The sequence below is a fragment of the Chiloscyllium punctatum genome, chromosome 8, assembly GCF_047496795.1.
Source record: "Chiloscyllium punctatum isolate Juve2018m chromosome 8, sChiPun1.3, whole genome shotgun sequence".
Classification (NCBI taxonomy): domain Eukaryota; kingdom Metazoa; phylum Chordata; class Chondrichthyes; order Orectolobiformes; family Hemiscylliidae; genus Chiloscyllium; species Chiloscyllium punctatum.
Genome location: NC_092746.1, coordinates 120,887,114 through 120,959,202, shown reverse-complemented (window position 1 = coordinate 120,959,202; position 72,089 = coordinate 120,887,114). Strand labels below are relative to the sequence as shown.

Genomic DNA, 72,089 nt, shown 5'->3' with positions numbered 1-72,089 from the left:
ATCTTTAATGTAAAAGTAAAGTACTTAGTTTATCTTTAAGTCTCCAACCTCTCTCTTGTACCCACAAATACCTTCTTAGCTATAAGAATGACATGAGCAAAAAGTTCCCATAGTCTCATCAAAGAGTGACAACTGGTGGGGGTTTAACCTGAGGGTCACCACATTGTCAGGTGAGAGAAGAGGTTGAGAAGGAGAGTCCTTCATGGTAACCTCAAACCGGTGCAGGAATTGGTGGAGACTTGGCCCAGGGCAGTTTAGAGACACAGCCAGGTGCAGTCTGGAGACTCAGCCCAGTGCAGCCTGGAGACTGGGCCCAGTGCAGCCTGGAGACTAGGACCGTTGCAGCCTGGAGACTGGGCCCAGTGCGGTCTGGAGACTGGGCCCGGTGTGGTCTGAAGACTGGGCCTGGTGCAGTCTGGAGACTCTGCCCAGTGCAGTCTGGAGGCTCGGCCCGGTATAGTCTGGATACTGGGCCCAGTGCAGTCTGGAGACTATGCCTGGTGCAGCCTGGAGACTGGGCCCAGTGCAGTCTGGAGACTAGGCCCGGTGCGGTCTGGAGACTGGGCCCGGTGAGGTCTGGATACTGGGCCCGGTGCAGTCTGGAGACTGGGCCCTGTGCAGTCTGGAGACTGGGCCCAGTGCGGTCTGGAGACTGGGCCTGGTATGGTCTGGATACTGGGCCCAGTGCAGTCTGGAGACTATGCCTGGTGCAGCCTGGAGACTGGGCCCAGTGCAGTCTGGAGACTAGGCCCGGTGCGGTCTGGAGACTGGGCCCGGTGAGGTCTGGATACTGGGCTTGGTGCAGTCTGGAGACTGGGCCCAGTGCGGTCTGGAGACTGGGTCCGGTGTGGTCTGGGGTGCAAAGACTGTAAATTGAGTACTTTGTATTCTTATGCTGGACTTTTTTTTCAATGTTATATCAAATACTTAAGTATCTTGTGCATGAGCTGGTGTTGTAAGTGGTATCGTTCGAGTGCAAGTGGTAATAATGTTCATTCAATTTCAATTCATTCAATTACTCTTTTACACATTAATAAATCCCGCTTAACATAAGATTCATTCTTGGTGCCCAAAATCTGGCTATCACTTTTATTTCCATCTGACAGACTATCCTCTTCAACAAATCCAAAATGGTCTATCTGTTTGAGAGAGAGAGATCGCCACAGGAGACTCCTGCACTACCTTCCTACCTCTCCTGACAGTCACCCATCTTTCTGACTGAACCTGTGACGTGACCACCTCTCTAAGTCTACTAACCATCACACGCTCTGCCTCCTGTATGCTCCTCAGTGACTCCAACTGCCCCCTCCAGCCACTCCAAATGGTCTGATGCGAGACAGATCCAAACACATCTCCTGCAAACATGGTCTTCAGGGACAGTCAACTGTTCCCTGATCTCCCACATCTGTCAGGAGGAGCAGACACTCCACTGACTGCCAGAAGGGTCCGTTAAAAATTTGTGCCCTTAGGTTTCCTAAAAATGCCCACATTTTTCTCCAATCTAATGGTTGTGGATGGATTGCTGCTGACACACTGTGCTGGGAGAACTTTTTAAAAAGCTATGTTCTGTAAGTTCATGAGAAAAAGCTCTAATAAGAACAATTTTTTTTAAAAAAACCTATTCTTCCCTGACCTACAGCTTTTAATTTTAACCATGCAAAAAAAAAGCATAATATTTAAAATCTTAAAAATCCAGCACTTTGCTGAAACTCCAGTCAAATGAAAACAGCCTCCTCCTCAATCAGCTCACAAACCTGGGTAAAGGAAGGTTTGACCCCTCATCCCTGTCGTTGTTTCAACTGCTACTCTCGAAACCTCAAGAAAACAAGTTGAAAAGGCCAATATTCCGAAGTTCATGCAAGCAACAAAACATAAACTCTCTCTGGAGTCATTGCAAAACCTCAACCAACACGTGGAACAGGCCTCTCCCACATGCTCCGTGTCATCCCATCGCTCCTTCCTCTTGTTTTGTTTGGACTGTGAAAGCTCTGAAAATAATTTTAAATGGGGGAAAAAAAAAATTCTGTTTCTGCTCCAGAAAAGCCAGAGGAAAATCACAAGAGAAACCTCCAAACTCAGGAGCAGCTGCAAGACCCACACTCCTCTCCTTCTGCTATTTTGTTTCCCTAAAAGGTTTACTTCATACACTTGACCTGTGACCTCTGCTTCTGGACTCCACCCGTTATCAAGAACATTCTTCCTGCATCTAACCTTTCTAGTCCTGTTAGAATTTTACATGTTTCTATGAGATCCCTCCTCACTCTTCTAAACTCCAGTGAATACAATTCGAACCGACTCATCCTCTCCTCGTGCGTCAGTCCCACATCAATTTGGTCAACCTTTATTGCACTCCCTCAAGAGCAACAGATAAGGAGACCTCAATTAAAAAGTATAATTCCAGGCCCTGTATAATTGCAGCAAAATGTCCTTGTTCCTGTCCTCATCCTCTCACTATGAAAGGCCACATACATTTGCCTCCTTTACTGTCTTTGGGACCTGCGTGCTTAATTTCAGTAACTGGTGCATGAGGGCACCCAGTTCTTGTGGAACATTCCCCTCTCTCAATTTACAGCCATTCAAATAATAATCTGCCTTACTGTTTATGCTACCATGGTGGTTAACCACAGGTTTATCCACACTATATTGTGTCTCCTACGCATTTGCCCACTCAGCTTCTCCAAATCACATTGCAAAAGCTCAGCATCCTCCTCACAGCCCACCTTCCACCTAGCTGTGTGTCATCTTCAAATAGTGAGATATTTACATTTAGTTACCTCATCTCAATCATTAACATATGTTGTAAAAAGTTCCGGTCCTAATACCGACCCCTGCAATACCCGACTCGTTACTGCCTGCCATTCAGAAAAACTCATCTATGCTTTGATTCCTGTCTGTTAACCAATTTTCTATTCATCTCAATGCACTACTCCCAATCCCAAGCACTTTAATTTTACACATTAATCTCTTAATAGGGGCTTTGTCTAAGCCTCCTGAAAGTTCAAATAAACCACATTCACTAGCTCCCCCAATCTACTCTACTAGCTGCATCTTTGAAGAATTCCAGTAGATTTGTCAAGCAGTTTCCCTTTTGTAAATCCACACTGACTCGCTGATTCTACTACTGTTTCCTCGGATTCTGGATTAGAGTGGTGCTGAACTGGTCCTCACCCTTAACAATTTCTCCTTTGAACCCTCCCACTTCCTCCAGACCAAAGGGGTAGCCATGGGCACACGTATGGGCCCCAGCTATGCCGGTCTCTTTGTTGGCTACGTAGAACAGTCGATCTTCCGTAATTATACCGGCACCACTCCCCACCTCTTCCTCCGCTACATTTATGACTGTATTGGCGCCACCTCGTGCTCCCGTGAGGAGGTTGAGCAATTCATCAACTTCACCAACACATTCCACCCTGACCTTAAATTTACCCGGACCATCTCTGACACCTCGCTCCCCTTCCTGGACCTCTCCATCTCCATTAATGACGACCGACTTGACACCGACATTCTTTACAAACCCACCGACTCCCACAGCTACCTGGATTACACCTCTTACCACCCTACCTCTTGCAAAAATGCCATCCCATATTCCCAATTCCTCCGCCTCCGCCGTATCTGCTCCCAGGAGGACCAGTTCCACCACAGATCACACCAGATGGCATCCTTCTTTAGAGACCGCAATTTCCCTTCCCACGTGGTTAAAGATACCTTCCAACGCATCTCGTCCACATCCCGCACCTCCACCCTCAGACCCCACCCCTCCAACCGTAACAAGGACAGAACGCCCCTGGTGCTCACCTTCCACCCTACAAACCTTCGCATCAACCAAATCATCCACCAACATTTCCGCCACCTCCAAACAGACCCCACCAACAGGGATATATTTCCCTCCCCACCCCTTTCGCCTTCCGCAAAGACCGTTCCCTCCGTGACTACCTGGTCAGGTCCACGCTCCCCTACAACCCACCCTCTTGTCCTGACACCTTCCCCTGCCACCACAGGAGTTGCAAAACCTGCGCCCACACCTCCTCCCTCACCTCTATCCAAGGCCCTAAAGGAGCCTTCCACATCCATCAAAGTTTTACCTGCTCATCCATCAATATCATTTATTGTATCCATTGCTCCCGATGCAGTCTCCTCTACATTGGGGAGATTGAGCGCTTTAGGGAACATCTCCGGGACACCCGCACCAATTAACCACACAGCCCTGTGGCCCAACATTTCAGCTCCCCCTCCCACTCTGCCGAGGACATGGAGGTCCTGGGCTTCCTTCACTGCCGCTCCCTCACCACCAGACGCCTGGGGGAAGAACGCCTCACCTTCCGCCTCGGAACACTTCAACCCTAGGGCATCAATGTGGACTTCAACAGTTTCCTCATTTCCCTTTCCCCCACCTCACCCTAGTTCCAAACTTCCAGCTCAGCACTGTCCCCATGACTTGACCTACCTGCCTATCTTCTTTTCCACCTCTCCACTCCACCCTCCTCCCTGACCTATCACCTTCATCTCCACCCCCACTCACATATTGTACTCTATGCTATTTTCTCCCCACCCCCACCCTCCTCTCATTTATCTCTCCACCCTTCAGGCTCTCTGCCTGTATTCCTGATGAAGGGCTTTTGCCCGAAGCGTCGATTTTCCTGCTCCTCGGATGCTGCCTGAACTGCTGTGCTTTTCCAGCACCACTAATCCAGAATCTGGTTTCCAGCATCTGCAGTCCTTGTTTTTACCTACTGTTTCCTCAGTGCTCTGCTATAAAATCCTTGATAATGACTCTAGCATCTTCCCCAATACTAACTTCAGACTCACTGGTCTATGTTTAGATTAGATTAGATTAGATTACTTACAGTGTGGAAACAGGCCCTTCGGCCCAAGTCTACACCGATCCTCTGAAGAGCAACCCACCCAGACCCATTCCCCTTCATCTAACACTACGGACAATTTAGCATGGACAATCCACCCTAACCTGCTCATTTTTGGAGTGTGGGGAGAAACCGGAGCACCCGGAGGAAACCCACACAGACACGGGGAGAATGTGCAAACTCCACACAGACAGTGGCCTGAGGAGGGAATCGAACCTGGGACCCTGGTGCTGTGAGGCAGCAGTGCTAACCACTGAGCCACTGTGAATACTGTTTCTCCCTCTCACTAAGCCCTGTGTTGTCTATTATTTCTAGTAATTTATTCGTATCCTCCTTTCGGAAGACAGAAGTGAAGTATGAATTTAGTTTGTCAGTCATCTCTTTGTTCTCCATTTAAATGCCATCATTTCTGACTGTACAGACCTACATTAGTTTTCATTAATTCTTCTCACTTTACATAATCAATAGAAGCTTTTACAGCCAGTTCTTATGTTCCTCACCACCTTACTGTCATACTCGCTTTTCCCCTTCTTAATCCTCTGGTCCACCTCTGCTGACTTCGAAATTGTTGCCAATCCTCAGGTCTGTTGCTATTTTCTTACCAATTTGTACTCCTCATCTTTGCATCGAACACTATCCCTACCTTCCCTCGTCAGCCATGCTAGGGACACTGGTTTTCACTTTTTGAATGTTTACCATCGCCTGTTTACTGCCATTCCTTTCAGTAACATTTCCCAATCCATCAGAGCCAGCTCACACCTCATACCATTGCAGTTTCCCTTCTTAAGATTCTGGCCCCTAGTCTCAGAAACAATTACCTCACTCTCCATTTTGATGAAGAGTTCTATCATTTTATGGTCACTGATCCCTAAGGGTTCTCTCACAATTACATTACCAGTTAATCTTTTCTCATTGCACAAGATGCCGGTTGAAGATGGTCCATTCTCCAGCTGGTTTCTCAATGTTTTGGTTCACATTGTTAGGAATTCTTTCTTTATGGCTAATTTGATTCGCCCAATCTATATGCAGATTGAAGTCACCTATAATTACAGATGTTCCTTTCCTGTTGGTTTGGATTAGACCAGACCCTCTGAAAACATTTCAAGAAGTTAGCCTAACATTTCTAGTTGTCTTAAGCAGGTGTAAAGCAGATATTCCAGGAGTGATGCAGCCAGACCAATCACCTATTTTTAAACAAAACAAAGCTTATATACACACGTACAAACTAAAACCAAATTTAGAATAACATAACTATTTGAAAATCCAACTGACACAAAAATGCAATTTAACAAAGCTATTCTGATCTCCTGCAACATCCTATAAACACACCCCTTGGCAAAAAGGTAAATTCAAACGCAGGACAGAGATGTCAGACAGAGAGAGAGGATTTGCATGGAGCTGTTTCCTTGCTGGCCCTCAGCAGTTTCTCTTGGTTCCCAGCTAAAGCTTGACCAGCAACTGCAAACAAACAACTTGCTCAAACTAAACCAAACCCTGAATTGGGAGAACTGGCCATTCCCTTTTCATTGTACAACGGTTTAAAAAAAAACACTTGAAAGGTTTTTTAAGTAGATATAATCCAGACGTATTGGAACCTCTGCCTTTATAACCCCTCTGAAAAAGAAATCCAAGGACAATATAATCTTGTTAAAGGAACAGCATTGTCATACTGTATGCAACTCAGATCTCAAATTTAATGTCATTCCCAACATCAGCACTACGGTTTGGTGGTCTACATGCCGCTCCCACTCATGTTTCTTACCCCTTGATATTTCTCAAGTGCACCTACAGAGAGTCTACACTCGATGAGTGAACATCTTTCCTCACAGCGCGGTGGCTCAGTGCTTAGCACTGTTGCCTCACAGCGCCAGCCACCCAGGTTCGATCAGTTTGCACATTCTCCCCGTGTCTGCGTGGGCTTCCTCTGAGTGCTCCGGCTCCCCCCCCCCCCCCCCCCCCTCACTATCCAAAGATGTGCAGGTTAGGTGAATTGGCCATGCTAAATTGCCCATAGTGTTCAGGGCTGTTTAGGTTAGGTGCATTAGTCGGGGTAAATGTGGGGTAGGGGAGTGGGTCTGGGTGGGTTCTTCTTCAGAGGATCAGTGTGGACTTGTTGGGCCAAAGAGCTTGTTTCCACCCTGTCGGGATTCTAATTCAAAATATTGTAATTGTATCCTATTGGCCCAGTAATGCAACTCCACCGCCGTTTCCTTTATTCCTTTATTACAGAACACTCCTGGTTCCTCACTTCCCATCACTGGTCACCCTGTAGCCATGTACTCGTTATCCCTATTAAAGCACAGCCATTTACATTTGTTTGCATGATCAATTCATCCACTTTATTTTGAATGCTCTGTGATTTCAGGCACAAAGCCTTCAGGGTGGTCTTTTTAACATTCCTTGTCCCATTCCCACTATTGTTTTACTGTTGCATTGTTTGATACTGGCTTTTGAATGCTCTGCTAAACATTTCTCTTATTCCCTTTTCTATCAATTGTTCTTGTCCCTGATTTGCCTCCCCCTGACTCCTTCCATAGGTTTCTATCCCCCTGTCGTAGAGTCATACAGAACGGAAACAGACTCTTCACCCCAATCAGTCCACGCTGTCCCAAACTAATCTAGTCCCACCTGCCTGCTCCTGCCCCATATCCCTCCAAACCTTTCCTATTCATTCCTTCCAAATGTCTTTTACAGGTTATAATTGTACCCACATCCACCAATTCATTCCACACTCGAACCACCCTCCGTGTAAAAAATTTGCCCCTCAGGCCTTTATTAAATCTCTCTCCTCTCACCTTAACAACATGCTCCCTAGCCTTGAATCCCCACCCTAGGGGAAAGGCAACTATCATTATCTCACGACTGTAAGACTGTGAGCATGGAAAGCAACAGGAGGGAGGGAGCGCGTGTCAATGGAGCAAGATTTGTGAGTGGCCCTCTCACCAAACGCACCCTTGATCAAAAGGCTGTGCTCTCATTGTTAGGGCCAGGTTCCCCTTGAACCCGGGTAATTGCAACTTACTCTACACTGCGTTTTACTCTGATCTATTGTTGATGGGGAGTTAAAAGTAGGTGAATTGAGCAGATTTTGAAAAGGTGTCTCAACTCCCAATCACAGATGGTGCGTTTTTTTTCCATTGACGTATTTGAAACATTAACGCTTTTGAATTTTCTTTGGCTTGTTGCACGCATTCTGTGGCGATCCTCACTAGTAAGACAATAACTGTCGCAAATGTGAGCAGATATGATGCTTGTAGGCAATCGATCCAGCTGCAGAAGTTGGTGGGCCATACAATTGTTTGTCCCTTTGAAGTGTGCCTTGAAACTGAAGAGGTCAGAAGCACTTTCTTAGAGGATGAGGCTGGGGAAATGATAATGGGGAACTAGGAAATGACAGAGGAGCTGAATAAATACTTTAGATCATTAGAGGACATTAATAGCATTCCCCAATAACTAAATAGTCAAAGGATTATGGTCCCTATGAGAGAAATGAATGTAGTAATTATTACAAGAAAAAAGGTGCCAGGGAAGCTAAGCTAAAGACTGAGAAGTCCCCTGACTCCGATGGCTTCCAACTTCAGGTTTTCAATGAAGAGCTACAATATAGTGGGATGCACTGGTTATAATCTTAGATCCTGGAAAACTCCCAGAGGATTGGAAAACTGCCCCTGTAGCCCCTTTATTCAAAATAGGGTCATATAGCTGTACAGCACGGAAACAGACCCTTCGGTCTAACTCATCCATGCCGACTAGATATCCTAAATTAATCTAGTCCCATTTGCCAGCACTTGACTCATATCCCTCTGAACTCTTCCTTTTCATATACCCATTAAATGTTGTAATTATATCAGCCTCCACCACTTCCTCTGGCAGCTCATTCCATACACGCACCACCCTCTGTGTGAAAACGTTGCCCCTTAGATCCCTTTTAAATCTTCCCGCTCTCACCCTCAACCTATGCCCTCTAGTTCTGGACTCCCCTACCCTTGGAAAAAGGCCTTGAATATTTACCCTATCCACGACCCTCATGATTTTATAAACCTTTATAGGGTCACCCCTCAGCCTTCCTTGCTAGAGCAAGATAGCCCCATCCTGTTCTGCATCACCCTGTAGCTCAAACCCTCCAACCCTGGCAACATCATTGTAAATCTTTTATGCACCTTTCCAAGTTTTGCAATATCTTTCTTATAGCAGGGAGACCGGAATTGACAGCAGTATTCCAAAAGTGCCAAAAACAGAAATTGCTGGAAAAGCTCAGCAGGTCTGGCAGCATCTGTGGTGAGAAATCAGAGTTAACCTTTCAGGTCTGGTGACCGTTCCTCAAAACACATGTTCTGAGGAAGGGTCACTTAACCTGAAACATTAACTCTGATTTCTCTCCATAGATGTTGCCAGATCTGTTGTGCTTTTCCAGCAACTTTTATTTTTGTCTCTGATTTACAGCATCCACTGTTCTTTCGGTTTGTATTGCAAAAGTGGCCTAACCAGTGTCCTGTACAGTCGCAACATGACCTCCCAACTCCTGTATTCAATGTACCGACCATTAAAGGTAAGTGTATCAAACTCCTTATTCATTATTCCTGTCTCCCTTCGACTCCACGCTCAAGTATTTGTGAGTGTGCATTCCAATGTCTGTTTGCTCACTAACACTCCCCAGGACTTTACCATTAAGTGTCAAAAGGGAAGGAGATGAAGAAAGATAATTAGCTTAACATCTGATATTTGAAAAATGTTCGAATCTATAGTACAGGATGTAAAGCAAAGTGTTGAGAAATACATAATATTGATCAAGTTCAATCAGTATCGCTCCAAGAAGGGCCAGTCACACCTGACAAATTTAGTTGAATTCTTTGAGGATTTAGCAAGCAGGACATACACTGTAAAGGAGAGCAGTGGGTGTAATGTGTTTGGATTTCTAGAAGGTGCAAGATAAGGAGGCACACATTAGACTACTTAATAACAGCTCATGGTGTTGTAGGATGTCTGTTAGCATAGATAGAGGATTGGGTAACTAATAGAAACCCTAGAGTGTGGAGGTAGGCCATTCAGCCCGTCAAGTCCACACCGACCGTCCGAAGAACGTCCCACCCAGATCCACCCCCCCCAAACCTATCCCTATAACCCTGCAATTCCCATAGCCAATCCACTTAACTTGCTCATCTTTGGACTGTGAGAGGAAACTGGAGCACCCAGAGGAAACCCACCCAGACAAGGGGCGATTGTGCAAACTCTACAGTTTGCCCAAGGCTGGAATCAAACCCCGCTCCCTGGTGCTGTGAGGCAACAGTGCTGACCATTGAGCCACCACGTAGTAGACAGAGTTGGGATAAGGGAGGCATTTTCAGGAGTAACTAGGGGGATGCATCACAGCGGGAGTGTCAATTATTTACAATATACATTAATGACTTGGATGAGGAAGGTGAATGTACAGTAACCAAGCTCGCAGATGACACAGAAATAGGTGGATAAGCAGGTGGTGAGGATGAGGCAAAGAGACTGCAGAGGGACATGGCCAGGTTAAACAAGTGGGAAAAACTGGGCAGATGGAATTTAATGGGAAAATATGAGGTTACACACTTCAGCAGGAAGAATAGAGGGTTTGAATATTATTTACATAGGGAAAGACTGCAGAAAGATATCTTTTATCTGTTGTCACTGGAATTGTTACTAATCGGAATGACATACCAGTCTCATTGATAATGATCATGAAACCACTGAATGTTGATAAAACCCATCTAGTTCACATTGTATACTTACGTTGAGAATATCTGGTCTGGCCTACACGTGACTGCAGATCCATAGCAAAGTGCTTCATTCTTAATTGTCCTCCATAATAGCTTAGCAAGCAGCATCATTGGTGAAACCACCACCCAGAACAAAACTGTGTTGGGGCACTTACACCACATGGAGTGCAGCTGTTGAAGAAGCCACCTTGCTAGCAACTTTGGAAAGGCATTAAATGCTGACCATGATGATGGCCAGACTGAATAAAACAAACAAAAAAAATTGTGTGCACAGAAACATGTAACTCAAAGGCAGACCAAAACACATGAACAAATATACACTCCGCACGCTCACGCACACACACACACACGTACCCACGCAAATATACATGCAGGAACATAAACGGGGAAATATATATACACATTGGTTATGGGTAAATTGTTGGAGGTGATTTTAAAAGGTAGGATTTATAGACATTTAGGGGGCAAAAATTGATCAGCGGTAGTCAGCATGGTTTTGTGCAAGGAAATCGTGTCTCACAAACTTGACTGAGTCTTTTGAGGAAGTTACCAAAAGATTGATGAGGGTAGAGCAGCAAATGTTGTCTACTTAGACTTTGGCAAAGCCTTTGACAAGGTTCCGCATGGTAGACTAATTAATAAAGTTAGATCACATGGGTTTCAGGGTGAGCTTGCCAGTTGGATACATCATTGGCTTCACAGCAGGACTCAGAGAGTGGTGATGGAGGGTAGCTTTTCGGAGGCTTGTCACCAGCGGTGTTCCACAGGGAATGATTCTGGATCCACTCTTGTTTGTCAGACTGGTTGGACCGAAGGGTCTGTTTCCATGCTGTATGACTCTATGGCATGTAGAAGCATATACACAACAATTAGATGCACATATACGCAGAAATCAATATGCACAGAAAATACACACAGGCACAGAAACAGTACACATGCAGCAAAACGTGCAACAAATACACATACACACTCAAAAATGTATAGACACAAAGAAACATTCACATATACAAACACACATATGTTGACTGAAACAAACATGCACACAGAAAATACATACAGATAAATATAGCTACAGACACACAAAACAAATGTATACCTGCACTGAAAACACACACGACAAATACACGTATTTACACACAGAAACAAATATAGACACAGAGAACACACACAGAGAGAAACACACAGATACACAACACACACATACACAGAAACATATATGTAAACACACAAAGCAATACAGACACATGGTTAACCATTGACCTTTCAGAGTGAAGCTCTGAAACCAATTGATACAACTGGAATGGATTAGTGGTGCTGGAAGAGCACAGCAGTTCAGGCAGCATCCAAGGAGCAGCTCGTTGGATGCTGCCTGAACTGCTGTGCTCTTCCAGCACCACTAATCCAGTATTTGGTTTTCAGCATCTGCAGTCATTGTTTTTACAACTGGAATGGAGATTATGGGGAGGTGCCGATGTTGGACCGGGGTGGACAAAGTTAAAAATCAGGAGAAAGTGAGGACTGCAGATGCTGGAGACCAGAGTTGAAAAATGTGGTGCTGGAAAAACACAGCAGGCCAGGCAGCATCCGAGGAGCAGGAGAGTCGACGTTTCGGGCATAAGCCCTTCTTCAGGAATGAGGCTGGTGTGCCAACTGGGCTGAGATAAAAGGTAGGGGGCAGGGAATTTGGGGGAGGGGCGCTGGGAATACGATAGGTGGAAGGAGGTGAGGGGGTGATAGGCCAGAGAGGGGGTGGGGGCGGAGAGGTCGGGAAGAAGATTGCAGGGCAAGAAGGCGGTGCTGAATCTGAGGGTTGGGACTGAGATAAGGTGGGGGGAGGGGAAATGCGGAAGCTGGAGAAATCTACATTCATCCCGTGTGGTTGGAGGGTTCCTAGGTGGAAGATGAGGCGCTCTTCCTCCAGGCGTCGTGTGGTCAGGGTCTGGCGATGGGGGAGTCCAAGGACCTGCATGTCCTTGGTGGAGTGAGAGGGGGAGTTGAAGTGTTCAGCCACGGGGCGGTTGGGTTGGTTGTTGCGGGTGTCCCAGAGGTGTTCTCTGAAACGTTCGCAAGTAGGCGGCCTGTCTCCCCAATGTAGAGGAGTTAAAAATCACACAACACCAGGTGATAGTCCAACAGGTTTATTTGGAAGCACTAGCTTTCGGAGCGCTGCTCCTTCATCAGGTAGCTGTGGAGCAGAATGATAAGACACAGAATGTATATCAAAAGATTACAGTGTCATGCAACTGAAATGATATATTGAATAAATCTAGATTGCTGTTAAGTCTTCCATCTTTAGAATGGGTTGCAGATTTCAGTTCATTAATATGTAAATCCTAAAACCTAGAAATCCCGGAAATGGAGATGAACCTAATCCATGAGGACTTTGTGACTGACTCACCGGACTGGCCTGATAACCTTTTCCAATCAGGTAAAATAAATCCAAAATAAATCTGGGCTGCAGACTTCCCCTTCTCTCACTAATGGAAAATGTGTTTTTACAACATGCAACCTCTGCCTGTTCCATTTTTGTTTTGTTGTACTTTGGGTTCAACTTGTACACTTCCCTGGGGACAAATGCATTCTCTGCAAACCCATTATCCATGGAGCACATGGAGAAACCCTGGGAGTGAACAGGAAGTGTGGTTCAGGGCTAATGACTACTTCCCCCCCCCCATTTAGGAAAAGAAACATTTTTGACTGTATTTTTGACTGATGCTGCTGGTTACACACTGTCACTCGTCTTAGAGACTGTTTCCTGAAAATATCCACTCTTCCAACTTTTTAAATTGTGTTGACACCTTACCTTTCCCTGGAAATCAGCGTTTGATCCCTCCCAAGATGGGGCAGTTAGAAGTAACAACTAAACTAACTTGCATTCTTTTAGTAGAGTAAAGTGTCGCATGGAGCATTACCTGGGAGACGTTATATTGAATTTGACTCCAAGCCACATTTAGAGATATTAGCACAAATTATCTCAACCTTGAAGAGGCAAAAGAGTCTTAAAGGAGAACAGGTGGGCAGAGACTTCTGGTTTCATACCACACCGTGGCCTCACCCCTCACAACCTCTGCACCCTCCTCTCGACTTACAGCTCTCCAAGGTCATAAGACTGTAGGATATAGGAACAGAAGGAGGCCATTCAGCCCCTCGAGTCTGCTCTGCTGTTCAATCGGATCCAACATTCCTCTTTCCTGCCTTTTCCCTGTAACCCTTGACTTCCCAACTCATCAAGATTTGATTTGATTTGATTTATGTTGTCACATGTACTAGAGATACAGTGAAAAGTGTTGTGTTAGTGCTTCACATGAGATTATACTATATAAGTGCATCAGGGTAACAGAACAGCGTGTAGGATATAGTGTTACAGCCACACAGAAGGTGCAGAGAGAGAGGTCGTTTAACGTTAAAGACGTCCTTTCAGATGTCTGATAACAGCAAGAAAGAAGCTGTTCTTTAATCTATTTGTACGTGTATACAAACTTTTGTATCTTCTGCCCGATGGAAGAGGGTGGGAGAGTGTATAACTGGGGTGGGAGGGGTCTTTGATGATGTTGGCTGCTTTCCCCAGGCAGTGGGAAGTGTAGGTGGAGTCAGTGGATGGAAGGTTGGGTTTGTGTGATGGTCTGGGCTGTATTCACACTCTCTGTAGTTTCTTATGGTCCTGGGCAGAGCAGTTACCATATTAAGCTGTGATGCATCTCGATAGGATGCTTTCTATAGTGCATCTATAGAAATTGGTAAGAGTCACTGGGGACACGCTGAATTTCTTTCGCCTCCCGAGGAAGTAGAGACGTTGTCGTGTTTCAGTGACTGTCATGTTAATGTTGATGCAGGACAGATTATTGCTGATCATCACTCCCAGGAATTGGTGCTCTTGACTGTCTCTACCTCAGCTCCATTGATACAGTCAGGAGCGTGCCCTCCACTCCGCTTCCTGAAGTCAATGAGCAGTTCCTTCGTTTTGCTGATGTTGCTGGAGAGATTGTTGTCTTTACACTGTGCCACTAAGCACTCTGCCCCTTTCCTGTATTCTGTCTTGCTATTGTTTGAGATCTGACCTATGACAGTGATGTCTTCAGCTCACCCTGTGAATGGAGCTGGGGTGGAATTTGGCCACACAGTCGTGAGTGTATCAGGAATATTGTAAGGGGCTGAGTACACAGCCTTACAGGGAGCCTTACAGGGTGTTGGGGATTACGGTGGAGGAGATATTGTTACCTACTCTTTCTGACTGCAGTCTGTGGGTCAGGAAGTCAAGAATCCAGTTACATAGGGGTCGGGAGAGACCTAAGTCCCAGAGTTTAGGGATGAGTTTTTTTTTTGGAACTGTAGTGTTGAAGGTGGAGCTGATATCCTTGTTATCCAGATATTCCAGGGATGAGTGCAGGAGAATGGAGATAGCATCTGCTGTGGAGGTGTTAGTAGGCGATTTCCAAGGGATCAAGGCAGGCTGGGATACTGGAGTTGATGTGAACCATGACTAACCTCTCAAAGCACTTCATAACTATGGAGGTCAGAGCTACCAGGCAGTAGTCATTGAGGCACGCTGCATGATCTTTCTTTGGTTCTGGGATGAGAGTGGTCTTGTTGAAGGAGATGGGGATTTCAGATCACCGTAGGGAGAGGTTACAGATATCATCAAACACTCTTGCCTGCTGGTCTGTGCAGGATCTGAGTGCACGGCTGGGGAATTCCATCCAGGCCGGCATCTCTCCGTGGGCTCACCCTCAAGAAGACCTGACGTCTGTGGCAGTAACCGTGGGTACAGGTGCACCCGAGGCTGATGGGATAGGTGAGATCATTTCACTGACCTTCTGTTCAAAATGAACATGGAATGCACCGAGCTCATCGGGGATTGATGCGTTATCAGCGATTCCACATTATTTCGTTTTTGAGCCCGTTATATCGTGCGAGCCCTGCCGTAGCTGACATGTGTTCGTGTGGTTGGTTTGGGTCTCATGCTTAGTTTGCTTCTGATGGCCTGACAAAGGTAGTGCCTGGATTTCCTGTACAGATCATGGTTCGTCAGACTTGTACACCTGGACTTCGGTAGGGAGCGGGTCTCCCGGTTCATCCATGGTTCCCGGTTGGGGAACGTTGGGATTAACATCACCAACACGTAGTCTTCTACACACTTATTGATGAAGTCTGGGATGGTACTGCCTTTCTTGTTTAGGTTGGCCGCTGAGTTCTTGAATATGGGCCAGTCCACCGACCCATAGAGGCCCATCTGTTGCCTGAGACCAACACTTCAGTTTCTGCTTGTCAGCTAGGAGGAGGAACACAGCGATGTGATCGGATTTTGCAAAATGTGCAAGTGGGGTGGAGTGATCGGCATCTTTGATGGCAGTGTAGCAAAGATCAAGGGTGTCTGGACCTCTGGTGGGGTAGGAATTGTTGTGGAATTTGGTAGCACATTCTTCAGGTTGAAGTCACTGGCTACACTGATCAAGGTAGTCTGACTTGAGACTGTTTGGAGAGTCGGACACCTCATCAAGTGCCCTCTTTAGTTCCGCATGGGGAGGGATGTAGACTTGGAGTTAACATGAAATTTCAGGGCCTGATGACAAGGATAAAGGTGCGAGATTTCATGGTTTTGAAGAAGCAAAAACAGACGTTGCTGTGCAAAGTTAAAACAGTAACGAAATCTATTATATATGCAGCTGATATACTGACTTACCCAGGTTGACTAAATGTTAACCTTTTAATGTGTTTCTACACCCCCACATCGAACAGCAAACATGGTCCTGCAAAATCCCACTGGTTTCTCAGCAAGCCCCCAGACATTAGTGACACGGTGGGTCATCAATTCTGAATAAAACTTTACAAAGGATTTCAGTTCTTCTCTTTCTAAGACAGAGTTTTGGAACTCCCTCAAAAGCTTCTCAAACACAGTCTGCCTCAGTGGTAGCTCCCCTCCTGGCAGTGTGCTCTTGTGATGATGACTGGGCTGTTGTCTATCAATACCGCTGGCTGTCTTACTCTGCCACTTCAGACAGGCGTGAAGAGTCAACCACATTGCTGTAGGCCTGGAGTCATGTGTAGGTAAACATTGAAGTGTAGTAAATAAGGGCAGGAGTAGTCCATTCGTCCCATCATGCCACAATTACGGCTGATTGTCTGTTTCAATACCTTATTTCAGTTGATTAGATTAGATTAGATTCCCGAAACGTCGATTCTCCTGCTCCTTGGATGCTGCCTGACCTGCTGCGCTTTTCCAGCAACACATTTTTCAACTCGATCTCTAGCCCTCACTTTCTCCTGGATTACAGTAGATTCCCTACAGTGTAGAAACAGGCCCAACCGACCCATACCAACCCTGCGGAGAGTAACCCACCCAGACCTATTTACCCCTGACTAATGCACCTAACACTGTGGGCAATTTAGCACGGCCAATTCACCTGGCCTGCACATCTTTGGACTGTGGGAGGAAACCAGAGCACCCCCACACAGACACGGGGAGAATGTGCAAACTCCACACAGACAGTTGTCCAAGGCTGGAATTGAACCTGGGACCCTGGTGCTGTGAGGCAGCAGTGCTAACCACTGAGCCACCATGCCACCCTTAGTCAGAGTCATTGAGATGTACAGCATGGAAACAGACCCTTCGGTTCAACTCATCCATGCCGAGCAGATATCCTCACCTAATGTAGTCCCATTTGCCAGCATTTGGCCCATATCCCTCTAACCCTTCCTTTTCACATACCCATCCAGATGCCCTTTAAATGCTGTAATTGTACAGGTAGTTCTCATACAAAGTGTATTCTGGCAGTGTGAATCGGCCACATGTTGCAGAAGGGTTTTTCGAGAACGCTAACCTCTGTTAGCAATAACGCGGTTCCAGCAGTGGTCGTTTCACATGCTTCGTTCTGCACATGTGCTGACATCAGCTGCTGTCAGAGTATGCGAGAGGTACAGTGCTATACACTGGGCAGCTTCTTCTGAAACATTAAACTCAGGAATGCTAATTGCTCTCTCTCTGAGACAAGAATATTCCTGTATCATTCCTGTATAATCCCTGCATAATTCTGAAAGGCCTGCCTTACTCTTATACAGAGGAACCCCGATTATCCAGCCTTTGACTATCCGAATTTCGGATTATTTGAACAAGATCGTAAAGTCCCGATGCTTGGCTGAACTGTGTTAGTCGGCGGTTTGAACAAAATACTCCCTGCCCGTGGCGTTTGGAAAATCGAGGCCCCTCTGTATACACCATTTGCTGTTCTAATTTGTTCTTGTACCTGTGTATCACCCAATCTAAACCCACCCCACCCACCCACAGTCAGAAGACCATCAATCACAGCCATAACTGTACCTGAAGGCGATGACCCTCTGTCTCAGCATTAACAATATTTTTTCAACATAATGTGTTAAATTTACTTTTGTTTATTTAATAAGTATAATGTAAACCTTCAATCAGGCCATGTTACATTTTTGTGTGAGGTTTTTGGGTGATTTTTGAATGATCGTGAGTGATATTTTTTTGTTGGTCTGCCCCAACCCCACTTTTCCCATTGTTTTTATTCAGCGATTTCCTATTATGCGAGAAAAGCAACTGTACCATTATAGGAGAAGTACTTGTGTCAGCTTCCACCACATCCTCTGGCAGCTCATTCCATACACGTACCACCCTCTGTGTGAAAAAGTTGCCCCTTAGGTCTCTTTTAAACCTTTCCCCTCTCACCCTAAACCTATGCTCTCCAGTTTCGGACTCCCCTAACTCGGGGAAAAGGCCTTGGCTATTCTCCTGAGTCTCTAGAAATACATCTTATTCATTAATCCACGGAGTGTGGCAGAGAATTCCTCTGGGTTACCACCCTCCGACCAGGGACATTTCTCATCATCTCAGCCTGAGTTAGCACATTTCCTTCCCTGAAGAATTATTGGATCTGGATTACCTGATTCGAGACAAATTGACAATTCCCAGATTCCTAATTAGATTTGTTAGTTAATTGAATTTAAATCCCGCCAGCTACCATATTGGGATTTGAACCTATCCCCAGCTAATGTCTATACTCACTAGGCCACCATCTTACTCTGTCGCTTGCAGCAGTTTCCTAGGGATTAATTGATGATTGCTGCAGAATCCAAGACTTTCCTGAACGTGAGGCACTGGGCGGCACGGTGGCACGGTGGTTAGCACTGCGGCCTCACAGCGCCAGAGACCCGGGTTCAATTCCCACCTCAGGCGACTCTCTGTGTGGAGTTTGCACATTCTCCCTGTTTCCCACAATCCAAAAACATGCAGGTCAGGTGAATTGGCCACGCTAAATTGCTCGTAGTGTTAGGTAAAGGGGTAAATATAGGGTTGCGCTTCGGTGGGTTGGGCCGAAGGGCCAGTTTCCACACTGTAAGTAATCTAAAAATCTCCTAAGTGACTTGAGTCTGGAAAGAAGGAATTACGACACAGGACTTTAATATCCCTCGGAATTAAAATCCTGTCCTGTGGAGACACTGCTTTGTGAAGTGCTACCGACTGAGAGCAGGCACAGACCCTGACCTTGGAACTATTTTATCCAGTTCAAAGAGCAAATATGTACATTTCTAGAATTAGAATTACTACAGTGTGGAAGCAGGCCCTTTGAGCCAACAAGTCCACACCAAACCACCAATGAGTATCCCATCCAGACCCTTTACCCTCCCCTATATTTACCCCTGACTCATGCACCTAACCCACACACCCCTGAACACTACGGGCAATTTAGTGAGGTCCATCACCCTAACCAGCACATCTTTGGACTGTGGGAGGAAAGCCACACAGACACGGGGAGAATGCACAAGTCCAAACACATAGTCGCCTGAGGATGGAATCGAACCTGGGTCCCTGGCGCTGTGACACAGCAGTGCTAACCACTGAACCACCATTCCACCCTTAGCACTTAGTTCGATAACACTTTTCAAGACCTTAGGACAGACCAAATCATTTTACAGTCAGTTAAAACGCTGAGATGCGGGAAATGAGGCAGTCAATTTGTGCATAAATTGCAATCTCTTCAGCAGCCATTCACTAAATGATCAGACCATCGGCATTGAGTAATGTTACTTGAGGGAGGACTATGACACAGACACAATGGGGAACAGCCCTGGCTTAGGCACCAGGGTAATCGAAGGTCAGTGCTGCCTTTTTGGAGATGGTGTGAAGTGGATGTTAAATATTGCATGGGAACCAGACGGTGAAATGTCGTCCCGAATAACTGCTGCGAGAGTTCATCGCCAGCCATCTTGACAGCAGTCCACATCTGGAGACGAAATGTCCTATTGTGGTTGGTGACTTCAACCAGACCAACCACAAGAGAGTGCTGTCAAACTGCCACCGATACATCCCCCACCCCACCAGAACATCAACACATCCCCCTGCCCCACCAGAACATCAACACATCCCCGTGTCCAACCAGAACATCAACACATCCCCGTGTCCAACCAGAATATCAACTCATCCCCCTGCCCCACCAGAACATCAACACATCCCCCTGTCCCACCAGAACATCAACACATCCCCCAGTCACACCAGAACATCAACACATCCCCCTGCCCCACCAGAACATCAACACATCCCCCAATCACACCAGAACATCAACACATCCCCCTGCCCCACCAGAACATCAACACATCCCCCAGCCTGAACCAGAACATCAACACATCCCCCTCCCCCACCAGTACATCAACACATCCCTTTGCCCCATTAGAACATCAACACATTCCCCCTGCCCCACCAGAACCTCTACACATCCCCCTACCCCACCAGAACATCAACACATCCCCCTGCCCCACCAGAACATCAACACATCCCCCAGCCTGAACCAGAACATCAACACATCCCACTGCCCCGCCAGAACATCAACACATCCCCCTGCCCCACCAGAACATAAACACATCCCTTTGCCCCACCAGAACATCAACACATTCCCCCTGCCCCACCAGAACCTCTACACATCCCCCTGCCCCACCAGAACATCAACACATCCCCCAGTCACACCAGAACATCAACACATCCCCCTGCCCCACCAGAACATCAACACATCCCCCAGCCTGAACCAGAACATCAACACATCCCACTGCCCCGCCAGAACATCAACACATCCCCCTGCCCCACCAGAACATAAACACATCCCCCTGCCCCACCAGAACATCAACACATCCCCCAGTCCCACCAGAACATCAACACATCCCCCAGTCACACCAGAACATCAACACATCCCCCTGCCCCACCAGAACATCAACACATCCCCCAGCCTGAACCAGAACATCAACACATCCCCCTCCCCCACCAGTACATCAACACATCCCTTTGCCCCACCAGAACATCAACACATTCCCCTGCCCCACCAGTACATCAACACATCCCTTTGCCCCACCAGAACATCAACACATTCCCCTGCCCCACCAGAACATCAACATATCCCCCTGCCCCACCAGAACATCAACACATCCCCTGCCCCAACAGAACATCAACACATACCCCTGCCCCAACAGAACATCAACATATCCCCCTGCCCCACCAGAACATCAACACATCCCCCTGCCCCAACAGAATATCAACACATACCCCTGCCCCACCAGAACATCAACACATCCCACTGCCCCGCCAGAACATCAACACATCCCCCTGCCCCACCAGAACATAAACACATCCCCCTGCCCCACCAGAACATCAACACATCCCCCAGTCCCACCAGAACATCAACACATCCCCCAGTCACACCAGAACATCAACACATCCCCCTGCCCCACCAGAACATCAACACATCCCCCAGCCTGAACCAGAACATCAACACATCCCCCTCCCCCACCAGTACATCAACACATCCCTTTGCCCCACCAGAACATCAACACATTCCCCTGCCCCACCAGAACATCAACATATCCCCCTGCCCCACCAGAACATCAACACATTCCCCTGCCCCACCAGAACATCAACACATCCCCTGCCCCAACAGAACATCAACACATACCCCTGCCCCAACAGAACATCAACATATCCCCCTGCCCCACCAGAACATCAACACATCCCCCTGCCCCAACAGAATATCAACACATACCCCTGCCCCACCAGAACATCAACACATCCCCCTACCCCACCAGAACATCAACACATCCCCCTGTTACACCAGAACATCAACACATCCCCCAGTCCCACCAGAACATCAAAACATCCCCCCATCCCACCAGAACATCAAAACATCCACTTGCCCCACCAGAACATTAACACATCCCCCTGCCCCACCAGAACATCAACACATTCCCCCTGACCCACCAGAACATCAACACATCCCCTGTCCCACTAGAACATCAACACATTCCCCCTGCCCCACCAGAACATCTACACATCCCCCTGCCCCACCCAAACATCAACACATCCCCTTGCCCCACCCAAACATCAACACATCCCCTTGGCCCACCAGAACATCAACACATCCCCCTGCCCACCAGAACATCAACACATCCCCGTGTCCCACCAGAACATCAACACTTCCCTCTGCCCCACCAGTACATCAACACATCCCCGTGTCCCACCAGAACATCAACACATCCCCGTGTCCCTCCAGAACATCAACACATCCCCCTGCCCCACCAGAACATCAACACATCCCCCTGCCCCACCAGTACATCAACACATCCCCGTGTCCCACCAGAACATCAACACATCCCCGTGTCCCTCCAGAACATCAACACATCCCCCTGCCCCACCAGAACATCAACACATCCCCCTGCCCCACCAGTACATCAACATATCCCCGTGTCCCACCAGAACATCAACATATCCCCGTGTCCCTCCAGAACATCAACACATCCCCGTGTCCCACCAGAACATCAACACATCCCCCTGTCACACCAGAACATCAACACATCCCCCTGTCCCACCAGAACATCAACACATTCCCCCTGACCCACCAGAACATCAACACATCCCCGGGTCCCACCAGAACATCAAAACATCTCCCTGCCCCACCAGAACATCAAAACATCTCCCTGCCCCACCAGTACATCAACACATCCCCTGCCCCAACAGAACATCAACACATCCCCCTGTCACACCTGAAAATCAACACATCCCCCTGCCCCACCAGAATATTAACACATCCCCCTGCCCCACCAGAATATTAACACATCCCCCTGCCCCACCAGCCTTTCCCTGGCATTTTCGAGTTTCAGCCCAGTGTTCTGTAAGCAAGCAAACCAGAAACACAGACCAATCGACAACACCAAACCCACTCAGACACGACTACGCACTGGCCCCCTGGTCAATTGTTTTAATCCAATCACAATGAAAAGTGCTACGTCTTAGTTTTGGAATCAATTCACCATTCAAATGAAAGCTTTCACCACACAGACCATCACTTTCAAGCTGGATATTCTTTAATTTGTATATGAAAATTTAGCAAAATGACCAATCTCTCAGAGGGGCCTCCAAACCTGATAACTATTTTCCCGATCAGGTATTTTCTCACCGATTGATCCCCCTTCACAGTTACATAGAGGGACTGTCCCATTTTACCTTCTGACTCCTTGCTCTGCCTTTAAACAATTTCCACTGGCCCGTTCAATATTGCGGGGTGAGAAATTTGCCGCGCCTGCCCACTTTCCTTATTATATATCGATCTCCACCGGCCAGATCTGAAAGAGGCAACTCCCTAAACCAAATCCATCAGGTAGTGATGAACACTTCCCTGACCGGGGTCCCCAGTCCCCACCTTTGTCCTACAGGAACAAGACAGAGTAGCCAATGTCACTCCACAGCAATACAGAGCGATCTGACAAAACGGTCCAAACTTACAAGCTGGGTCTGGGTGGTTTGTTTGACCTCTTCAAGGCACCAGTTCCATTGGGTGAGGGACAGATTGTTTGGCTGAACATAAGGAGCCGTCATGGGGTAAAATACCTGGGGACTCCCTTACCACTCTGTCTTGTTCAATTCAAACTTTCATATCACTTACCTCAAAACAATGCAATATCATAAAAAACAGGAATTGCTGCTCCTGGAATTCAAGGAAACCAATGGTCCTATGGAGTGTTGTTGAACAAAGAGACCTTGGAGTGCAGGTTCATAGCTCCTTGAAAGTGGAGTCGCAGGGAGATAGGATAGTGAAGAAAGCGTTTGGTATGCTTTCCTTTATTGGTCAGAGTATTGAGTACAGGAGTTGGGAGGCCATGTTGCAGCTGTACAGGACATTGGTTAGGCCACTGTTGGAATATTGCGTGCAATTCTGGTCTCCTTCCTATTGGAAAGATGTTGTGAAACTTGAAAGGGTTCAGAAAAAATTTATAAGGATGTTGCCAGGGTTGGAGGGTTTGAGCTATAGGAAGAGGCTGAACAGGCTGAGGCTGTTTTCCCTGGAGCGTCAGAGGCTGAGGGGTGACCTTATAGAGGTTTATAAAATTATGAGGGGCATAGATAGGATAAATAGGCAAAGTCTTTTCCCTGGGGTCAGGGATTCCAGAACTAGAGGGTGTAGGTTTAGGGTGAGAGGGGAAAGATATAAAAGGGGCCTCAGGGGCAACTTTTTCACGCAGAGGGTGGTACATGTATGGAATGAGCTGCCAGAGGATATGGTGGAGGCTGGTACAATTACAACATTTAAAAGGCATTTGGATGGGTCTATGAATAGGAAGGATTTGGAGGGATATGGGCCGGGTGCTGGCAGGTGGGACTAGATTAGGTTGGGATATCTGGTCGGTATGGACGGGTTGGACTGAAAGGTCTGTTTCCGAGTTGTACATCTCTATGACTCTATGTCTTACTCAGCCCAGTGAAACATTCTCTATGTTGAGGTCCAAGTCATGGTACCAAACGTTGATGAATATTTTGTTCCACAAATCCGGACGACACAAGTTTCTGTTCAATAGTAGATGTTTTATTTTCGGACATCCAGCGAGAGATTCAAAATGTCCCCAAAGTAGCTGTGTGTCTACTTGGAGTAACTATTCACGAATCTCTGCCTTACACACAGAGACAGTATATTTTATACAAGAATTAAACAAAAGGTTCATCAGTCGCATGGGCGATTGTCATCACATAGTTTAATGGAGGTAATTATGAATTTACAAAGCCTGATGAATGTTGATGTCCTGTGATAACGTGTGAATGGATTACAGAAACTGATTCACGTATTGTTCGTGATTATACGTTGATGGGAAGAGATTAAGGCAGAAGGGTTTTGCCTGTTGTAAATGGGGGATTCACATACCTATGGTAATATGGAGGAGAAGTAAGCCAATGGGAGCAGGGTTGTGGCCAAGGCTATCAGTGTTGTCTGGGAAGGGCAAATCCCCCTGTCTGGGGCTCCAGGGAAAATCATCCGTGTGGCTCCACCAGGCTCCATCTCTGATAAACAGTCAGCCTCCCCCCCCCTACTGAGATGGTCTGTCAGTATTGTAAAGAGTCCAAGCTTTCCGTTGCAGTTTAAGTCCTTTGGTAGTGGAATGTTTAACCCTTGAGTCCCCAGTGTGTCCTGAAAGAGAAGCAAAGCATGGAACTGACCCCTTTGGCATTTTAACTTCCTCAGCTGTTGTTAGGACACTGAGCAGACTCACATTCTTAACATTCGTCTGTACCTGTGTTTCTGTTTTTGCCGCTGTTTACCTATTATTTACTATCTATGTTACTTAACTCTGTGATCTGCCTGTATTGCTCACAAAACAAAGCTTTTCACTGTGCCTCGGTACACGGGACAATAAATTCAATTCAATTCAATTCAACTCAATTATTTCAAGAAATGTGGTTAGCACTGCTGCCTCACAGCACCAGGGACCTGGGAATGATTCTACCCTCAGACTAAATTGCCCATGGTGCTCAGGGATGTGCAGATGAGGTAGATTAGCCATGGCAAATGCAGGGTTACAGGGAGAAGGTAGAAGGATGGGTCTGACTGGGATGCTCTTCAGAGGGTTGATGTGAACTCAATGGGCTGAATGGCCTGCTTCCATACTGTTGGGATTCTGTGATTTGATGAAAGCATGTGATTCAGTTAAGGATGTAGCAAGGAATCTACGATGTTTCACAGGCTTAAAGTGTTATTCTAAGGTGACTGAAAACTTGATCCTTCTGTCTAAACATAGCTGTGTAAATATTCCATCACTTGGCATCCGAGAGTTTGCAGAGATGTTTAAATTTGTCGGAGCTGAAAAGGGGTTCAGGCCATCACAACTGGAAAGAAGTCACAAAACTGTCTTTGTAACCAAAGAAGAATCTGAAAGGGTCAATTAAGTTAAGAATTAAATCGTTGAGGTGAGAGTGATATTTCTCTGGGATTGAGGAGCTGCAAAGTATATTGCTGGGAATCTGTTGAAACTTTGTTTTGCCTTTTATGTTAAGCTCCTTATAAACTATCTTCTTTATGTAAAGCTTTGTTTCATTGTGTTTTGTTCTACGTAATGAACTTTCAATCTTTTGTTAAAGAACATTGGCAGCCTCATGTGAATATTTCCAGCAACTGTTCGCCACAGTAACCAACAGCAAAAATGAAACACATGATCTATCAAACCAGGTTTTATTCTGGGGTGTGAATTGTCCATGGTTACCATCAGTCAGGGTCATAACATTACCATCATCAGTTTCCAACAGCAAAGTACTTCATTGGTTTTAAAGCACCAAAATTTCTGATTGTTGTAAACAAAGGCCTATATAGACATAAAGCTTTCTTTTGCAATCCACTCTCATACCTTTATTTCAAGTAATGTTCTGGATTTAATATTACCATTTTATCCTCCATCTCACACATCTTCACTCTCTTCTGGGCCAATATATATCCCTCAGCCAACATCACTGGAGCCAATGATCTGGTCTGTCTGTGAGCAAACTGGGCCGTATCCTGTATTACAAGGCAGACAACACTTCAAAGGGTTCTCCATTTGCTGAGAAATGCTTTGGGACGTCCTGAGTCAAGAAAGGTGCTATACAAATGCAGGTTCTTCTTTCCATCTGTCTACTCCTCAAACTTTTAAGACCTTCTAGGTTAAATTTGAAGTGATCATGAGGTCCACACAGTCATAATCCACCCATAGCATGTAGACCCTGGGCAGTAATACAGGGAATGACTGAGTATGCATAGTTGCCTTTGCAAACTCTATTAACACCTGTGACCAGAGTGAATGTCTTTGTCCCTTTGTGTGGTTTTGTCACATGACCTGAAGTAGTTAGCAGACAGTGACTCTAATGTCTAATGCACAGCATAGCGCTCAGTACGAAAGAGACAGAAACATTAAATCTCCCATCGCTGGTATTGATGGAAGTGCTATTGAGTAACACACTCCTCATAGAGTCATAGAGATGTACACCATGGAAACAGACCCTTCAGTCCAACCCGTCCATGCAGACCAGATATCCCAACCCAATCTAGTCCCACCTGCCAGCACCCAGCCCATATCCCTCCAAACCCTTCCTATTCATATACTCAGTCAGATGCCTCTTAAGTGCTGTAATTGTACCAGCCTCCATCACTTCCTCTGGCAGATCATTCCATATACATACCACCCTCTGTGTGAAAAAGTTACTCCTTAGGTCTCTTTTATATCTTTCCCCTCTCACCCTAAACTGATGCCCTCTAGTTCTGGACTCCTCCACCCCTGTTGGAGATAGAGTCATAGAGTCATACAGCACAGAAACATAACCTTAGGTCAACTTGTCCATGTCGACCAGATATCCTAAATTAATCTAGTCCCATTTACCAGTACTAGGCCCATATCCCTTTAAACCCTTCCTATTCATATACCCATCCAGATGCCTTTTAAATGTTGTAATTGTACCAGCCTCTACCACTTTCTCTGGCAGCTCATTCCATACACGTACCACCCTCTGTGTGAAAACGTTGCCCCTTAGGTCCCTTTTATATCTTTCCCCTCTCACCCTAAACATATGCCCTCTAGTTCAGGACTCCCCCACCCCAGGGAAAAGACCTTGAGAAAGATCCTTGTTGGAGCCTCACTCTGTGCTCTCCCACCTCTGTCCTCTTACACATCCTTCAAATCATGAAACCCAAGTGGTGGGTATTTGTTATCTGTGCCAGCTGCCTGAAAGGCCTATTGAGCTAGGCCTACTAATTGTTCCTAACTCAGGACCTCGCGCCTGGCTTTGTCACTGCTTTCCCTAGGACAGGGGGTTGGCATCTTTTCCCTTCGAAGTCAGGTATTATGGGAAAGCTCCACACTGGTTGCCTTGGCGTGGTGGGCCCAGGGGTGGGATTGAGCCCAGTCCGAGACCCAGCAGCTTCAGGCAACTCATGGCAGCGATGATGTCGGCGGAGGCAAGATGGCGGCGAAGGTTGGCATCATGGTTACAGCAGTGGTATCTCAGCTCCAGGCAATGTCTGGGTTCGGATAACTGACGGTGATGTCGTGAGGGGGATTCGGGACACCTGAGTGTTTGCTGATTGACGAAGGCAATTTGTGGCTTCAATCTTCTGCTGGTGAGGACTCATGGGAGAGGTGGTGGGTGTGGGAGCAGGGGGAGGAGTGGGGTGTGGTGATCTGGCTGTTCCTTTACTTTTGGCTGTTCCTTTTATTCCTGTTTCTGTTTTAATCCTGTCTTTTGTACACTATGATGGTGCCACAGAATGGCGACTTTGTACACGTTTCATTGTACTCCTGTACTTGGGTACACATGGCAATAAAGTGTAAATCCAAATAAATAAAGTATGAATCAAATAAATCCAAATATGTAATCCAAATAAATAAATAACTCTGCCAAGGTTTCGTTTTTAAATACATATACTATACTCTTTTGAAAGTTACCAATTCTTGAAGAGCATTTTTGCAAATTTGGTAGCATCGAACATGAGAACTAGGAACAGCAAGTAACCATTCAGTCCCTCAAGCCTGCCTTGCTCTCAGCAAGTTCATGGCTGATCTACACCAGGCCTCAACTCCCTGATATTTCAAAACCTATCTTTAAATACTTACAGTGACCGAGCCTCCAGAACTCTCTCGGGTAGAGAATTCCAGACATTCACTACTCTCTGGGAGGAGAAATTCCTTTGGATCTCAGTTTTAAACGAGTATCTTCTTACTGTGTGACACTGCCTCTCTAGTTTAAGATTCTCCAACTATTAGAAACATCTTCTCAACACCTACCTTGTCAAGTCCCCTGAGAATTGTAGGGTTTAATAAGACCAACACTCATTCTTCTAAGCTCAAGTGAATGAAGTCCGAACCTGTTTAGTTGTCCTTGATAAGTCAACCCCTTCATCCCAGGAAACAATCTACTGAACGTCTTTTGAACAGCCTTCAATACTAGTACATCTTTGCTTAAGTACAGGGCCCAAACTGTACACAGCACTCCAATACCCTGTACAACTGTAACAAGACTCACCTTTTTTAAACTCCAACCATCTTGCAATAAAGGATAAAATTCCATTGCTGTGCCTACATTCAAAAGTACACCCAGATACCTCTGCACAGCACTTTCCTGGAGACTCTCTCCACTTAAATAATAGCCTGCCTTTTGAATATTTGTACCAAACATGCATAACCTCACACAGACTCTTGTTGTTTGTAATAGAGCAGTGGAGACTGAGAGGAGGGACATGGTTGTGATATATTTATGAGGCACATAGAGGACTGAGAGATCAATGACCTGGGGAGCAGTTATCTAAGGCACGGGACAGAATGTTTAGAGGACACGTAAGGAAACATTTATTAAAATGTATTCATTTGAGGGACATGGGTGTCACTGGCTGGACCCAGCATTCATTTCCCCTCCCTAGTTGCCCCCTTGAGAAGGTGGGGGTGAGCTGCCTTCTTGAACCGCTGCAGTCCACCTGCTGTGGGGTGACCCACAATGCCCTTAGGGAGGGAGCTCCAGGACGTTGACCCAGTGACACTAAAGGAACGGTGATATATTTCCAAAGTCAGGATGGTGAGTGGCTCAGAGGGGAACTAATAGGTAGTGGTGTTCCCATTTTTCACTCAGATGGTGGTGGGTTAGATGGTAGCCATAGAGGTCTACAGCACAGGAAAAGACCCTTTAGACCATCGATTCTATGCTGGACCTCTTCAATGTTATAAGGATTTCTGCCTCTGGAACTTATTGTCTGGAAGGGTGGAAGAGGCAGAAATCCTTATAACATTGAAAAAGTATTTAGATGTGCCATGGTATGGGGGTCAAGTGATGAAAAGTAGGATTGCAGTAGTTAGTCCAGCATAGAATCGATGGTCCAAAGGACCTTTTCCTGTGCTGTAGACCTCTATGGCTACATGCAGGGCTTAGCAATGGTGGACACTGGGAAGTTGTTTTCATTAGGCGAGGAGACTAGGACCCGTGGCACAGCCTTAAAATTAGAGGAGGTCAATTAAGAACGGAAATGAAGAGACATTTCTTCAGCCAGAGAGCGGTGGGCCTGTGGAATTCATTGCCGCGGAGCGCAGTGGAGGCCGGGACGTTAAATGTCTTCAAGGCTGAGATTGATAAATTCTTAATCTCGCAAGGAATTAAGGGCTACGGGGAGCGTGCAGGTAAGTGGAACTGAAACACCCATCAGCCACGATTAAATGGCAGAGTGGACTCAATGGGCCAAATGGCCTTGCTTCCACTCCTATGTCTTATGGTTTTATAACTTCCCTGCATCGAATGTCACCTGCCCACTCATTCAGACTGCTCCATTAGTCTATCTATATCCCCTTAAGACCTCATCCCATTCTGCCTTTCCACCTATTTTTGTGTTGTCCAAGCAGACTTGGACGCATTACAGTCTGCCTTTCCTCCAAGTCATTGGCACAGATAGTGAATAAAGATAGTAAAAGTATTTCTAACCTGAGAGAGACCCATTAATCCTGACTCCCCGTCTTCTGTGTGTTAACCTAAACTGAATCCATGTTAATACATTATCCTGAATGCCATGACCTCCTCTCTTGTGCAATCACCTTTATGTAGTACTCTACCAAATGCCTTTTAGAAAGACAATCTATCAGTTTCCCTTCATTGACGCTGTTTATTATGCCCTCAAAGAACTATAACAAATTGGCTAAACATGACTTTCCTCCCACAGAAACACGTTTGATCGCATTATGCTTTTCTGCATGTCCTGCAATTGCTTCCTCAATAATGGATCTAGCGTTTTCTCAATCACACACATTAGGCTACGTAACCAACAGTTTCTTACTTTCTGTCTCCCTCCCTTCTTGAACAGGTGGGTCACATGACCATTTCTCCAATTGGCTGGAACTCATCCCTCCCCCCACCCCAGCAAGGATCCAATGAGTTCTGGGATATTTTGACCAGTGCCTCCACTATCTCTGCAGTCACTTCCTTTAAAGCCCTTGGGGAGATCTAATAGAAACCTACAAGATAATGCATGGCTTAGAAAGGGTGGACGCTGGGAAGTTGTGTCCGTCAGGCGGGAAGACTAGGATCTGTGGGCATAGCCTTAAAATTAGAGGGGGTTAATTTAGAACGGAAATGAGGAGACATTTCTTCAGCCAGAGAGTGGTGGACCTATGGAATTCATTGCCACGGAGCGCAGTGAACACCAGGATGTTAAATGTCTTCAAGGCAGGGATTGATAAATTCTTGATCTCGCAAGGAATCAAGGGCTACGGGGAAGTGGAACTGAAACACCCATCAGCCATGATTAAATGGCGGCGTGTACTTGATGGGCTGAATGGCCTTGCTTCCACTCCTATGTCTGATGGTCTTATGAAGGCTGTCAGGATCTGGAGGCTTGTCTCATTAGTTTGTTAAATATCTGTTACTTGTGGTAGATGCTGTTACAAGACCTTTCCTCCCACTAGCACTTTGTCTTTGAGATGTTTAAACTGTCCCTCATTATGAAGACCAATGTAAAATATTGATTTCACTCTTCCCCATTATTAATTTACATCCTCTAAGGGTCTCACACTTATTTTAGCTACTCTCTTACTTTTTATATACCTGTAGAAGCTCTTTGTGTTTGTTTTTATATTACTTATCAATTAATTTCATTATCAATTTTCTCCTTCTTAGCTTCTTCGTCAATCTTTGCTGGTTTCTTGATAAAAATTAATTGTCTGGTCCACCAATAGTTTGACTGCTTTATATGTTATAATTTGGAGATGTCGGTGTTGGACTGGGGTGTACAAAGTTAAAAATCACACAACACCAGGTTATAGTCCAACAGGTTTAATTGGAAGCGCCGAAAGCTAGGCACGATTCTTGATCATCTTTGTTAACAATAGGTGCTTCATTGTTCTCATCACAGTCCTCTTTTTCATTGGAACAAACATTGTAAAACTGTCTCACCTTCTTAACCACTGACTTTTTCCAAGTCTATTTTCCCAGCATGCTTTAGATAGCTCTGTAATTGTCTCTGTCAATGGCAGAACCCTGACCAACATTAGCATGCAGATGGATCTGGGCATGCAGGTCTACAGTTCTCTGAAAGTGGCAATACAGGTGGCCAAAGTGATTAAGAAGGTATTTGGCACGTTTGCCTTCATTGGACGGGAGGTGGCAAACAGTGTCGCAGCTGTATAAAACCCTGGTTAGGCCGCATTTGGAGTATTGTGTGCAGTTTTGGTCCCCACACTACCAGAGGGACGTGGAAGCTTTGGAGAGAGGGTGGAGAAGGTTCACCAGGAGGTTGCCGGGTCTTGAGGGTATTGGCTATGAGGAAAGGTTAAAAAGACGAGGATTGTTCTCACTGGGAAGACAGCAGCTAAGAGGAGACCTGAAGGTCTACAAAATTATGAGAGGCTTAGATATGGTGAATAGTCAGAGGATATTTTCCCCCCAGGGTTGAAGTTTCAATTACGGGGGGGGCAGGTTCAAGGTGAGAGGGGGGGAGGTTTAACGGAGATGTGTGAGGGAGGTTTTTCACACAGAGAGAGTGGTAGAGCCTGGATCGCACTGCCAGAAAAGTTGGGGAAGCAGGTACACTGGGGACATTGAAGAGGCATCTGGATGGTTACATGAATCGGGAGGGCACAGAGGGATAGAGCCCCAATAAGGGCAGAAGGTTTGTTTCTTAGTTTAGTTAGGGCATGATGATCAGCACAGACTTGGCGGGCCGAAGGGCCTGTTCCTATGTTGTGCTTCTCTTTTGTCATTTTGCCTGCTTTTAAATTGAGGCTACTGGGTTGAGACTGGAGTTGCTCTCCATCAATCTGAATTAGGAAATTCCCCTAGGTTTAGCCTGATAGAACCGTTAACTACAAGATCTTGTATATAGCCTACCACATTACTAGACCGAAAACAGCCTGAGCCCTGGGTAGGTTCTGCAACACACTGCTCTAAACAAAAGTCAATATTGCATTCTCAAAATTCATCTTCCATGTGGATACAACAGCAACGTTTAAGAGGCATTTAGACAAACACATGGAAGCAGCAGGGAATAGACGGATGTGGACCATGTACAGGCAGATGGGATTAGTCTAGAATGGCATCATGGTTAGCATAGACATAGTGGGACAAAGGGCCTGTTCCTGTGATGCTCCCTGTCTGTGCACAGCAAGATCCCACACAAGTGTTGCATCTGCTGCTTGAAGGGTACATGTTGGGCAAGGGGAATATGAGGATGGGGTGGGAAGTGCAAATGTACAGTGCATTGGTCAGAGCATTAAGTGTAGGAGTTGGGAGTTTAGACCAGAGGGGTGCTGGAAAAGCACAGCAGGTCAGGCAGCATCCGAGGAGCAGGAGAATCAATATTTCGGGCATCAGCCCTTCATTCCTGATGAAGGGCTTATGCCTGAAATTTTGTCTCTACTATGTCTCAGATGCTGCCTGACCTGCTGTGCTTTTCCAGCACCACTCTGATCTAAACTCTGGTTTCCAGCATCTGCAGTCCTCACTTTTGCTGTAGGAGTGGGGAGGTCATGTTGCAGCTCTACAGGACATTGGTTAAGCCATCTTTGGAAAACTGCATTCAATTCTGGTCTCCCTCCTATCGGAAAGATGTTGTGAAACTTGAAAGGGTTCAGAAAAGATTTACAAGGATGTTGCCAGGGTTGGAGGATTTGAGCTATAGGGAGAGGCTGAACAGGCTGGGGCTGTTTTCACTGGAGCGTCGGAGGCTGAGGGGTGACCTTGTAGAGGTTTATAAAATCATGAGGGGCATGGATAGGGTAAATAAATAAAGTCTTTTCCCTGTGGCGGGGGAGTCCAGAACTAGAGGGCATAGGTTTAGGGTGAGAGGAGAAAGATATAAAAGGGACCTAAGGGCAACTTTTTCACCCGGAAGGCGGTACATGTTTGGAATGAGCTGCCAGAGGAAGTGGTGGAGGCTGGTAGTATTACAACATTTAAAAGGCATCTGGATGGGTATATGGGCAGCATGGTAGCTGAGTTGGGTTAGCACTGCTGCCTCACAGCACCAGGGATCTGGGTTCAATTCCTGCCTCAGGCAACTGTCTGTGTGGAGTTTGCACGTTCTCCCCGTGTCTGTGTGGGTTTCCTCCGGGTGCTCCGGTTTCCTCCCACAGTCACAAAGATGTGCAGATCAGGTGAATTGACTATGTTAAATTGCCCCATAGTGTCTGGGGATGGTGCGGGCTAGCCATGGGAGATGCAGGGGGCTACAGGGATAGGATAGGGGTGATGGGTTTGATTGGAATGCTCTTTGGAGGGGCAGTGTGAACACGATGGGCTGAAAATAGCCTGTTTCCATGCTGTAGGGATTCAGGAAGGGGTTGAAGGGATGTGGGCCGAGTGCTGGCAAATGGGACTAGATGAATTTAGGGTATTTGGTCGGTATGGATGAGTTGGACCGAAGGGTCTGTTTCCATGCTGGCCATCTCCATGAGTCTACAGCACCAGGTAGAGGTAGAACAGTAAGAAGGGTGACTGAACTCAAAAGGTAACTGTTTCTCTCTCTCTCTCTCTCTGTCTTTCCACAGAGGCTGCCAGACTTGCTGTGTTTCTCCAGCACTCTGTGCGTGTGTTTCAGATTCTCAGTAATGCCGGGATATTGAGTAGTCTGCTGCCTGGCGGGCTCTCAGAGGCTGGGAACAGCGTTGTAAGGTTCAATGTTCGAGGCTAGAGTGTGGAAAACGCCTCTGTCCCCACCCCCCTGAGAGAACTCCTCTATAAAAATACCTCGCCTGTTGCAGTTCCCACTAACTTTGCTTGTCATCTGCTTCCCCCCAGGCACACAGAGGGAATAAAAGACAGCGTGGATTTAAAAAGAGGGGGCTTTGGTGGTGGTGGGGGGGGAGAACAGAGGAAGTCTGAGCCCCTGACTGAGTGAATTTGGAGGAGATTGAGGATGGTCCGGGAGTTGCAGCGCCCCTCCTTCTGGAGAGCGGTCCTGGCTGAATTCCTGGGGATGACCATCTTCGTCTTCCTGAGCACCGGCTCGGCCACCAAGTGGACCCCCAGCGGGTACCCGGCGGACATCGTCCAGATCTCCCTGACCTTCGGCTTGGCCATTGCCACCATGGCACAGAGCCTGGGGCACCTGAGCGGGGGGCACCTGAACCCAGCGGTGACCCTGGGGCTGTTGGCCGGCTGTCAGGTCAGTCTGCTGCGGGCCCTCCTCTACATCGCCTCGCAGCTCCTGGGCGCGGTAGCTGCCAGCGCTCTACTCCTGGGGGTCACTCCCGCATCCAGGAACAGCACCCTCGGACTCAACGCTGTGAGTACCTTCACCCTGCTTAAAGCGGTAAACACCACCGGGAGCTGGTGGGGACCACAGAGAGCGCGGGGGCGCTGGGCTGGGCTGGAGAATTTCTCCCTTGAGCGGGGGGTGTCATTGCGCTAGGGTGGAAATGTCAGCTTAGGTTAGATTGCCTACAGTAATGGAAACAGGCCCTTCGGCCCAACAAGTCCACACTGACCCTCCGAAGAGTAACCCACCCAGACCCATTCCCTCTACCCTATATTCACCCCTAACACTGTGGGCAATTTAGCGTGGCCAATTCACCCTGACCTGCACATCTTTGGACTGTGGGAGGAAACCGGAGCACCCGGAGGAAACCCACACAGACACGGGGAGAATGTACACACTCCACACAGTCAGTTGCCTGAGGAGGGAATTGAACCCGGGTCTCTGGCGCAGGTTAGTGGAGTTGTGTCTGAGATGAGATCAGCCATGATCCTATGAAATGGCGGAGTAGGCTCGAGGGGCTGAGTGGCCTCCTCCCTGCTCCTGGTTCTTATATTCTAAACAAAATCCCCTGAGCTGAAATCTTTAAAATGCGGGATTTGGACGATGTTGGGCTTGTGGGCCCCACCGTGAAGGATGGCGTTGTCACAGCGCAGAGGGAGGCCATTCGGCCCGCCTGGCTCTTCAGACGAGCGTCGTTACCGACTGCCAACCTCCTGCCTTTTGCTGGCGCACCATGTCTCTTCAAATAATCATCCAATGCCCGTAACTCCCGGACGGAATCTCAGTTAATCGGGAAGGAGAGAGGAAGAGTTTGAGGTTGGGAGGAGTGGGGAGCGGGGTGGGAAGAGAGAGAAATGGGTTGTTGGAGGAGGGTGAATTGATCACCGAGAGTGTCAGATTGTAGTTGTTGTATGGAATCAGGTGTACAGGGAATCAGCGGGGGGAATTAAAAGTTGGCATTGCCCTTTTAAGAAAAAACCAAATCGTGGTTGTATCGAACGGCGCCTAAAGCGGAAAGGGACTCAGGAGCGTGTTTGTTATTTCAACAAAAGTTTCTGCAAACTTTACATCAATAAATCCATTGTATAAACAAGTGTATGAAAGAGAGGGTAACAGTGAGAGACTGATGTGCTGCAGAGTTGTCAGGACAATGCTGTTTGCAACTATCTGTTCCAGGTGGAGCACCGGAACGGTGTCGCCTCTATCCCAAAGATCTTCCCAAATTAAAACTGTTCCTCCCATGTTGTCCCTGTAACTTCGTGACCACAGACCGTGTAACCTCAGCCGGTGAATTTTAGGACCCCGCCCCCGGTATGGTGTGGAAGATTCGCCATGGCCGGATTGTTTGATTCCTGATGAAGGGCTTATGCCCCTTAAACCTGGATGCTCCAGCTCCTCAGAGTCTGCCTGGACCTGCTGTGCTTTTCCAGCACCACACTCTCGACTCTGACCTCCAGCGTCTGCAGTCCTCACTTTCTCCACAATTTGCAGTATGTCCATCAATAGTTTGTGTCTAACATTCCCCTGCGACCCCATAGATTTATTCGCCCCCTCCCCCCACCCCCCGAACCTTAACGCGCACTTGTCTGTCCCTGTAGCTTATTTACTTTATATTCATCTTTTCCATTCGGTCCATCTGCGTGAGTTACGAGCGGTTCTGAGATCTCGCTTATTCTTCAGACGAAGCCTGTTTCAGTGGAACGAACCCCGACCCAGATTGCAGAGTGACACCCCAGCACATCCCCGCCCCCCAGACTTGAAATTTCTGTCAAAGGCAGTGCTCACAGAGGTTTGTGTGTGGGGTGTGTGTGTGTGTCAGACTGACTGGTGACCTGCAGCTGCAGCTCTGCCTGGGGGAGCTCGCTAGTGACACAAACAAAGCTCTCACATTGACAATTCTGCTGCTCAGATCTGCAACCAAAAACACTAGTGCTGGCATTTCGATAGCCATGTGTCTGACCCAGAAAACAATGCTGTCTCCTGTGTATGTGCATTAGCATGTGTGTATGGCCTTCAGTGTATATATGCTAGGCTCCGTCTGTGATCTAAGTGTGTATGTAGGTGTATGTATGTTAACCTGTGTACATGGTGTACATATAAGGGTGAATATGGTGTGTGCATATGTGGGTGTGCTGGATCACACTCTCGACTCTAATCGCCAGCATTAGCACTCCTCACTCCTTGTATATGCATGTGTATATATGTATGTGTATATATGTGTTTGTTTATGCTGTGTATATATGATGCGTGTATATGGTGTGTGTATTTATGTGTATATGGTGTATGTAAGTGTGGGTGTATGCTAGCCTGTCTGTATGTTGTGTGTATATGGTGTAAGTGAATATGTGGGTGTAAATCTTATGTGTATATTGAATGTGTATGTGGATGTATATGGTGTGTATATATATCAGGAATATATATGTTAGCCTGTGGTATACGTGTATATGTGGTGTATATTATATGTGTATTTTGTGTGTGTATATGTGGGTATATATATTGTGTGTGTATATTGAATGTGTATATGGTATGTGTATATTGTGAGTGTACATGGTGGGTGTACCTGGTGGGTGTATATAGTGTGTGTATACATGAGTATATATATGGCATGTGTATATGTGTGTGTATATGGTGTGTATATTTGTAAATAACTAGTCGATCCTGCCCTTATGCTGCTGCTCAGTCTCTGGGTGGAAGGCTGTCTGTCCTGCACAGTGAGTGACTCATGGTGGAGATCGCAGCATCACCCAGCTGACACCAGGAGTCGATGAGTGTGCAGTGAGCTGCTTTAGTATCAGTCATGCAGATCATATCAGGTTATCTTGATAGACCTTTGACCGATCTTCAGATTGTTCCTTTCTTTAGTAGGTCCTAATGCTAACATGCTGCATAACCATGGACATGGAGGGGTTCCTCGAATATACCTCTCTACTCAGTGAACCAGAACTGAGCTGTAACCTACCTCTAGATACAGTCGGGTCTGCTATAACGTGTGTTTCTTTAACACAAATTGGCTACAACGGGATTGAAGAATTTTGACGATTATTTGCAGAACATGACCTTTCCTCACCTGTATTGGCTCTAACGCGATTCAGGCCCCATTGCGAACTGGCTATTGTACAATTTTCTTTATAACGTGAGATCACATGAGAACAAAACAATTGTGTTATATCAGAACCAACTGTACCATAAGTTTCAGTGCCTCGGAATGAAGATCCATCCCTGATTTTGGAATTAGGCATTGGTCTAGCATCAAGTCCCGATTAGATTACTTACAGTGTGGAAACAGGCCCTTCGGCCCAACAAGTCCACACCGCCCCACCGAAGCACAACCCACCCATACCCCTACATCTACCCCTTACCTAACACTACGGGCAATTTAGCATGGCCAATTCACCTGACCTGCAGGTCTTTGGACTGTGGGAGGAAACCGGAGCACCCGGAGGAAACCCACGCAGACACGGGGAGAACGTGCAAACTCCACACAGTCAGTCGCCTGAGGCGGGAATTGAACCCAGGTCCCTGGCGCTGTGAGGCAGCAGTGCTAACCACTGTGCCACCGTGCTGCCCACACGTGCAGATTGCAGATGTTGACAGTGCCTTGCACAGAGATCTGATTTTACCGGACTTTCATCTGACAGCTTTGTTTTGCTTTGATTTTACCCCCCAGTTCCAGATAACTCCATCTGGCAGAGACTGCTTTTTTTCATTGGTGGCACGGTGGCTCAGTGGTTAGCGCTGCTGCCTCACAGCACCAAGGACCTGGGTTCAATTCAAAGAGTACAATGGGTGGATGGGGTTGGGGATGAAGGTGATAGGTCAGAGGGGAGGGTGGAGTGGATAGGTGGGAAGGTAGATTGACAGGTAAGGACAGGTCATGGGGATGGTGCTGAGCTGGAAGGTTGGAACTGGGGTAAGGTGGGGGGAGGGGAGATGAGGAAACTGGTGAGGTCCACTGAATGAGGTAAAAACAATGACTGCAGACGCTGGAAACCAGATTCTGGATTAGTGGTGCTGGAAGAGCACAGCAGTTCAGGCAGCATCCGAGGAGTTTCGAAATCGACGTTTCGCGTCAATTTCACAGGTCCACTGAATGGCCTGCTTCCACACTGTAGGGCTCCTATGGTTATATATTCCTCATACCATCTCAATCAAATTGATCTGAATGTCGGCAGTGAACCTAGATGTGTGTATAATTGCCACTTGCAACTTAACCCTCTTCAGTTCGGGTGTGGTGCTGGTTAATCTCCAGTCCCTCTGAGATCAGTTTGTCCTGCTGTAGATGTTGTAACTTGGTGTGAAAGCTGCTCCAGGAGTTTGGGGTGAATTTTTTGCCCCACCCTTTCACTGCTGGAAGCTGGGTGTAATGAGACCTGGCTAATGGACAGTGTGGTCCTGATGATTCTAAGGTTCAGTTTGCATAGAGCAGTGAAGACACCTAATTAGAACATCAGCTGTCAGTTCTTTGTTCAAGTCTACAATGTCTGACACACGTAAAACATATTGGAAGCTATGAAGCAGACATTATCACAAGTGATTGGTTTCTCTCAGAGCAGCTTGCAGACCCACTGGCAGGCAGAGTCACAACATTGTGTATGACCATCAGGTAAGTGGGCCATTGAGTCTGCTCTGACAGCAAGACTAGCAAATCTTTGGATTGTGGGAGGAAATCAGAGCACCCAGAGGAAACCCATGCAGAGAGTGTGCAAACTCCACACAGATAGTCACCCGCGGCTGGAATCGAACCTGGGTCCCTGGTGCTGTGAGGCAGCAGTGCTGACCACTGAGCCACTGCGCCTCTCACCTTGAGTGTCGCTGGGTCAACATCCTGGAATTCGCTCCCTCAGGGCATTGTGGGTCATCCCACAGCAGGTGGACTGCAGCTGTCCAAGAAGGCAGCTCACCCCCCACAATGGGACGGTGGGAGGAGCAAATTGCAGCTCAGTCAACAACAGCCACATTCGATGCAGATAAAGAAAATCTCCCGGGAATGACAGAAGTAGGGCTTAAAATCCCAGGATATAATTCGGCCAAGGGCTTTCTAAGTCTGTTTAGACAAGTTAGAACCTAGCCTCAGAGTTCTCTCTGACCTTATTGATTCCTTGCCATAGCATTTTTAATACTTATTCATAGGATGAGGGCATCGCTGGCTAGGTTCAGTATTTATTGCCCATTCCTAATTGCCCAGAGGGCAGTTAAGAGTCAACCCCATAGCTGTGGGGCTGGAGTCACGTGTAGGCCAGACCAGGTCAGGATGACAGTTTCCTTCCCTAAAGGACATTAGTGACCCAGTTGGGTTTTTCTGACAATCAACTCATGGTCATCATTAGATTTTAGATTAGATTAGATTAGATTACTTACAGTGTGGAAACAGGCCCTTCGGCCCAACAAGTTCACACCGACCCGCCGAAGTGCAACCCACCCACACCCCTACATTTACCCCTTACCTAACATTATGGGCAATTTAGCATGGCCAATTCACCTAACCTGCACATCTTTGGACTGTGGGAGGAAACCGGAGCACCCGGAGGAAACCCACGCAGACACGGGGAGAATGTGCAAACTCCACACAGTCAGTCCCTGAGGCGGGAATTGAACCCGGGTCTCTGGCGCTGTGAGGCAGCAGTGCTAACCACTGTGCCTAATCTAATCTAATCATTAGATTTTAAAAAATTGAATTCCCCCACATGCCTTGGCAGGATTTGAACCCACCAGAACACTATCTGGGTCACTGGATTAACAGTCCAACGATAAGGCCACTAGGTCATCACCTCCCCTCTTGCCTCCTATGCAAGGAGATCTCTGTCACAGACAGAAACAGGTCGTTTGGAAGAATTGGGTGAATCAATGCAGAGCACTCATGTGCTGGCACCTTTTCCCTGGTTCACTGTTCTCTGGGAAAGAGCCAGCTACCTGACATCTCCCACCTGGACCTAGTCTTTGAGGATATTGCTGGGTTGGAGTGTTTGAGCTATAGGGAAGAGTCTGAGGCACTTCCACTTGACCAAGCACTGGTTGCTGCTTTCAGTATAGGAGTTGGGGCATCATTTGTAGCTGTACAGGATATTGGTCAGGGCACTTTTGGAGCACCGTGTTCAGTTCTGGTCTCCCTCCTATAGGAAAGATGTTGTGAAACGTGAAAAGGTTCAGAAGAGATTTACAAGGATGTTGCTGGGGATGAGCTGCAGGGAGAGGCTGGATAGGCTGGGGCTGTTTTCCTTGGAGCATTGGAGGCTTGGGGGTGGGGTGGGGGGGTGGTGGCCATATAAAAGTTTATAAAATCATGAGGGGCATGGATAGGGTAAATAGACAAGGTCTTTTACCTGGGGTGGAGGAGTCCAGAACTTGAGGGCATAGGTTTAGGGTGAGAGGGGGAAGATTTAAAAGGGCAACCTTTTCACACAGAGGGTGGTACGTGTATGGAATGAGCTGCCAGAGGAAGTGGTGGAGGCTGGTATAATAACAGCATTTAAAAGGCATCTGGTTGGGTATATGAATAGGAAGGGTTTATTAGAGGGATATGGGCCAAATGCTGGCAAATGGGTTGAGATGAATTTAGGATATCAGGTCGGCATGGACGAGTTGGACCGAATGGTCTGTTTCTGTGCCGTACAGCTGTATGATTCTATAACTCTACATCACTGGAGTTGTGATCCCTCAGTCTCTGTAAACACACTTTGAAGACTATCCTGATTTCAGTGTGTCCTGTTGAGAGCTGATTGGAATGAAAGGTGTTCAGCTATTCTTTCCTCCCCGGAGGGATTTCAATGCTCAATCTTTGACAGAGATTGGTAGATTCTTGTTGTCTCGAGGAATTAAGGGAGAATGCGGGTAAGTGGAGTTGAAGTGCCCAGCAGCCATGATTGAATGGTGGAGTGGATTCGATGGGCCGAATGGCCTTACTTCCACTCCTATGTCTTATGGTCTTATGGTCTTAGGGTTAAAGCTGGGATAGGTAATAGCCTTTCAGAGAACTGAGGGATTGAGAGAAATGGAGTCCAGGCAGATGATGAGCCATGAAGAACCATGATTGGTGGGCTAGGTTCAAGGGGCCGAATGGTTTACTCTGCACCCCAAAAAACAGTCTTTTAATCCGAAGCTTCACGTCCTTCCTTTCTTGAAATATCACAATTAAAGTCCAAAATCCTACACTGATGAAGTGTAATGAGCAAGGTTCACTGGCAGGTGGAGAATAGGGCTCTATAAAATTATAAACACTCTGAGCAGGCAGGAAAGAACTTGTGAAATCTGGTTGATTTGTTGGTCCATATAAATCCATTAAACAAACCATGTGATTGATTTAATTCATTTATAGAGAAATTCAGCTGCAAAAATCTGGTTTTATCCTTTGGCTTTGTTTCTCAGCTTGTGCACACAGTGACATAGAGTCATAGAGATATACAGCACGGAAACAGACCCTTCATAGAGATGGACAGCACAGAAACAGACCCTTCATAGAGATGTACAGCACGGAAACAGACCCTTCATAGAGATATACAGCACGGAAACAGACCCTTCATAGAGATATACAGCACGGAAACAGACCCTTCATAGAGATATACAACACGGAAACAGACCCTTCATAGAGATATACAGCACAGAAACAGACCCTTCATAGAGATATACAACACGGAAACAGACCCTTCATAGAGATATACAGCACAGAAACAGACCCTTCATAGAGATATACAACACGGAAACAGACCCTTCATAGCGATATACAGCACAGAAACAGACCCTTCATAGAGATGTACAGCACAGAAACAGACCCTTCATAGAGATATACAACACGGAAACAGACCCTTCATAGCGATATACAGCACAGAAACAGACCCTTCATAGAGATGTACAGCACAGAAACAGACCCTTCATAGAGATATACAGCACAGAAACAGACCCTTCATAGAGATGTACAGCACAGAAACAGACCCTTCATAGAGATATACAGCACAGAAACAGACCCTTCATAGAGATGTACAGCACAGAAACAGACCCTTCATAGAGATATACAACACGGAAACAGACCCTTCATAGCGATATACAGCACAGAAACAGACCCTTCATAGAGATGTACAGCACAGAAACAGACCCTTCATAGAGATATACAGCACGGAAACAGACCCTTCATAGAGATATTCAGCATAGAAACAGACCCTTCATAGAGATGTACAGCACAGAAACAGACCCTTCATAGAGATGTACAGCACAGAAACAGACCCTTCATAGAGATATACAGCACAGAAACAGACCCTTCATAGAGATGTACAGCACAGAAACAGACCCTTCATAGAGATATACAGCACAGAAACAGACCCTTCATAGAGATATACAGCACAGAAACAGACCCTTCATAGAGATATACAGCACAGAAACAGACCCTTCATAGAGATATACAGCACGGAAACAGACCCTTCATAAAGATATAGAACACGGAAACAGACCCTTCATAGAGATATACAGCACGGAAACAGACCCTTCATAGAGATGTACAGCACAGAAACAGACCCTTCATGGAGATATACAGCATAGAAACAGACCCTTCATAGAGATGTACAGCACAGAAACAGACCCTTCATAGAGATATACAGCACGGAAATAGACCCTTCATAAAGATATACAACACGGAAACAGACCCTTCATAGAGATGTACAGCACGGAAACAGACCCTTCATAGAGATATACAGCATAGAAACAGACCCTTCATAAAGATATACAGCACAGAAACAGACCCTTCATAGAGATATACAGCCCAGAAACAGACCCTTCATAGAGATATACAGCACAGAAACAGACCCTTCATAGAGATATACAACACGGAAACAGACCCTTCATAGAGATATACAGCATGGAAACAGACCCTTCATAGAGATATACAACACGGAAACAGACCCTTCATAGAGATATACAACACGGAAACAGACCCTTCATAGAGATATACAGCATAGAAACAGACCCTTCATAGAGATATACAACACGGAAACAGACCCTTCATAGAGATATACGGCACAGAAATAGACCCTTCATAGAGATATTCAGCATAGAAACAGACCCTTCATAGAGATATACAGCACAGAAACAGACCCTTCATAGAGATATACAGCACAGAAACAGACCCTTCACAGAGATATACAGCATAGAAACAGACCCTTCAGTCCAACCTGTCCATGCTGACCAGATATCCCAACCCAATCTAGTCCCATTTGCCAGCACCTGGCCCATATCCCTCCAAACCCTTCCTATTCATATACCCATCCAGATGCCTTTTAAATGTTGTAATTGTACCAGCCTCCACCACTTCCTCTGGCAGCTCGTTCCATACACACACCACCCTCTGTGTGGTGCCCCTTAGGACCCTTTTAAATCTTTCCCCTCTCATATTAAACCTGTGCCCTTTAGTTCTGGGCTCCCCTACCCTGGGGAAAAGACCTTGTCTATTTATCCTATCCATGCCCCTCATGATTTTATAAACCTCCATAAGGTCACCCCTCAGCCTCCAAAGCTCCAGGGAAAACAGCCCCAGCCTATCGGGTTTAGAGGGATATGGGCCAAGTGCTGGGAAATTGGGCTAGATTAATTTAGGATATCTGGTCAGCATGGATGGGTTGGATCGAAGGGTCTGTTTCCGTGCTGCATGTCTCTATGACTCTGTCTTTCTCTGTAGATCAAACCCTCTAACCCCAGCAACAACCTTTCCTGAACTCTTTCAAATGTATCGTTCTTCAATGTGTGATTCCACCCTTTACTTTACCCCTGGTTCCACCACAATTTGTGTGAACCCGATGAGCCTAACCTGGTGGTGGGCACAGGGCAGGAGGTGGGGAGTGATGGCGATATCGATGGGGTTGAATCAGAGAGGATTTAATTGTGTCCCCTGTTGGTTTTAATTGGCTTTTAAAACTCACAACCGGAAAAAACAGTTTAATTGAAAGCCAACAAAACAGGTTCGATTCCCAAAACACAGCCATGTGAGTTTTTATTTCATTTCACAAGGAATTTCTTTTGCTTCAAAGTCATTCTGCCTCTGACGCACTTTGCATTCCCACTACAAAAACCTTTGTACACAAATTAACGCAATTTATCGTTTTGTGTGTGAGACCTTCCTTTCCACAAACCTTTTTAACAAGCAACGGAGATTTGGAGAACTTTAGCCTCTGAATTCCAAACACCTCAAGCTTAAAATTAACTTTCTTGCTTTCAGATCTCTTGAGACCATCTCGATAGACCACAGTAACTCTCTCTAGCTCTATGGCCTCCAGCCTGATTTTTCTTTTTGATCTCTGCAAACCTGGGGACATGATTTTTAAGTGAAAGGTGGAAGGTTTAGGGGGGACTTGAAGTAAAAATTCTTTTTCTACCCAGAGGGTGGTGGGGTCTGGGAGGGGAGTTGAGGTGGGAAACCTAATAACCTTTAAAAGGTAGAGTCACAGAGACATACAGCACAGAAACAGACCAGTCCGTAATCCCAAACTAAGCTAATCTCACCTGCCTGCTCCTGACCCATATCCCTCCAAACTTTTCCTATTCATATACTTATCCAAATGTCCTATTAAACATTGTAACTGTATCCGCATCCACCACTTCCTCTGAAAGTTCAGCCCACACACGAACCATTCTCCGCGTGGAAAAATTGCCCCTCAGTGTCTTTTTACTATCTTTCTCCCTCATCTTGAAATCCCCCACACCTGCTATTCCACCTTATCCGTGCCCCTCGTGATTTTATAAACCTCTATGAGGTCACCTCTCAATCTTCTACGCCGCACAGAAAAAAGTCCCAGCGCATCCCGCCTCTCCTTGTAGCTCAAGCCCTCCATTCCCGGTAACATCCTGGTTAATCACTCCTGCATCCTCTCCAGTTTGAGAATATCCTCCCTCTAACAGGGGAGATCGGAACTGTACACAGTATTCCAGAAGTGGGCTGAGTAATGTCCTGTACAACCTCAACATAAGAGTGTGGATGAGTACTTGAACTGGCTATTTTCAATTCATGACTATGGGCCAAATACTAGAAAGTGGGACAGTGTAGTTTGCTTTGTATTTTCGGGGTGCAGATTCGATGGGCTGAAGGGCCCCCTCTGGCCTATATGGATCCATGAAACTAAACCTCCAATTCTGACCCTTCCATGTCTTTGCATTTTTAGATTAGATTCCCTACAGTGTGGAAACAGGCCCTTCAGCCCAACAAGTCCACACAGACCCTTAGAAGAGCAACCCATCCAGACCCATCTCCCTGTGACTAATGCATCTAACACTATGGACAATCTAGCGTGGCCAATTTGTGGCTCAGTGGTTAGCACTGCTGCCTCATAGCACCAGGGTCCCAGGTTCCATTCCAGCCTCGGACAACTGTCTGTGTGGAGTTTGCACATTCTCCCCGTGTCTGTGTGGGTTTCCTCCGGGTGCTCCGGCTTCCTCCCACATTCCAAAGATGTGTAGGTCAGAGTGAATTGGCCATGCTAAATTGCCCCATAGTATTAGGTGCATTTAGTCAGAGGGAAACGAGTCTGGGTGGGTTACTCTTCAGAGGGTCGGTGTGGACTAGTTGGGCCGAAGGGCCTGTTTCCACACTGTAGGGAATCTAATCTAGACTGCACACCTTTGGATTTGTAGGAGGAAACCGGAGCACCTGGAGGAAGCCCATGCAGACACGGGGAGAATGTGCAAACTCCACACAGACAGTCGCCCGAGGCTGGAATCGAACCCGGGTCCCTAGTGCTGTGAGGCAGCAGTGCTAACCACTGAGCTGCCATACCGCTCCTCAGTTTTGTTGCTCCATCAGTGTGGTGTGCTTCTGGATGTGGTTCTCTAAGCTCTGTGACTCCCTCCCGATCCACACACACACTCTCTCTCAACTCTCTTCCTTTCACAAAGTCACTCCCTGAAACCCAACTCAGCAACCAAGCAGTTAACCAAACCTATTATCTCTGTTTGTTCACCAAAGAGGAGTTTCGCTGGCAAGGCGAACTGTCTGGGTATGGAGTATGCGCATTCTCCCCGTGTCTGTGTGGGCTCCCTCCAGGTGCTCCGGTTTCTTCCCACAGTCCAAAGATGCCCTACTATAGGAAAGATACAGAGGCTTTGGAGAAGGTGCAAAGAAGGTTTACCAGGATGCTGCCTGGACTGGAGGGCTTGCCTTATGAAGAAAGGTTGAATAAGCTCGGACTTTTCTCTCTGGAGAGAAGGAGGAAGAGAGGTGACCTGATCGAGGTATACAAGGTGATGAGAGGCATGGATAGAGTCAATAGCCAGAGACTTTTCCCCAGGGCAGGATTGACTGGCACGAGGGGTCATAGTTTTAAGATATTAGGAGAAAGATATAGAGTTGACGTCAGAGGTAGGTTCTTTACACAGAGAGCTGTGAATGTATGGAATGTGTTGCCAGCGGTGGTGGTGGAAGCAGAGTCATTAGGGACATTTAAGTGACTGCTGGACAGGCACATGGAGAGCAGTGAACTGAGGGGTGCATAGGTAAGATTATTTTATTTTACATAAGGATAAATCCTTGGCATAACATCGTAGGCCAAAGGGCCTGTTCTGTGCTGTACTTTTCTATGTTCTATATTCTATATGCAGGTTGGAATCGACTGGCCAAGGGAATTTGCCCATAGTGTTTGGGGATGAGCAGGCTGGATGGGTTAGCCATGGAAAATTCAGGGTTACAAGAGAATGGGATTGAGAGTGTGATGCTGGAAAAGCACAGCAGGTCAGGCAGCATCCAAGGAGCAGGAGGGTCTGGATGGGGTGCTCTTTGGAGGGTTGTTGGAGACCCAATGGGCCAAATGGCCTTTTTTCTGCACTGATTTGTTAGGGAGAGTCAGAGAGATGTATGGCATGGAAATAGACCCTTTGGTCCAACCCATTCGCGCCAACCAGATATCTGAACTTAATCTAGTCCCATTTGCCAGCACTTGGTCCATATCCCTCTAAACCCTTCCTATTGATGTACCCATCCAGATGCCTTTAAATGTTGTAATTGTACCAGTCTCCGCCACTTCCTCTGGCAGCTCATTCCATGCACACACTCCCCTCTGTGTGAAAACATCACCCCCTTAGATCCCTTTATAGGAGTTGAGATGTCATGTTGCAGCTGTACAGGACATGGGATAGACCACTTTTGGAATACTGTGTTGAAATCTGGTCTCCCTGCTCCAGGAAATATGTTGTGAAACTTGAAAGGGTTCATAAAAGATTTACAAGGATGCTGCCAGGGTTGGAGGATTTGAGCTACAGGTATAGGTTTAATAGGCTAGGATTGTTTTCCCTGGTGCGTCAGAGGCTGAGGGGTGACCTTATAGAGGTTTATAAAATCATGAGGGGCATGGATAGGATAAATACACAAAGTCTTTTCCTTGGGGTCAGGGAGTCCAGAACTAGAGGGCATAGGTTTAGGGTGAGAGGGGGAAGATTTAAAAGAGACCTAAAGGACAGCTTTTTCACACAGAGGGTGGTACAACATTTAAAAGGCATCCGGATGGGTATATGAATAGGAAGGGTTTGGAGGGATATGGGCCGGGTGCTGGCAAATGGGACTAGATTGGGTTAAGATGAGTTGGACCAAAGGGTCTGTTTCCATGCTGTACATCTCTATGACTTTGTCATTGAACATTACAGATGGTGTGACTGGTCATTACATGACCAAAGGGTCTGTTTAGACGTCTATGACCACATCCTGCTCTGTAGCCACAAGATTCCCAATTCCTGTGTTGAGGTCACTTGATTGTGAGCTGAAAATGTGTTGCTGGAAAAGCGCAGCAGGTCAGGCAGCATCCAAGGAGCGGGAGAATCGACGTTTCGGCCTGAAGAAGGCTGATGCCTGAAACGTCGATTCTCCTGTTCCTTGGATGCTGCCTGACCTGCTGCGCTTTTCCAGCAACACATTTTCAGCTCTGATCTCCAGCATCTGCTGTCCTCACTTTCACCTCACTTGATCGTGAGCCTAGCCCTCTGAATGCTTGGGCCTATGCTGTAACTATCTTCCTCCTCTGATACAACACCCATTTACTAAAATAAAGGCTTTGTTTTCTCGGGTGCTGTTTCAGAGGGCGTTGGGTGAAACAACATCGACTGATCAAAGCAAAGCACTTTTGTATTTCAGTGACCTTAGGTTTCAGAGCAAGGGTCGGATGCAGCATAAATTGGCGTCTGATGAAGAAAAGCCTACAGGAAAATAATTCTTCACTCCATGAGGAGTTTTGAGGAGATGGAGTTAGTTCCCCTCTCATTGCTTCTGATAGAAATAACACCAATATTCAGGATTAGACTGGAATGTCAGGAAGCATTTATGCAGGAACCTATTGCTACCGTTCTGATACAGTCTCTTTTCCTTTAATTCTTTCATGGGATCGGGGCCTCATTGGTGCAGCCAGCACTTGGTGCCCATCCCTAATTGCCCCTGAACTCCGTGCCTGAGGGGGCGGCATGGTGGCTCAGTGGTTAGCACTGCTGTCTCACAGCGCCAGGGTCCCAGGTTCGATTCTAGCCTCGAGCAACTGTCTGTGTGGAGTTTGCATGTTCTCCCTGTGTCTGCGTGGGTTTACTCCGGTTTCCTCCCACAGTCCAAAGATGTGTGGGTCGGGTGAATTGGCCGTGCTAAATTGCCCCATAGTGTTCAGTGCATTAGTCAGAGGGTAATGGGTCAGGGTGTGGTACTCTTCAGAGAGTCAGTGTTGACTTGTTGGGCCGAAGGGCCTGTTTCCACACTGTAGGGATTCTAATCTAATCAGTGGCTAGCTCAGGCTTTCCAAAGGTCAGTGAAGAGTGAATGCCATCGCTAGGGGTCTGGAGACACATGTAGACCAGAGCAAAGTAAGAATGAAAGATAAATGAGCAATGGAAGCAGTCCAGAGAAGGTTCACCAGGCTGGTTCCTGGTATGGTCTCATGAGGAGAGATTGAATAGGTTGGGCCTGTAGTCATTGGAGTTTAGAAGCAGAAGACAACTTTACTGAAACATCCAATCTCCTTAGGGGACGTGACAGGGTGGATGTGGAGAGGTTGTCTCCCCCTTGTGGGAGAGTCTAGGCCCAGAGGGTACAGTCTCAGAATGAGGGGGTCACACATTTAAGACCGGGATGAGGAGGAGTCACTTCTCAGAGGGGAGTGAATCTGTGGAATTCTTTACCACAGAGGGCTCTCGAGGCTGGGGTCGTCAAGTACACTCAAGGCTGAGATAGATACAATTTTAATCAGGAAGAGAATCGAAGGTTGTGGGGAAGAGGCTGGAGAGTGGAGTGAAGGGTTATCAGATCAGCCACGATCTCACTGAATGGCTGAGCAGACTCGATGGGCTGAATGGCCTACTCCCTGCTCATTTCCCTTCTTTCATCGGATGAGCGCATCTCTGGTTCGGCCAGCACTTATTGCCCATCCCAAGTTGCCTAGAGTCACCCACATTGCAGTGGGTCTGGAGTCAAGTGTAGGCCAGGATGGCAATTTCCTTCCCTAAAGGTGAACCAGGTGGGATTTTCCTGACAATCAACAGTTTCCTGCTCATCATTAGACTCTGCATTCCAGATTCTTGGATCGAAACTCCACCAGGGCAGGATTTGAACCCAGAGCCCCAGAATATTACTTGGGTCAACTGGTCACGTGATGATACCACTGGCCATTGACTCACCTGCAGTGCAGTAAGGGCATTGTTGAACAGGATGTGTTTTGACCTGAAGCAATGATTGTTACTACTATTGAGACAAGCTTTTAATTCTAAATTTAATTGATTTAATTCAAATGTGTTGGTAGGTGTTTAAACCCATCTCCCTTAGTCTGGTCTAGAGGATGACTAGTCTAGTGACATTAACCACACAGCCACTGCTCTGTCCTCTGAGATCGTCCGGAGCAGGAGCCTTCAATTCAACATTTATTCCTGATGAAGGGCTTTTGCCCGAAACGTCGATTTCGCTGCTCGTTGGATGCTGCCTGAACTGCTGTGCTCTTCCAGCACCACTAATCTAGCACATTTGGCGTTGTTGATGCAGGCCAGGGTACCCATGAGACGCGAAGAGAACCACAGAATCATGACGGAGGCCATTTCGCCCATCCGCGTGTGCTATCTCGGCACTGCCTTAGACTATCAGTCTGCCTTCTGCCCTGAATGGGGACTCGACGATAGACACTCTCATGCTTAATGCTGTAATATTCCAGAGATCCTGGGGAAGATGTCAGTGTTTGTGCGGGTTCCTAGCTCATGAGCTCCCTGAGGGTTCCCCGATATTGGCTGCACACTGTGTCAGTTTTCAGAAGGGATGCCAAGCATGTTGTCAATATTTGCAGGAGTTGCCTGGGAGTGTTTGAGTACTGGCAGAAAACTCCAGCGAGCTGCGCTGTTCGCAGGGAATGTCCCGGAAGTTGACTGTAATACCTCAGGGATCCCTGGACTGCAGTGGTATTTGAAGGGCCTGTTTGCCTAATACCTGCTTCATTTACCTTCCTGTGAAGTGAACAGCTTTAATGCATGAGGAACGTTCGAGGACTATACTCGATGGGGTTCAGAAGGATGGGTGGGGGATGTGATTGAAACTTTCAAAATACTGAATGGCCTGGACAGGGTGGACATTGGGAAGATGTTGCTATTGGCAGGAGAGACTAGGACCTGAGGGAACAGCCTTAGAGTAAAGGGAAGACCTTTAGAATGGAGATAAGGAGAATCTTCTTCAGCCAGAGAGCAGTGTATCTGTGGAATTCATTACCACAGAAGGCTGGGAGGCCAGGTCATTGAGTATATTTAAGACTGAGATAGATATTTGCCAAGGGAATGAAAGGTTACAGGGAGAAAGCAGGAAAATGGGGTTGGAAAACCTATCAGCCATGATTGAATGGCAGAACAGACTCAATGGGCTGAATGGCCTAATTTCTGCTCCAATATCTTATGGCCTTATGGAGTAATTACGAACGGAGTGTTATTTCTGCCAGAAACACTGAGAGGGAGGTTAATTCCACTCCCTCAAAACTCAACAAATGAAGAATTCATCCCTCCTGATTTTTTTGAGGAAAATATAAGCTTCTTGCTCTGATCCATGTCATCACTCGAAAGATAAAAGTTTGCCTCCTTTGACACCTCTTGCTTTTTCACTTCCAAAATCAGGATCACAAGGAAGGCAACCCTATTTGCTCAAGGGTTAACCATGAGCATCTGATCAGGCATCATCACTGTCAAGACCCAGGGGGGCTTACCATTGGCCAGGTCCTGAGATGGCCCAGCCAATTGATCATCAGTCCCGGCTTGTAACATAATGTCAAAGCTTAAGTGTGATGACGTTGGAATATTGCGTTCAACTCCGGTCTCCTTCCTATCGGAAAAATGTGGAACTTGAAAGGCTTCAGAAAAGATTTACAAGGATGTTGCCAGGGTTGGAGGATTTGAGCTATAGGGAGAGGCCGAACAGGCTGGGGCTGTTTTCCCTGGAGTGTCGGAGGCTGAGGGGTGACCTTATAGAGGTTTATAACATCATGAGGGGCATGGATAGGGTAAATAGACAAAGTCTCTTCCTTGGGATGGGGGAGTCCAGAACTAGAGGGCATAGGTTTAGGGTGAGAGGGGAAAGATATAAAAGAAACCTAAGGGGCAACATTTTCACGCAGAGGGTGGTGTGTGTATGGAATGAGCTGCCAGAGGAAGTGATGGAGACTGGTAAAATTGCAACATTTAGGTAAGATTACTTACAGTGTGGAAACAGGCCCTTTGGCCCAAGAAGTCCACACCGACCCTCGAAGAGCATCCCGCTCAGACCCATTCCCCTACATTTACCCCTTCACCTAACACTACGGGCAATTTAGCATGGCCAATTCACCCTAACCTGCACATCGTTGGACTGTGGGAGGAAACCAGAGCACCCGGAGGAAACCCACGCAGACATGGGGAGAATGTGCAAACTCCACACAGACAGTTGCCCGAGGCAGGAATTGAACCCGGGTCTCTGGCGCTGTGAGGCAGCAGTGCTAACCACTGTGCCACCGTGCCGCCCCTCTGGCATTTGGATGGGTATATGAATAGGAAGGGTTTGGAGGGATATGGGCCAGGTGCTGGCAGGTGGGACTAGATTGGGTTGGGATATCTGGTCGGCATGGACAGGTTGGACCGAAGGGTCTGTTTCCGTACTGTACGTCTCTATGACTCTATGATGGGATTGGACAGCACTTGCTGAGCAACTGCGCTTGGGCTGTTAGTTGTGTTAAAGTGAAATGTAAGAACATAAGAGCAATGCAGCTCAAGAACAGGCCCTTTGGCCCTCCAACCAAGTCAAGATTAGCAGTGAGGCATGAACAGTGGTTCACTCATACTGAAAGTGATATACGTCCAGAGGGTGCACTTCCCTGTCAGAACCTCGGAGATGTCCAGGCATTCTACGGTGATCCTATCCGGATGAAAAGCATCAGCAGCCCATCTCCTCCAAGAGTAATATTCAAACTCTGTGCCGCAGGGGTGTGTAATAACATCTCTGAACAGTTTCTGTAGAAAATAAGTCAAAGGGAGATTGAAGGGCCCTCTTTGTGGTGTGGTTGTAATGTCCCTACCACTGGACCAGGAGCCCCAGGTTCAAGTCCTAGCTATTCCAGAAGTATATAATAACATCTCTGAATGGTTGATTAGAAAAAATAGGTTAAATAAAAGGATAAACAATATACAAGCTCTGTACTCCAGGACCTGAGCAAGCTTTACACCAACCTGAGCAAAACACGTTTAGCACCACGTTCAATCCTTTCAACATCCACCCCCTCCACCACCGACGCTCAGTAATAGCAGTGTGCACTATCTACAAGATGCACTGGAGAAGTTCAGCAAAGATCCTCAGACAGCACCTTCCAGACCACTTCCATCTAGAAGGACAAGGGCAGCAGATACATGGGAACATCACCGCCTGTAGGTTTCCCTCCAAGCCCCTCCCCATCCTGACTTAGAAATATATCCCCGTTCCTTCACTGTCACTGGGTCAAAATTCTGGAATTCCCTCCCTAAGGTCATTGTGGGTCAACCCACAGCTGGTGAACTGCAGCGGTTCAAGAAGGCAGCTCACCCCCCACCTTCTCAAGGGGGCAACTAGGGATGGGGTCTAAATGCTGATCAAGCCAAAGATGTTCACATTACAGGAACAAATAGACCAAAGATTCTATTGAACCTGCATGGTTACCTGGATGTTAATATTCTTCCTATAGTGTAGAGTCTGATGCTGAAAGCTGTGCTCTCACTGATTTGTTATGAAGGTTTATATAAGGAAGGACAGACTTGCATTTAGATATCCTTACTGTCAGTCTAAGCCCATTGCAAAGTGATTCAGAGTCTGCTGTGTAGTTTCAACAAGTTATTCCGGTTGACACAGTGGAGGAGCTGTCCTCTTGAAAATAGTGACATGGGATCAGAGGGTGAGTGCTGAGTGTGTGCCGCACTGTCATAGGGTCAGTGCTGAGGGAGTGCCATACTGTCAGAAGATCAGTACTTAGGGAGTGCAGCACTGTCATAGGGTCAGTGCTGAGGGAGTGCAGCACTGTCATAGGGTCAGTGCTGAGGGAGTGCTGTACTATCGGAAGATCAGTACTGAGGGAGTGCAGCACTGTAATAGGGTCAGTGCTGAGGGAGTGCCATACTGTCGGAAGATCAGTACTTAGGGAGTGCAGCACTGTCATAGGGTCAGTGCTGAGGGAGTGCCATACTGTCGGAAGATCAGTACTTAGGGAGTGCAGCACTGTCATAGGGTCAGTGCTGAGGGAGTGCCATACTGTCGGAAGATCAGTACTTAGGGAGTGCAGCACTGTCATAGGGTCAGTGCTGAGGGAGTGCCGTACTGTCGGAAGATCAGCACTGAGGGACTGCAGCACTGTCGGAAGATCAGTTTTGAGGGAGTGCCGCACTTTCAGAGGGTCAGTGCTGAGGGAGTGCCGCACTGTCGGAGGGTCAGTGCTGAGGGGGCACTGCACTGTCAGAGGGTCAGTACTGAGGGAGTGCAGCACTGTCATAGGGTCAGTACTGAGGGAGTGCCGCACTGTCGGAGGGTCAGTGCTGAGGGAGTGCCGCACTGTCGGAGGGTCAGTGCTGAGGGAGTGCTGCATTGTTGGAGGGTCAGTGCTGAGGGAGTGCCGCATGGTCGGCTGGTCAGTGCTGAGGGAGTGCCGTACTGTTGGAGGGTCAGTGCTGAGGGAGTGCCGTACTGTTGGAGGGTCAGTGCTGAGGGAGTGTCGCACTGTCAGAGGGTCAGTGCTGAGGGAGTGTGGCACTGTCGGAGAGTCAGTGCTGAGGGAGTGCCACACTGTCGGAAGATCAGTACTTAGGGAGTGCAGCACTGTCATAGGGTCAGTGCTGAGGGACTGCGGCACTGTCGGAAGATCAGTTTTGAGGGAATGCCGCACTTTCAGAGGGTCAGTGCTGAGGGAGTGTCGCACTGTCAGAGGGTCAGTGCTGAGGGGGCACTGCACTGTCAGAGGGTCAGTACTGAGGGAGTGCAGCACTGTCATAGGGTCAGTACTGAGGGAGTGCCGCACTGTCGGAGGGTCAGTGCTGAGGGAGTGCCGCACTGTCGGAGGGTCAGTGCTGAGGGAGTGCAGCACTGTCAGAGGGTCAGTGCTGAGGGAGTGCTGCATTGTTGGAGGGTCAGTGCTGAGGGAGTGCCGCATGGTCGGCTGGTCAGTGCTGAGGGAGTGCCGTACTGTTGGAGGGTCAGTGCTGAGGGAGTGCTGCACTGTCAGAGGGTCAGTGCTGAGGGAGTGCCGTACTGTTGGAGGGTCAGTGCTGAGGGAGTGCCGTACTGTTGGAGGGTCAGTGCTGAGGGAGTGTCGCACTGTCAGAGGGTCAGTGCTGAGGGAGTGTGGCATTGTCGGAGAGTCAGTGCTGAGGGAGTGCCACACTGTCGGAGGGTCAGTGCTGAGGGAGTGCCGCACTGTCAGAGGGTCAGTCCTGCGGGAGTGCCGCACTGTCGGAGGGTCAGTGCTGAGGGAGTGCTGCACTGTCAGAGGGTCAGTGCTGAGGGAGTGCCGCACTGTCGGAGGGTCAGTGCTGAGGGAGTGCCGCACTGTCGGAGGGTCAGTACTGAGGGAGTGCTGCACTGTCAGAGGGTCAGTGCTGAGGGAGTGCCGTACTGTCGGAGGGTCAGTGCTGAGGGAGTGCTGCACTGTTGGAGGGTCAGTGCTGAGGGAGTGCTGCACTGTCGGAGGGTCAGTGCTGAGGGAGTGCCGCACTATCAGCGTTAATATTGAGGGCCGGACGGGGAGTAGGGAGTGTGAAGTGTGGTGCAGATTTGTGGATCCAGTCTGATTGGCCTTTCGATATCCTTGCTGGGTGAGAATTTCATGTCATTGCCCTTCCTATGTCTTTCAGCTTGCAGAAGGAGTTACCCCAGCACAGGGTCTGGGTGTTGAGATTATCATCACCTTCCAGCTCGTTCTCTGTGTCTTTGCGACGACTGATAAACAGAGAAAGGATCTTTCTGGCTCTGGTCCTCTGGCCATTGGTCTATCGGTTGCTATTGGTCACCTAATGGCGGTGAGTGACATCAGCAGGATGGTGGTTGTTCTATGTTTCAAGGTTATGTGTTTCCCCAGGCACTGACTCTGCAGCTAATCGCGTAATTGTGGTCATGGATGACCATGAAGTGGTCTAATGCCCATGTTGTTCCCTGCTGTTCTCAGATTGGCTTCACTGGCTGTGGGATGAACCCTGCTCGATCCTTCGGACCTGCTGTCATCACCGGCAACTTCAAAGACCATTGGGTGAGTTGCTGGATGTCTAACCAATTGTCTCAATGCAGTCGGATGTGGTGCTGGGAGCCTTGGCTCTGACCCACAAGCAGCCCAGCTCGATTGGCACCACACCCGCAAACACCCACCCCCCTCCACCACCAACGCTCAGTAGCAGCAGTGTGGACCAGGTGCATTGTGGAAATTCACCGAAGATCCTCAAACAGCACCTTCCAAACCCATCACCACTTCCTTCTAGAAGGGCAAGGGCAACAGATTAAAGGACAGTTAAAGCTATCTCACAAATCAGTGATGTTCACATCCCATGAGACAATGAAGGTCTCTCGCAGCTCCCAATGTTCAGATTGGTCACAGCATTTATCAACCTGACCACTAGAGGGAGGTCATACTTCAGAAGAAAGAATCAACATTCACATGTAACCACTCACACTTACACTGACACACTCACACTGACACACTCACACTGACACACACATACTGACACTGACACACTCACACTCACACTTACACTGACACACACACTGACACACTCACACTCACACTGACACACACATACTGACACTGACACACTCACACTCACACTGACACTGACACACTCACACTGACACACTCACACTGACACTGACACACTGACACTGACACACACACTTACACTGACTCACTCACACTGACACACTGACACTGACTCACTCACACTGACACACTGACACTGACACACTCACACTAACACTGACACACTCACACTGACACTGACACACACACTTACACTGACACACTCACACTGACACTAACACACTCACACTGACACTGTCACACTCACACTGGCACACTGGCACTGACACACTCACACTTACACTGACACACTGACACTGACACACCCACTTACACTGACACACTGACACTGACACATTCACGCTGACACAAACACACTCACACTGACACACTCACACTGACACTGACACACACACTTACACTGACACACTCACACTGACACTAACACAGTCACATTGACACACTCACATTGACACTGACACACTCACACTTACACTGACACACTGACACTGACACTAACACACTTACACTGACACTGACACACTCACACTGACATTGACATACACACTTACACACTCACACTGACATTAACACACTCACACTGACATTGACACACTTACACTGACACGGACACACTCACATTGACATTGACACACACACTTACACTGACACACTCACACTGACATTAACACACTCACACTGACATTGCCACACTCACACTTATACTGACACACACACTGACATTGACACACTCACACTGACATTGACACTCACACTCACATTGACACACACACTTACACTAACACACTCACACTGACACTAACACACTCACACTTACACTGACACATTCACACTTACACTGACACACTCACCCTGACATTGACACGCACACTTACACTGACACACTCACACTAACATTGACATACTCACACTGACATTGACACACTCACACTGACATTGACACACACTTACATTGACACACACATTGACACTGACACACTGACATTGACACTAACACACACTGACATTGACACACTCACACTTACACTGACACACTCACACTTACACTGACACACTAACACTGATATTGACACACACACACTTACATTGACACACACTGACACTAACACATTCACACTGACTTTGACACACTCACACTTACACTGACACACTCACACTGACATTGACACACTCACACTGACATTGACACTCACACTCACATTGACACACACACTTACACCAACACACTCACACTGACACTAACACACTCATACTTACACTGACACATTCACACTTACACTGACACACTCACCCTGACATTGACACGCACACTTACACTGACACTCACTGCCACTAACACACTCACACTAACATTGACATACTCACACTGATATTGACACACTGACACTGACATTGACACACTCACACTGACATTGACACACACTTACATTGACACACACATTGACACTGACACACTGACACTGACACTAACACACACTGACATTGACACACTCACACTTACACTGACACACTAACACTGATATTGACACACACACACTTACATTGACACACACTGACACTAACACATTCACACTGACTTTGACACACTCACACTTACACTGACACACTCACACTGACATTGACACACACACTTACACTGACACACTCACACTGACATTGACATACACTGACACACACTCACACTGACACTAACACATACACTGACATTGACATACACACTGACACTGATACGAACACACTCACACTGACATTGACACACTCACACACTGACACACTCACACTTACACTTACACTGACACACCCACACTGACATTGACACACTCATACTGACACTAACACACTGACACTCACATTGACCCACTCACACTTACACTGAAACACTCACACTTACCTTGACACACTGACATTTGTACCCGTTCACCTATTCACACTCATAAACACTTACACACTGATGCTTACATTTACACACACTTAGACACACATACATGTACACACTTAGTTATATACATAATTACACACTCACATATTTACATGTTTATACACACAACCATGTGCACTCAGTTATACACATTTACACTCATGCACCCACTCATATACTTATATATTCACACTCTCAAACTCACAAGCTCACACTCAGTCAATCATATATTCACACAGACACACACTATCTCTCACACACACAGTCACATATACACATACTCTGTCATATACAACACAGACTGACACATATAACAGCATATGGTCATACTTGGACTCACTAACACACACTTATCCATACACTGACTCACAGTCACACACAGTCCCACACTCTCACACACTCACACATTCGCAGTCACACACACTCTTGCTGCCACACGCGATCTCAGACATTCAGTCACACACGTTCTCACATTCACTCTTCACACACACACTTTGTCACACTCATGTGAAAACCCTGACTCAGTGTTCATTAATTTCCCACTGATGCTCAATGTCAGAGTTGACCCTTCCTTCTCGTTGCCGATTTCATATTGTCCATTCACCTCTCCTCAACGCATCACACCTCCTGGGGCTGGCCCTGTTCCCGTGCTCTGTATCTGCGCTCTCTCTGCTCCCTCTCCACTTTCCCTCCACCTTCTCTCCACTCCCTCTATGCTCCCTCTCCACGCGCGCTCTCTCTGCCCTCTCTCCAATCTGTCTGCTCTCCCTCTCCACTGTCCCTCTGCTCTCTCTCTCTGCTCCCTCTCTGCTCCCTCTCTGTTCCCTCTCTGCACCCTCTCTGCGCTCTCTCCGCCCCCTCAGTTATCTCTCTCTCTGGTTGTTCCTCCCTCCAGGTGTACTGGGTGGGCCCCATCATCGGAGGAGTAACTGCCGCCTTTGTCTATGACTTTGCTCTGACCTCGCGGTTCGGAGACCTGTCTGAGCGCCTCACGGTGCTCACTAGCGGCCAGATCCAAGACTACAACGTTGAGGGAGAGGACGACAGCGCCCGGATGGAGATGAAGCCGAAATAAGACACGAGAGAGAGAGAGAGAGAGAAAGGGCTGGGGGCTGAGAGGCAACCACTGGCAGAGGGACTAACAAACAAGACTCAAACCCACAGGAGGGTTGGGGGGAGGTTCTGGGGTGAGGGGGTGGGGAATTGTCTGGGGTTCTCCTCCCCGAGATGTTGGCTCAGGAAGATGAGGGAGTTGTGAATGCAGATCTAGAAGGATTGACCCTACCCATCCCTCCTCCTTTTAACCCCCGGGGGGGGGGGGGCTCGAGTGGGACACTGCGCTGGTGGTGAGGTTCATGGCCTTCCTTTGGGATGAGGCATCTGAGCTCAGCCCTGAAGAAGAGTCACCGTTAAACTCTCTATCTCCCTCCACGCATACCGCGCAATTCCCCAACACTTCCTTCCAAGGTGCTTTGACCCCTCATGGGTCTGGGTGCGGAGTCTTTGTGTGGCCTAGCCTTCAGCCCTCTCACCCCCCCACAATCCCACTGCCAGTGATCTTCAACATCCTCTTCCATCCTGCCTCCAGCAACCTGCCTTTATCCCACACTATTGCCTTTGGTCAAAGAGCTAGTACAGGAACGATAGGCCAACTGAGCTTCCCCATGGCCCTGACAATTCCATGACTTTTCTTTTTCCCCTTTTATTCAGTCAGAGGATGACGGTGTCACTGGCCAGGCTGTATCTGGTGCCTATCCCAAGAATCATCGAACCCTACAGTGTGGAAACAGGCCCTTCGGCCCAACAAGTCCACACCGACCCTCCGAAGAGTATCCCACCCAGACCCATTCCCCTATTACTCCATATTTACCCCTGACTAATGCACCTCACCTACATTTCCCTGAACACTATGAGCAATTTCCCATGGCCAATCCACCCTGACCTGCACATGTTTGGACTGTGGGAGGAAACCGGAGCACCCGGAGGAAACCCACGCAGACACGGGGAGAATGTGCAAACTCCACACAGTCAGTCGCCTGAGGCAGGAATTGAACCCCAGTCCCTGGTGCTGTGAGGCAGCAGTGCTAACCACTGAGCCACCGTGGCACCCTAATTGCCCAGAGGTCGTTTAAGAGTCAACCTGTGGGTTTGGAGTCACATGTAGGGCAGGCTAGGTAACGACAGCAGCTTCCTTCCCTAGAGGGCATTAGTGAACCAGGTGGGTTTTCCCCAACAATGGATCCGTGGTCATCATTAGAATCTTCATTCCAGATTTTCTTTCAATTGAGTTCAAATTCCACCATTTGCTGTGATGTGATTTGAACCTGGGTCCCCAGGATGTTACCTGGGTGTCTGGATTAACATTCCAGTGATAATACCACTCGGCCATCGCCTCCTCTTTACCTTTTGACCTCAGCCATTGACATACTCTGGAAGGTGACTCATTGGTGGAAAGTGAGGAATCTCGGCCGGCAACTTACACACAGCAAGCTCCAAAAGCAATAATTTAACCAACGACAGGAGAATCTCTTTTGTTTGTAGCTCGGGGGATGAACAGGGGCCTAAGACATTGGGTGGGGGGAGATGTGGTGATGAAGGAATCTCTCACCATCTCTTATTCCGAACAGTGGCTCTTGGATGATACACATCCAGGGGGAGACTGACTTCAATCAGACAATGGCACCTCTGATAGTGCAGCCCTCCCTCGCCGCTTCGTGACCCTCTTCCACGTGTACGTGACTGAGTCTCTGGGCAAGGGGGCATGACCCTGTGAAACCCCGATTCAGAGGTCGAAATCTAACCAAAGCCGCCAAGCTGCGACCTCTGACCTCCGGCCTCCGGCGCTGTAGCGGGTTGGTGGAGGCCGTTCCTCTGTTTTCCCGACCCAGGCGGGGGCGGTCCTGCTACGGTGGGGGGAGGGGAAGTCGGGGTTCACCATCCTTGATGCTGTCCCCTGCCACACACTCCGGAACCTTCTATCCACTTTCTTGTTCCTGAGGAGCCACCTTTCAGCAGTGTGCCCCAGTGAGACCGTTGGATGTCAGAACAGAAGCAGGCCATTCGGCCCTACGATTCTGCTCCGCCATGCGATGAGATCACGATAATTCTCAACTTCACTGGCCTGCCTCTTTCACATAACCCTCACAGATTAAAACTCTGTCAGTCTCAGCCTTGAATATACTCAATGATCCAACATTGACAACTCTCTGGGGAAAAGAATTCCACAGATTCACTCCCCTCTGAGAGAGGAAATTGCTCCTCATCTCCATCTTAAATGTGTGACTCCTTTCTCTGACAGTATTCTCTCTGGTCCCAGACTCTCCCACAAGGGGATCACCCTTTCCGTGTCTACCCTGTTAACTCCTCGAAGTATCCTGTACCTCTCAATAAGGTCGCCTCTTATTCTTGCAACCTCCAGTGAGTACAGGCCCAAACCTCTTCGACCTCTCCTCACCAGACAGTCCCATAGCTGGGATCAGCCTGGTGAATCTTCCTTGTGTTGCCTCCGATGCCAATATATCTTTCCTGGGATAACAGGCCCAATACTATCCACAATGTCCCAGCTGCCAACACAACACTGGCCTAGTTTGACTGCAGTAGTCTTTAGATCAGGTCTTCCACTTCCTCCCTGGTTGATTGACATCATCCTGTATCGAGGAGGTGAAAGGGCCTTTCTGCAAACATCCTCCCCATGTCCAAGAGCTGCTCTCAGGCTTCACCTCGCACTCAAACCCTCACACTCAAACCCTCACAATCAAACCCTCACAATCAAACCCTCACACTCAAACCCTCACACTCAAATCCTCACATTCAAACCCTCACACTTAAATCCTCACACTCAAACCCTCACACTCAAACCCTCACACTCAAACCCTCACAATCAAACCCTCACACTCAAACCCTCACACTCAAATCCTCACACTCAAACCCTCACACTCAAACCTTCACAATCAAACCCTCACACTCAAACCCTCACACTCAAACTCTCACACTCAAACCCTCACACTCAAACCCTCACACTCAAACCCTCACAATCAAACCCTTACACTCAAACCCTCACATTCAAACCCTCACACTCAAATCCTCACACTCAAACCCTCACACTCAAACCCTCACACTCAAATCCTCACACTCAAACTCTCACACTCAAACCCTCACAATCAAACCCTCACACTCAAACCCTCACAATCAAACCCTCACAATCAAACCCTCCAATGTTCTGTGTGTGTGTGAGTGTGTGTCTGTGTGTGTGCATGTGTGCACGTGTCTGTGTGTGTGCGTGTCTGTGTTTGTGTGTCTATGTGTGTGTGTCTGTCTGTGTGAGTGTGTCTGTGTGTGTGTGTCTGTGTGAGCGTGTGTGTGTCTGTGTGTGTGTCTGTGTGAGTGTGTGTGTCTGTGTGTGTGTCTCTGTGTGTGCGTGTCTCTGTGTATGTGTATGTGTGTGTGTATGTGTGTGTGTCTGTGTGTGTGCGTGTCTGTGTGTGTGTGTCTGTGTGTGTGTGCGTCTGTGTGTCTGTGTCTGTGTTTGTGTGTGTGTCTGTGTGTGACTGTGTGTGTCTGTGTGTGTGTGTCTGGGTGTGAGTGTGTGTGTCTGTGTCTGTGTTTGTGTGTGTGCCTGTGTGTGACTGTGTGTGTCTGTGTGTGTGTCTGTGTGTGTGTGTCTGTGTGTGTGAGTCTGTGTGTGTATCTCTGTGTGAGTGTGTGTGTCTGTGTGAGTGTGAGTGTGTGTGTGTCTGTGTGAGTGCGTGTGCATGTGCGTGTCTGTGTGTATGTGTGCGTGTGTCTGTGTGTGTGTGTGTGTGTCTGTGTGTGTGCGTGTCTCTGTGTGTGTCAGTGTGTGTGTGTGTGCTAGATTCTGTGTCTGTGTCTGTGTGTGTGCATGTCTCTGTGTATGTGTATGTGTGTGTCTGTGTATGTGTGTGTGTCTGTGTGTGTGCATGTCTGTGTGTGTGTGTATGTGTCTGTGTGTGCGTCTGTGTCTGTGTTTGTGTGTGTGACTGTGTGTGTCTGTGTGTACGTCTGTGTGTGTGTGAGTGTGTGTGTCGGTGTGTGTGACTCTGTGTGTGTCTCTGTGTGAGTGTGTGTGCCTGTGTGTGTGTCTGTGTGAGTGCGTGTGTGTGCGTGTCTTTGTGTATGTGTGTGTGTCTATGTGTGTGTGTGTGTCTCTATGTGTGTCAGTGTGTGTGTGTGTGTGCTTGGGTCTGTGTGTGTATGTGTGTGTGTGTGTGTGTGTGCCTGTGTCTGTGTGTGTGTGTGTATCTGAGTGTGTGTGTGCCTGTGTGTGCGTGTGTGTGTGTGTGCCTGTGTCTGCGTGTGTGTGTGTGTGCCTGTGTCTGTATGTGTGCGTATCTGAGTGTGTGTCTGTGTCTGTGCGTGTGTGTCTGTGTGTGATTGTGTGTGTCTGTGTGTGAGTATGTGTCTCTGTGTGTATGTGTGAGTGTGTGTGTGTCTCTGTGTGTGGGTGTGTTGTCTCTGTGTGAGTGTGTGTCTGTGTGTCTCTGTTTGTGTCTATGTGCGTATGTCTGTGTGTGTCACTGTATGTCTGTGTCTGTGTGTCTGTGTCTGTGTGTGTGTCTGTGTGTATGTCACTGTGTGACTGTGTGTGTGCCACTGTGTGTGTCTCTGTTTGGGTATGTGCCTGTGCGTGTATGTGTCTGTGTGTCACTGTGTGTCTGTGTGTGTGTCACTGTGTGTGCCTGTATGTGTGTGTATGTCTGTGTGCGTGTGTGTGTGTATGTGTCTGTGTGTGTGCGCGTGTGTGTGTCTGTGTGTGTGCATGTGTGTGTGTGCGTGTGTGTGTCTGTGTCTGTGTGTGTGCGTGTGTGTGTCTGTGTGTGACTGTGTGTGTCTGTGTGTATGTCTGTGTGTGTGTCTGTGTGTGAGTGTGTGCATCTGCGTGTGTCTGTGTGTATGTCACTGTGTGTCTGTGTGTGTCACTGTGTGTGTGTCTGTGTGTGTCTCTGTATGTATGTCTGTGTGTGTGTCTCTGTGTGAGTATGTGTGTCTGTGTGTCTGTTTGTGTCTGTGTGTGTGTGTCTGTGTGTGTGTCACTGTGTGTCTGTATGTGTGTCTGTTTCTCTGTGTGTGTGTCTGTGTGTGTGTGCCTGTGTGTGTCACTGTATGTTCTTGTCTCTGTGTCTGTGTGTGTGTGTCTGTGTGTATGTCACTGTGTGTCTGCGTGTGTGTCTGTGTGTGTCACTGTGTGTGTCTCTGTGTGGGTATGTGTCTGTGCGTGTGTGTGTCTATGTGTCACGGTGTGTGTGTGTCTGTGTGTGTGTGTGCTTGTCTGTGTGTGTCTGTATATGTGTGTCTTTGTGTGTGCGTGTGTGTGTCTATGTGTGTGTGAGTGTGCGTATGTGTGTCTGTGTGTGTGTCTGTGTGTGTATGTGCGTGTGTGTGTGCATGTGTGCGTGTGCATGTGTGTGTCTGTGTCTGTATGTGTGTGTGTCTGTGTGTGTGCGCGTGTGTGTGTCTGTGTGTGTGTCTGTGTGTGTGTGTCTATGTGTGTGTCTGTGTGTGTGCGCGTGTGTGTGTCTGTGTGTGCGTCTGTGTGTGTGTATCTATGTGTGTTTGTCTGTGTGTGCGTTTGTGTGTGTGGTCAACTACTTGCAAAAGTGAGTTTTGGAAATGGCCTCGGAACACTGATGGGAGTGTGTGGAGCTCATAGAGAGGTACAGCATGGAAACAGACCCTTCGGTCCAACCTGTCCATGCCAACCAGATATCCCAACCCAATCTAGTCCCATTTGCCAGCACCCGGCCCATATCCCTCCAAACCCTTCCTATTCATATACCCATCCAGATGCCTCTTAAATGTTGCAATTGTACCAGCCTCCACCACATCCTCTGGCAGCTCATTCCATACATGTACCACCCTCTGAGTGAAAACGTTGCCCCATAGGTCTCTTTTATATCTTTCCCCTCTCACCCTAAACCTATGCCCTCTAGTTCTGGACTCCCCCACCCCAGGGAAAAGACCTTGTCCATTTACTCCATCCATGTCCCTCATGATTTTATAAACCTCTATAAGGTCACCCCCTCAGCCTCCAATGCTCGAGGTGTTAGGATTGAGTGTGAGAAAATGTTGCCTTGGTGTGTAGCCTTTCCCTACTTCAGGAACCCCCCCCCCCCCCTCAAAATCCCCATCCCTGATTAAGCCTGTCCAGAAAAGTACGGTTCAAATGCAGGAAAGGTATGTGCACAGCAAGATCCCAGAACCAGAGAGATGAGTACTGACTGGAGGACACTGAGTAGATCTGTCTACTCTGCTTCTCTCAGGCAGTATTGTAGGACCTTTCACATCCGGCTGTGAGGGTGGGCTGGGGGAGGGGAGGGGTTGTTTTGGGGGGTGAACGCACATCCTCAGGCAGTGCCCGCCTGTATCCCGTGCTGGAGGGTCAGACTTGGAAGTACGTGTGGGTCACCCAGTGAGCTACAGGCCCTGCCTTTCCCCTTCACTTGATCGATTCCAGAAATGGGTGAGGGGTGGGGGGGGAGAGTTCTGTCTTCTGAAGCGAGATTGAGCAGCTGAGGTGGAGAGGAGGTCTAATTGAGGTCCATAAGATGACAAAGAGGGGTTGGCAAAGTAGGCCGAGAGATGACCTTCCCCACTGTGGGACAATCGAGAATGAGGTGTGACGGTTTTAGGATAAGGGTGGGGTGGTGGGGGGGGGGGGGGGGGGGGGAGCAGATTATAAACGGAGATGAGGAGAAGTTACTGCTCTCAAAGGCTCATCAACCTGTTGAACGTGCTCCCCCAGTGTAGGGTAGATGCTGGGATATTGGGTAAATCTCAGGAGCCAATAGACAGATCTTTAATGAGCAATATTTTGAGGAGTTATGGAGAGCAGGCAGGAAAGTGGAATTGGGGATGAGGTAAGATTAGCCTTGAAGATATTAAATGGCGGAGCAGGCCAAGGGGGGGGGGGCTGAATGGCCTCCTCCCTGCTCCTAGTTCGTTCAGATTCACTCGTGTTTAGAAGGATGAGATGGATCTGATTGGAGCGTGTAGAATTCTAACAGCGCTGGACAGACGAGACAAAGGGAGGATCATTCCCCTGGGTGAGTGGCCTAGGCCCAGGGGACACAGTCTCAGGATTGGGGATAGGCCGGTTGGGACTGAGATGAGGAAAGATTTCTTCATTCAGAGGCGAGTGAGGGTTTCTCGACCCCAGGACACTGTTGAGACCAAGTCACTGAATAAATTCAAGAAAGAGATTTTAAAGAGAGCAAGAGGAGGATGTAGGAATATGGTATTGACATAGAATCTCTACAGTGTGGAAACAGGCCCTTCAGCCCAACAAGTCCACACTGACCCTCCGAAGAGTATCCCACACAGACCCATTCCCCTACTCTATATTTATCCCTGGGTGGCACAGTGGTTAGCACTGCTGCCTCACAGCGTCAAAGACCTGGGTTCAATTCCCGCCTCGGGCGACTGACTGTGTGGAGTTTGCATGTTCTCCCCGTGTCTGCGTTTCCTCCGGGTGGAATTGACTGGCGAATCACTTTCAGAAAGGGATATGAGTCAATGTTATAGATTTGTTGGGCTGTGAGGGGAGTGGTGGCAGGGGAGTGGGCCCAGGGTCTGTCGGTTCTAGAGTCAATATAACACACGAAGAGGCCAGTCAGTCCATCTAGTCGGTGCTGCATCTACTGGGCCACCCTTCACTGGACACGATGGACTGAATGGTCTCATTCTGTACCCGTGTCTTAATTCCAATTCCACAGCAGAGATACACAAGCTAATTTCACCTATCACTTGGTCATCTTCGACATTATGGAGAGAGCACGCACCTTTATAATTGTCATTATCCCGGAATAATCATACTGTTCCATTTCACCCACATTCCTGGTCTTTGGGGTTGGCAGATTGGGTGGGGAGGAGTAGGGGTGGGTGTGGCAAGAAATGGGGTAAAGGCTTGGGTGGGGTTGGGGAGAAGGGTTTGCTGGTAGACCCAGAGCAACGTTCACTGAGTGCAACATGGCGTCAGTAACCTAGGCCTCAGGCTTCAACCACTCCCCTCCTTCAGCATCCTTCAGTCCCAGACATTGGACCAATGAGGATAGAGTTCCTGGAAAGTATTCATTATAAACATCTCTTTCTCTGCCTCTCTCTCTCTCTCTCTCTCTGTGACTCTGTTTAAGCTGTTTCAGTCACAGACAGCTTTTGCTTTCTATGCAAGAATGGGGTCAGAAAATAGTGTTAATGCGGTTGGCCGCTGAAGGAGTTAGGCCATTAGCTACAGTCAGTGAGGAGTATATTCCTGTTAAAATGAGGGTAAAGTTTATCTTAAAAGCTTCAATGTCTGAACATAGTGCCTGAATATTGCACTTAAAAATACCAAGCTTCCATTCAGTTCCCTCTGTGTATTGTCCCCCCCTCATTATATAGATAATATTTATTGGAATAATTCAAGTATCTTTTTATTGTTATTCAAATAAACATCTATGTACAGTTGTGCATGTGTGTTTGAGTTTTTAACAACATGGAAAGAGATTCTCCAGCCCTTCATGTCTGGGCTGGTCAAGAACTTTCTATCAGTGTGAATCCCATCTTCCCACAGCTGGGGCTGTTGCCGCGGTGTTACAATTGCTCATAGAAATACCTTTTAAATGTCTTGAGGCTTCCTCCTTGTCAGACTCTGAGCAAGGTGGGTTATGGTGTGTGGGTCAGCTGAGATGTTTGACAAGGTCTATCTTTGTTTTGGAGCTGCCGGTGTTGGACTGGGGGGTGGACAAAGTGAAAGACAGCACAAGTCCAACAGGTTTATTTGGGCGTACAAGCTTTCGGAGGGCTGCTCCTTCATCAGGGGAGCAGGATCATAAGACACAGAATTTACAGTAACTGATCAAAGTGTCATACAACTGATGCGATGTATTGAACAAACTTAGATTACTAGTAAGTTCTTTCTTTGCGTTTACATATTAATCAATCAAAACCTGCATCCACATTCTAAGTCATTAAAGACTCAACCGCAATTTAGGTTTGTTCAAAAGATCGCATCAGTTGTATGACACTTCGATCTTCTATTATAAATTCTGTGTGCTATGATCCTTCCCCACTAGTTACCCGATGAAGGAGCAGCCCTCCGAAAGTTAGTACTTCCAAATGCACCTGTTGGGCTATAACCTGGTGTTGTGTGGTTTTTTTTTAACAAGTTCTATCTTGACATGGAGATCATATAGCCGAGTCTTGTAAGATGCAAAGTGAAACTCTGACTAAGTCGTGACAAGTTCTCAGTAGACACTCTTTATCGCTGGTGACTTGCAGTGTCACTTCAACCTTCCATAGAATCATGGAATCCTACAGTTCCAATCCCACTTCCTAGGGCTTGACCCCCAGTCTTGTATACCTTGGCATTGCAAAAACACACCAGGTCTTCAGGACGTAAGAAGGGACACTGAAACGTTAACTCTACTCTCCCTGCACAGATGCTACCAGACCTGTTGAGTTTCTCCAGCAAATTCCGTTTAAGACTTACAGAGGACTTGACAGGGTAGATATCTAAAGGTTCTTTCCCCTTGTGGGAGAGTCTAGGACTAGAGGGGGGCAATCTCAGAAGGAGGGGTCACACATTTAAGAACGAGATGAGGAGGAATCTCATCTCTCAGAGGGGAGTGAATCTGTGGAATTCTTTTCCCCACGGACGGCCACTACATCGTCCGCAGATCTCCATCCATCTGTTGGGAAAATTGACACGTAGGGTGAAAGGGAAGGTATTTGTTGTCATGACAATGAACTCTGTGTCTCTGATGGAATATTGCGTGCAATTCTGGTCTCCCTGATATATTGTGAAATTTGAAAGGGTTCGGAAAAGATCTACAAAGACAATGCCAGGGTTGGAGGGTTTGAGCTACAGGGAGAGGTGAACAGACTGGTGCTGTTTTCCCTGGATCATTGGAGGCTGAGGGGTGACCTTATAGAGGTTTATAAAATCATGAGGGGCATGGATAGGGTAAATAGTCAAGGACTTTTCCCTGGGGTCGGGGAGTCCAGAACTAGAGGGCATAGGTTTAGGGTGAGAGGGGAAAGATATAAAAGAGACCTAAGGGGCAGCTTTTTCTTGCAGTGGGTGGTACGTGTATGGAATGAGCTGCCAGAGGAAGTGGTGGAGACTGGTACAATTACAACATTTAAAAGGCATCTGGATGGGTATATGAATAGGAAGGGTTTGGAGGGATATGGGCCAAGTGCTGGCAAATGGGACTAGATTGATTTAGGATATCTGGTTGGCATGGATAATTATGACCGAAGGGTCTGTTTCCATGCGGTACATCTCTATAATTCTATGACCATCACAAAGATGGCTGCAATGTGAGACCACAGCCTGCAGGTGTCAGTGTTACTCCTCAGTCCCTGGCTCTTTACCATCTCTGCTCCAGGAGCCAACTTCTAGAGGCAGTTGTCGGAGCAGAGCAGACGAGAGTTACCTGGAATCTCAGACTCCCTGGGAATTGCCCAGGAAGTTCAAAATTCTGATGGGCAATGCTCCTGGACTCCTCTGAAAGAACCCAGTAAATTCAAAGAATGAAACTAACAGGTTTAGGGTGAGAGGGGAAAGATATAAAAGGGACCTAAGGGGCAATCTTTTCACACAGAGGGTGATATGTGTATGGAATGAGCTGCCAGAGGATGTGGTGGAGGCTGGTACAATTACAACATTTAAAAGGCATCTGGTTGGGTATATGAATAGGAAGGGTTTGGAGGGATATGGGCTGGGTGCTGGCAAATGGGACTAGATATAGGACAGATGTCAGAGGTAGTTTCTTTACTCAGAGAGTAGTAAGGGTATGGAATGCTTTGCCTGCAACGGTAGTGGATTTGCCAACTTTACGTACATTTAAGTCATCATTGGACGTACATGGAATAGTGTAGGTTAGATGGGCTTCAGATTGGTATGACAGGTCGGCACAACATCGAGGGCCGAAGGGCCAGTACTGTGCTGTAACGTTCTATGTTCTATGTAGATTGGGTTGGGATATCTGGTCAGCATGGACGAGTTGAACCGAAAAGTCTGTTTCCATGCTGTACATCTCCATGACGCTAGAAGTGGCCCAGGAAATGTCAGAGGGTTAAACCGACTCTCCACCCCTCCGACACCTCCCACTCTCTGGACCCAGAACACCCACATTCACCATCCCCCTGAACTCTGACCACTCCTCCCCACACAACCCTAACCCTAAAACGATTCTACCTCCCTCCCTGGACCCGATCCTTCCCGTCTCCCCATCGGTTCGACTGACTCCCCCTCGACCCCCGACCCCTGACAGACTGCAGGCCCTTGCCCTACCTCCCACCCCCCACCCCCCGCAAGTGAACCTCCCTCTCACTCCCACTCCCACTCCCACTTGAAGGCAGATTTTTAATGAGCAATGGGTTGGAGGGGCCTGGAGAGCGGGCACAGAGTAGAGATGAGGCCAGGATGAGGTCAGCCATGATCATACTGAATGGCTGAGCAGACTAGAGGGGCTGAATGGCCTCCACCTGCCCTGGTTCTGATGTTTCCAGGGGTAGGGAGTGTCGGGGTGACTTGTGGCCTGGGAACTGGAGTTTTGGGGGTACATGGGGGGGGGGAGAGTTGCTGTGCGAGCAGGTCGGGCCGAGATCCCCTGACCAGATTGGGAAATCCCAGGGCACTGAGTCGGAGCGGGAGGTGAACGGTCCTCTTGGTCGAGGGAAGGGGGATTCAATGAGTGGGAGTGCGGCTGACCTCGGGGGACGGTGGGGCCTGGGAGAGTGAGGGTAGCATGGTGCCTCAGTGGTTAGCACTGCTGCCTCACAGCACCAGGATTCCAGGTTCGATTCCAGCC

At 47.6% G+C, this 72,089-nt stretch overlaps 1 protein-coding gene across 1 annotated transcript; it reads left to right on the top strand.

Moving 5' to 3' along the window:
- The first annotated feature begins 34,604 nt into the window (after positions 1-34,604).
- Positions 34,605-60,450, top strand: LOC140480855 (aquaporin-1-like). The gene is made up of 4 exons (XM_072576363.1): positions 34,605-35,139; positions 56,407-56,571; positions 56,718-56,798; positions 60,173-60,450. Exons 1-4 carry the CDS (start codon positions 34,771-34,773, stop codon positions 60,350-60,352), a joined length of 795 nt encoding a protein of 264 aa, XP_072432464.1. The 5' UTR covers positions 34,605-34,770; the 3' UTR covers positions 60,353-60,450.
- The last annotated feature ends 11,639 nt before the right edge of the window (positions 60,451-72,089 follow it).

Coding starts and splice junctions, on each gene's coding strand:
- LOC140480855 (XM_072576363.1), top strand. CDS start 34,771: ATGGTCCGGGAGTTGCAGCGCCCCTCCTTCTGGAGAGCGGTCCTGGCT. Junction 56,572..56,717: donor CTATTGGTCACCTAATGGCG/GTGAGTGACATC, acceptor TGCTGTTCTCAG/ATTGGCTTCACTGGCTGTGG. Junction 56,799..60,172: donor GCAACTTCAAAGACCATTGG/GTGAGTTGCTGG, acceptor TCCTCCCTCCAG/GTGTACTGGGTGGGCCCCAT.